This window comes from Microtus oregoni, unplaced genomic scaffold, assembly GCF_018167655.1.
Source record: "Microtus oregoni isolate MIOR12 unplaced genomic scaffold, Mior012 000010F_ref0000083, whole genome shotgun sequence".
NCBI classification, from domain to species: domain Eukaryota; kingdom Metazoa; phylum Chordata; class Mammalia; order Rodentia; family Cricetidae; genus Microtus; species Microtus oregoni.
Genome location: NW_024543069.1, coordinates 13464407 through 13536495, shown reverse-complemented (window position 1 = coordinate 13536495; position 72089 = coordinate 13464407). Strand labels below are relative to the sequence as shown.

General features: G+C 43.4%; 2 protein-coding genes and 1 pseudogene across 2 annotated transcripts in view; 1 reads left to right on the top strand and 2 right to left on the bottom strand.

Annotated features, from left to right (window-relative positions):
* Positions 1-1083, top strand: part of Mfsd1 (major facilitator superfamily domain containing 1) — a 21027-nt gene extending 19944 nt beyond the window's left edge. Inside the window, exon 16 of the mRNA XM_041659449.1 lies at positions 660-1083. Within this exon, the coding sequence (XP_041515383.1) occupies positions 660-663 (4 nt within the window). The 3' untranslated portion in view covers positions 664-1083. The remainder of the gene's footprint in view (positions 1-659) is intronic.
* A 17578-nt stretch (positions 1084-18661) lies between these two features.
* LOC121452890 (BSD domain-containing protein 1-like) lies at positions 18662-21277 on the bottom strand. The gene has a single exon (XM_041659259.1). It carries the CDS (start codon positions 21275-21277, stop codon positions 19994-19996), a length of 1284 nt encoding a protein of 427 aa, XP_041515193.1. The 3' UTR covers positions 18662-19993.
* An 8934-nt stretch (positions 21278-30211) lies between these two features.
* LOC121453023 lies at positions 30212-60964 on the bottom strand (annotated as a pseudogene).
* Positions 60965-72089: the final 11125 nt, after the last annotated feature.

Genomic DNA, 72089 nt, shown 5'->3' with positions numbered 1-72089 from the left:
TGCACTGGACAGTGCCCACAGATATGCCCGCAGACCAGTCTGGTCCGGCAGGTCTTCTGTTTATTTAAACAGCATGTGTATTACATTATGTCCCTGGTGACTCTACTATGTCCAGTTGACATCCTAATATCAGCATGCTGTTTGCTTTTTTCAGATTTCTTCTTAACAGACTAAAGACTGTAGTAAGGGGTTATGTTATTTTTTTTATAAGTATATGATAAACATGGTGGTAATTCTGTTTCCTGTTATTTTTAAAGATTTTAGCCACTAAACTTACGATTTAAAGATTTATTGCAAATATGCATATCATCTGATGTTCAGTTTTGTGACTTGAATAGGTTGGAGTCTGGGGAAACAGCCTGCGTCTTTTAGAGCAGGGTGATGCTCTTGCTTTTCATGCTGAACTGAAGCGAAAGGCTGCAGAGCTGGCTCAGTGATTGAAAGTGTGTACCGTTCTTACAGAGGGCCAGCGGTCGGTTTCCAGGGCTCATGTTGGGTATGAGCTCCAGGGGACCCAGGAGCCTCTTCTGTGGCCACCTGCATGCATGTGCACCCCCACGCCACCCCAACAAAATGATAATGTTTTACATTCTGTGTCTCACAAAGTTACAATATGAAGCTTCCTTCTTTTTGGTAATTTCTTGTATTCTGTTTTGCAGATAGCACCCTGAAATGACTGTCTTGAGAACGGGCAGCGTGCATCCCTGATTGGAAACCTTCATGAAGATCTTTCTCTTTTTACAAAACAGTTATTTAGAAAAATATCAGAGTGGAAAATATATTTATATTTCAACTATACCTACAAAAAGTGTGTTCCTGTAGACCACTTTAGCCTGTGGTTTTTATAGCATGAGTTACTAAAGAATTCTAATCAACAGGGAACACTTAGGAAATTGGTCTGGAACGTTCAACCAGATTTAAGAAGGACCAGACGCAGTGGTCGGTCTGCATATTCTATTGGGGTAGTTTTTAGTACCTGCATTTTCAGGGTGAACATTTTCTATGTATTATAAAAGGGAAAAGAAATATGAGGGATGGTAGAGAAGGCTGTTACATATAGAATAAATGACATTTTCGCAGTCACTGGCTGTCTCAGAGAGAATGGTGTACGATTGCTTCATGTTCTCTACTAGGAGACTGAGTGTCATTACATGTTGTCTGCTGAGCAGCAAACCTTCGGAGGGCATTGTTGTTTCTATCAGTGACATGATTTGTAGCACAAACTTTCTGAAGCACCCGTCCCCGCAAAAGACCATAAAAGTGTCCTTCAATTTATGATGGCTACCTGCATACATGGGTACATAGAATCAGTGCAAAAATTATTCTTTATGTCTTCCTTATATTTTTAAAACATGTCAACACTGATTTCACTTTTCCCTGGGAAGATAATCTCCAAAACTCAAAGCTGCAGTAAGAAAATGTCCTAGGTACAGTCTCATTGAATGATTACACATGGTACAAAGTGTCATATGCTTTAAATCTTGGACACCAAGGGGCTGCAGAGGTGGCGGTGCCCAAGAACATTCACTGCTCTTCAAGAGGACCCCAGTTCAGTTCCCAGCAGCCACATGGGGCAGCTCACTGTCACCTGGAACTCCAGCTGCAAGGGATCCAGTACATTCTTCTGACCTCCTCAGGCTCTCGCACACGTGAGAGCCCACGTGTGTGCGTATGCACAAATATAATAATAATAATAATCTTTTAAAAGTGCAGAATCTGAACAGGCATTCGTTTTCTTTTTCTTTTTCTTTTTTTTTTTTGATTTATCGTCTATTATGGCTTTATTCACTTGTTAGTTTTGAGGCTTTGACTACCTGTGGCTATTGTAGCCCGCACCAAGTATGACGTCGTCCAAGCTGCGTGCGCTGCCTGGCTCCCGCATGCTGGCCTTGCCCTTTCCCCTGTGTCTACACACGAGCTGTAGGGAGCCTTGACGTATTTGTAAACGGGTTGTGCTCCTGCTCCTCTCACAGGCTTTTGTCCCTTGCCTAGAGTGTGTTCTAGGGTGTGTTAGGCACACTCTAACCTGGTTTCATCTGATTTAAACAAAAGCCTTAGCTCCTAGCCCAGAACCTTCTTCCATACAGAAACTCCTCCAGACTACTCAGGCCGTACACAATCCGTGATGGCTATGAACTTTGAAAACCTCCTCCTCTGCCTTTTTAGCTCCCCTCAGTTTGTGAAGAATTGGTGTCAGTGTGGGTTTGGAGTGGTGTGGTTCCTCCTCAGATTGTCAGCTCCCTGAGAGCAGGGACACTGTCTGGTTTGTTAGTGAATGTATCCATTGTGCCTAGCACAGTGTATGTACAAAACTTTCCTTCCTTTCTTTTTAAAATGTATATAAAATAAAAAGTAATTGGAATAACCTGTTTGGAACATAAATGACCAGAAGGGGCACCCACTACAGACCAAACCATTGCACCGAAATCCAACTTGGTGAGCCAATGAGTTTTCCCTTCCTTTCTTTCCTTTCCCCCTCCCTCCCTCTTTTCCCTACATCCCTCCCTCTGTCCTTCTGAGACAAGGTTTTGCTACATATCTTTGACTAGCTTGGAACTTGCTATGTAGACTGTATTGGGCTCTTAATCAGATTTCTGCTGGGAATAAAGGTGGGTGCCATCACACCCCAAGAACCAATGGGTTTTTATTGGTACTACAGGAGCAGGAATGACTCAAAAGTGGTGCCATCACACATATGAACTCAGGCTGTGGCAACGCATACATGGCCTGCACAGAATCAAGCCAGAGGAGGGAAAATGTACATCCGCTCCTACCAATAGCCAAGAAGCTGTCTGCAGTTGGTACCTGCTGGCAAAGAACAAACTAGTTTTCTCTAATGGAGTCTCACTGGGGATATTAGCCACACTTCAGGGTTGGTTAACACAGAATGAACTCATTAGTATTTTTGTAGACTTTTTGTCTGATTTTGTTTTGTTTAGACATTCTTTGCCTATTATTGGTCTTTTGCTTGTATATTCTGGGTTCTGATCCCCCCACCTGTATTCCATTTGTTTGCTTGTTTGTGTGAGGGTCTGTAGTGGGAGGCTGCTTGTTTTCTGGTTACTGAGACCCGAAATAGTCACAGAAACTCTATTAATTACAGCACTGCTTGGCCAATGACTTAGACATACATGTTCCTGGCTAACTCTTATATCTTAAATCAACCCATTTCTATTTATGTATCACTACAAGGCTGTGGCCAACTGGTAAGCATCTCTTTCAGCAGCTACATGACGTCTCTTTGGCTTCGCCTACTTTCCTTCTCTATCTCTGAATTTTCTGCCTGGCTATATTCTGCCTTGCCATAGGCACAATGTAGTTTCTTTATTAACCAATGGTAATAAAACATTCACAGCATACAGAGGGGAATCCCATATCACCTCTCCTTTTCTGTCTAAATAAAAAGGAAGGTTTTAACTTTAATATAGTAAAATTACATATAACAAAACAGTTATCAAGCAATTATAGTTACAATATTTATATCTAATTTATCTTTTATCAAAACTTAGGAAAAATATAATTATCCTTCAACTCCATCAAAGACTCCAGAAGGATATATTACCTAAGTAAACAGGAAGTGCATTGTAAGCAACTTTCAAAACTCTAGAATTGACAGAGTCATCTCACTGCCTGGACAGTCACCCAAAGTTCTGTAACACTGGGGCATCCATCTCCAGCCTATAGACCCACAGTTATCTGGCAGACTTTCCCATGAAGCAGGAAATTTCAAAGACAGTTCAGCCTATATTGGCAGTTTGTCCTCTGTGTCCTGCAGAATGGAAGACTCTTTCATGTGGCAGGAAGCCTGAAGGACTGTTTCACCTTTAGGCAACTTCAAGGGTACAGTGAAATGACCAAACTAGAATGCTCCATACATAGGTATCAAGAAAGGTTATTGGACATCTGACTGCCCAGACTATCTCTTGGGATCGGGACAGACAGGAGCAGAATTTCAGAAAACAAGAGGATTTTATATAACATCAGGGTGTGGATTTTTGAGTGTATACAGGCTGAACTGGGAGCTAGGTGCTCTTGCCCAAGGTGATTGACCTTGGGGCAGGTTAATAGAGGATCCTGGTAAGCAGAAACCTGTTTTAGGAGTTTCCTGGGGGATGCTGAATTTAGGCTTCTATTTACCCAGTCAGAGTCCCTCTGCTCAGGACATTGTCACTGCTGTTTTGGGGTACCCGATTTGGACCTAACTTTTGAAAAGAGGAAAGGGTCATGGAGTTGGTTGGATGGGGTGGTAGGGAGGATATGGGGCCTGCAGCAGGGGAAAAGCATGATCAGAATAGATTGAAAAGAGATTTGAGTGGGTTGCATTATCCAAAGGCCCACCCTACACAGCCAAGGACTTACAAAGTTGCTTTCTTGAAAGTCTCACAGGTTCCCAGTAGCCAGCTCAGCAGTCCAGAGAGGTCTGCAGCCCCAGAGTTCTGCCAGCCTGCAGGTAGCTCCACAGCCTTCAGCCTGGAGGTCCAGAGAGGTCTGCAGCCCGGGAGTTCTGTCAGCCTGCAGGTAGCTCTGCAGCCCAGAGAGATCTGCAGCCCGGAGCCCTGCACAGCATGCAGGTAGCTCCACAGCCTCCAGCCTGGAGTTCTGCACAGCCTGCAGGTAGCTCTACAGTCCAGAGAGATCTGCAGCCTGGAGCCCTGCACAGCCTGCAGGTAGCTCTACAGTCCAGAGAGATCTGCAGCCTGGAGCCCTGCACAGCCTGCAGGTAGCTCTACAGTCCAGAGAGATCTGCAGCCTGGAGCCCTGCACAGCCTGCAGGTAGCTCTGCAGCCCAGAGAGGTCTGCAGCCATGATCTCTGCACAGCCTTTATCTAGCGCCACAGCCTCCAGCCCTGGAGTTCTGCACAGCCTGCAGGGAGCTCCACAGTCTAGAGAGGTCTGTACTTGGCAGGTAGTTTTTCTCCCCCAGCAGCTGTTTAACGCTTCGGTAATTTAGTGAGGGGGTCTTCGGCAATCCAGTAAAGCTCAGCTTTCTCAGACAGCAGGTCTGCTTCCGGAGTCTCAGAAGTTCTTCTCCTGGAGGGAATGTCTCAAAAGAAACTTATACATAATAACAGCATGCCTAAACTAGAATTTTAAGTAGCCCACCAAACTGAGCTCAAGGCTCTGTTTGTTTCAATGCACTGAACCCACAGAGAGTCCTATTTCCAACTTGAATTAGAATAAAGGCTCTTTGCTTTTACATACAGGACTTGGTCTCCTTGTTGGTTTTTCGGGGACTCAGCGAACTTGGCATAACATTCAGCATGTGGTCTTCAGAGCTCTGGGAAGAATTTTATGCTGGGGATTACCAAGACTTAATTTGCATTTTAGGACAACTGGAAGCAGTAGGAAGGGAGGGAATCATTGTTAGAGGGAACAAATTTGGAGGCAGGGGCATGGTTAATAGGTTGTGGAGGCAGGGGGATAGTTAATAGGTTGTGGAGGCAGGGGCATGGTTAATAGGTTGTGGAGGCAGGGGCATGGTTACTAGGTTGTGGAGGCAGGGAAATGGTTAATAGGTTGTGGAGGCAGGGGGATAGTTAATAGGTTGTGGAGGCAGAGGGATAGTTAATAGGTTGTGGTGGCAGGGGGATAGTTACTAGGTTGTGGAGGCAGGGGCATGGTTACTAGGTTGTGGAGGCAGGGGCATGGTTACTAGGTTGTGGAGGCAGGGGCATGGTTACTAGGTTGTGGAGGCAGGGGCATGGCTAAGGATACTGGACAGATGATAGTTCACGTACTTCAGCAGGGGCAGGATGGAAGAGGGAGAGATCCTGACTATGGCTGGGAGGTCTAACTGAAGGTGTGGCCATTTGGGGAGGTGAGGTGGGAAAGAAAGGCTCAAATGAAGGTCACCTTCCAGATTTCTGGCTTGAACAGAAGGTGCTGTCCTCGAACCAGTGAGACCACAGGATGGAGCTGCAGTTTGGGAGGCAAATGGGTTCAGCACTGGTTTCATGGAGCTTGCAGTAAGCAGCCAAGGCACTTAGAGAAGTTATCGCATGTAGGGATAAGTCCCGCCCCTTAGGGGGCGTGTTCGCCTTGGGCTAATGTCTGCCTATAAATTTGGCGGGCAAGCTCCGAGCGCTTGCTTCTGCTTTCCTGGTCTCCGCAGGAACGGTGGTTCTGTAAGTCTATTTCTACATTAAAGCTATATATATATTTTTACACTCTGTCTGCATTCATTTACGCCGTTACATTTTGGCGTCCAACGTCGGGCTATTTTGCCCCCGACTCAAGCGGGTAGCCCGCTAGCTAACACAGCACCCTCCCCGGTGCTGTTTTTCAGTTCGTGACTCCGGCCCCAGTGCCGAGTCCCAGACACACTCTGCGACACAGGCCCATTCTGCCTGCCTTGGCTAAGTTTTGCAGCGGAACCCCACTGCCTGAATTAGCAGAAGCTCAAGTACTTGCGGTTTTGCAACAAAAGCTGCCACAGCGTCAGATTTGGTCTGTTACAAAGTGACTTGGCCGGTTGTGGTGGCCCACGCCGGTAGGATTTGCTGAAGGAGGCAGAGGCAGGAGGATCACAAGTTTGAGGCCGGCCAGGCAGTGGTAGAGCACGCCTTTAATCCCAGCACTTGGGAAACAGAGGCAGGCAGATCTCTGTGAGTTTGAGGCCTGCCAGGCCTTGGTAGTGCACGCCTTCAATCCCAGCACTTGGGAGGCAGAGACAGGCGGATCTCTGTGAGTTCAAGGCCAGCCTGGTCTACAAGAGCTAGTTCTAGGACAGGCTCCAAAAACACAGAGACCACCACTGGCAGGAACCGATCTTTGCAGGTAAAAAAATTTTCTTTTATAAATAAAATGTCTGAACACATTACTGTTCAAGAATTTAATGATTTTTTTAATTGTACCATGTGGGAGATTTTACAAGAGGTGTCTATCACCCCACATATATGGATCCTTCTGGGATTCGTAGTTTTCATTGGCACCAAATGGTTTGATAATAGAAATATGATAAAGTCTTTACGAGACGAATCCAGGATTCTTAAGGTAGAGATTGAACGCTTAAAAACAATTGAGAATGATAACAATCTTCTCAAGAATCAGTTTGAAGTTCTCCAGGCTGATAACAATCTTCTCAAGAATCAGGTTGAAGTTCTTCAGGATGATGTTAAGGAGAAATTCATTACTATGGAAGAGGGAACAGCTGATCTGGACCATAAGATTCAGTCCCTTTCTGTAGGAAATGAAACATTAACTGAGAGAATCAAAACTGCTGAATGTGACAATCGGATTTTGTCTAAAGCTTATGACAGATTGACAGAAAGATTGTCAATACAAGAAGGCACGGTTTATGCCATAAAAATTATGTCCAAAGATGAGATGTTATCTCTAACGGACAAACTTCATATTTTAGAATCCTCAATGAAGGCTTTGGAACATAATTCTGGACAGGAGATTCAGACATTGCAGAAAGCAATGGTGAATAGAATTGAAAAGATTGAGGAATTTCTAAATTCTGATGAGGAAGAGCAAAGGGTAGAAAGGAAAATTTTAACTACATCTGTGGGTAAGTCTCTCCGGGACAATTTCCACAAAGCTCTACCTACAGCTCTACCTGCCTTTCCAGTAATAACAACAGAGAAGGTGATTGGTTCCAAAAACCCTAGGGTCATCAAGGAGGATACATGGGAACCTGTGCGTATGAATGATCTCAAGGAAATAAAACAGGCTGTCATGACTTTTGGGATGCAAGCCTCTTTTGTTAAAGAGATGCTAAGATCTTGGGCCACGACAAGCAGAGCAACCCCCTCAGACTGGCTCCAGCTGAGCTCTGCTGTACTGGAGAGTGGACCGCAATTGAAATGGAAATGCTTATTCAGGCAAGAGGCTAGACTCTTAGAACAGCAGGAAAAAGCGAAGGGAATTGACATTTCCCTAGATCAAATTCTAGGTGAAGGGCTCTTTTCTGATCCTCAGGAACAAGCTAATTTGGATGAAAACACACTCTCCATGTGTACTACAGCAGCCTTAAGGGCTTGGGACAGGGTACAAGACCCAGGACAGAGAATGGAATCATTTGTCAGAGTTAAACAGGGTCAGAGAGAACCCTTTAGTGACTTTTTACAAAGATTAACTAAGGCTGTACAAATAGGAATATCTGACCCAGAAGCAAGACGTATAATGATTGAGTCTTTGGCTTATGAAAATGCAAATGTGGAATGCAAAAGGATTTTGGGTCCTTTAAAGCTCAGATCAGCGCCGTTGGAAGAATGGGTCTTGCATACACTCAATGTTGATACATTTGATTATGGCACTGAAGCATGGGTAGAAGAAGCAATTTCCAATGGTAAAAGGAGACACCAGAATACCAAATGTTTTAATTGTGGAAAAATGGGTCATATTAAAAGGAATTGTAAACAACGGATTTTCAGAAATAATAATAATAATGCATCTTTCAGAAATAATAATAATAATGCATCTTCTAGAAATAACAGAAATAGGAGGACTCAGCCTTCAGGTTTATGTAGAAGATGTGGAAAGGGCAGACATTGGACGAATGAATGCAGGTCTACAAGAGATAGACAAGGCAACCTGATACAGCTGGGAAACGTGAGAGGGGGGGCCTCACAGGCCCCCATGGCAAACATGGTTCAGTCATATCCAGTTTCTGCAGAGAACGTGCCTCATCAGGACAATTAGGAAGCCCCATGCCTACTGTTACAAGCAATAATGATCAGAAAGATAAGTTACGTGTGTTTTGGCAAACTTCTATAAATGATCAAAGACCTAAACTGAGAGTGTGTGTAAATGGCATTTTTATTACTGGCCTGCTGGACACAGGTGCTGATGTAAGTATCATTACCCCAGAATCTTGGCATCCGTATTGGCCTCTTCAGAATGTAAATGTTCAGCTCCTGGGAATTGGAACCCTATCTCGAGTAAGGCAGAGCACGAGATGGGTTGAATGTATAGGGCCAGAGGGACAAATAGGAAAATTAAAGCCATATGTAGCCAATATTGCAATGAATTTATGGGGTCGTGACCTATTACAACAATGGAATACTGAAATTAACATTCCTGCTAAATCTAGAGCCTATATTTCTGAGAATAATATTAAAAGATATTACAAACTGAGAAAACCGGCCATTCGGGCTGTAAAAGAACAAGCAATTGATGTCCCTTCAGAGATACCAACAGCCTTGCCTCTAAAATGGTTGACTGAGAAACCAATATGGACAAAGCAATGGCCTTTAGCTGAGGAAAAGTTACAGGCTTTAGAACAGCTGGTACAAGAACAATTAGATGCTGGACATATAGAAGAATCTACCAGCCCTTGGAATTCTCCTGTATTTGTGGTTAAGAAAAAATCAGGTAAATGGAGAATGGTGACAGATCTCAGGGCCATCAACAAGGTTATTCAACCTATGGGCCCTCTGCAATCTGGAATTCCTTTGCCCTCTTTATTACCAAAAGGATGGCCTCTCATAGTTATTGATTTAAAGGATTGTTTTTTCACTATACCTTTGCAAAAAGAAGATAGAGAAAAATTTGCCTTCACAGTGCCTACTTATAACAATTCTGAACCTTCGAGGAGGTACCACTGGACCGTTCTCCCCCAGGGTATGTTAAATAGCCCCTCCCTGTGCCAATATTTTGTGAACCAACCATTGCAAATAATACGCAAGAAATTTCCCAAATCTATAGTATACCATTACATGGACGACATCTTGTTATCCGATTCAAACATGGATACCTTGAACAGACTGTTTGAAGAAATAAAGATACTTTTACCTAAATGGGGATTGCAATTAGCTCCTGAAAAGATTCAGAAGGGAGATTCTGTTAATTATTTAGGTTATAAAATAGGTTTGCAAAAAATTAAGACACAAAAAGCACAAATTAGGAGAGATCGCCTACGGACTCTTAATGACTTTCAAAGACTGTTAGGAGACATTTCCAGTCTATGACCAGCTATTGGAATAACACCTGATTTAATAATTCATTTGAACAAAACCTTGGATGGTGATAAAGATTTAAACAGTCCCAGAGAATTAACAGCTGAAGCAGAAAAGGAACTGACAATGATTGAGGAAAAATTACAACAGGCACATGTGGACAGGGTGAATCCAGAGCTCGATTGTATTCTCGTCATACTACCATCAAAAATTTCTCCTACAGGAATTTTAATGCAGAGAGATGATATTATTTTGGAATGGATCTTTTTACCACATAAACCAAGTAAGAAACTGAAAACTTATGTGGAAAAAGTCTCTGAGTTAATTATAAAAGGCAAGCTGAGACTTCGTCAACTAGCAGGCATAGACCCAGCAGAAATTATAGTGCCTTTCACTGCTGATGAACTAAAGAAATTATGGGAAGATAATGAACCATGGCAAAGAGCTTGTGCTAATTTTTTGGGAGACATTAATAACAACTATCCAAAAAGCAAGCGGCTTAACTTCATAAAGAGAACTTCTTGGATTCTTCCTCGAATCGTCCGTGATGCTCCAATAACTGGAGCCCATACATTCTATACTGATGCCAATAAATCAGGGAAGGCAGGTTACAAATCAGAAGACTTGGATAAGGTGGAACAAAGTCCGTATACTTCTGTCCAGAAGGCGGAATTATATGCCATTCTTATGGTGCTAAGGGATTTTAAAGAACCTCTTAATATAGTTACAGATTCACAATACGCAGAAAGAGTTATTTTACATATTGAAACTGCTGAATTTATACCTGATGATACTGAACTAACCTCATTGTTCCTCCAGGTTCAAGATTTGATCAGGAACAGGCTTTGCCCTATGTACATAACACACATCCGATCCCATACGGGTCTGCCAGGTCCTCTAGCACAAGGTAATGCAGAAATTGATCAATTATTGATTGGTAGTGTGCTACAAGCCTCTGAATTTCATAAAAAACATCATGTTAATAGCAAAGGTTTGAAGAAAGAGTTTTCAATTACATGGCAACAAGCTAAGGAGATTGTAAAGAAATGCCCTACTTGCTCTTTCTATAACCAAACGCCACTGCCTGCAGGGGCTAATCCAAAGGGCACCCAAAGGAATGAAATCTGGCAGATGGATGTGTTCCACTTTGCAGAATTTGGCAAATTAAAATATGTACACCACACCATAGACACGTATTCAGGTTTTCAATGGGCTACTGCCCTGAGCTCAGAAAAGGCTGATTCAGTAATCACACATTTATTGGAAGTTATGGCCATCATGGGTATACCTGCGCAAATAAAGACAGATAATGGTCCAGCATATGTATCTAAGAAAATGAAACGCTTTTTTGATTATTATAATATAAAACACATTACAGGTATATCAAATAATCCTACAGGTCAGGCAGTTATAGAAAGATCAAATCGTACTATAAAGGATATGCTGAACAAACAGAAAGGGACTGAAAATACCCCCAGAAATAGATTACATAATGCTTTACTAACCTTGAATTTTCTTAACGCTAATGAGAAAGGAACGACAGCAGCAGAAAGACATTGGATAATGGAAAAGTCTGCTGAACTAAATCAACCGATTTATTTCAAAGATGTGCTGACCTCTCAGTGGAAGCCAGGAGATGTGCTACGTTGGGGAAGGGGTTTTGCTCTTGTTTCCACAGGAGAAGAAAAATTGTGGATACCATCAAAATTAATAAAGTTTCGATTTGAAGAGGAGAAACCTCTTGGAAAGGAGAAATGACAACTCATCCACAACGATGATATTCATACAGGTGGTAAGAAAAACATATAGAATGGGGGCAGGGTTCTGTTCTTATCTCCACAGGAAAACACTCATCTTTGAGAAATTCAAGGGACCCTGGATGTTTGGATACTGACAGATGGAAAAATACCTGCCCAATAGGAAATATCAAGACAACTGAATGGGTTGTGTAAGTAATATTAAACCATATTTCTAAATTTATAAAGCTGGTTTTGAAGTTGGACTCTGGCTCAGTCCCTCTCCAATTCCAAGCCTGTTAGTAAGAGAAAAACCCAGAGTTTCTGGAGTTTCTGTCTCATGTCAAGAGCCATGATATGGGACAGAAAGAAATATGAGTTTAGAAAACATCTTTGCTTCTCTTCATATCTATCATACTTTTCATTGAATATATCTATCATGTCTTTCATTGAATATATATATATATATATATGTCTATATGATTAATGTTTAAGTTTTTCATAATGAACAATGAGTTTTTCCTGAAGTGACATTTGAAGTTTCCAGGAAGAAGATGGGGCCCCATAACAACAACTCCACCTGGTTGATATGACGTCATGATACTGATAGCGCTACTACAAGACCTGCTTTTGGTACCAGCTGCACAAGACAGTTCCAACTTGGTTAGCTGAAATGGTGCACATCTTATACAACATTTTGGCCAGACCTGCACGAAAATACTCAGAGACTATTTGCAATTTTAAAAGACATTATCTTGAAATTTAACCATCATTTTACTTTCACAGGATCCCCCAGAAAGAACGTCGCCCCTATGACAGCTGGAAGTAATTCTAGAGGACGACGTCCCCTCTCCCAGTAAAGTTTGCCCTTGGGTTTAGGGACATCATTTAGGGGTTGATTATAATTAGTATATGATTGAGGGTTGGGAGAGGAATTTTATAAGCTCAAGGATCATTTTGAAAAAAAAAAGAGGGAATGATGGGATAATAGATTTATAATTGTGAGTTACTGCTTTTAGACAAATATATTGGTATCAATTCTTGTATAATGAAACAAAGTTAAATTATATGGACTATTGTACGCATGCATGTTTCTACCTCTGTTTAAAACATTTTTATGTATTGACATATATTGTATTGATATATATATTGTATATATTTACCATATTGCAGTGTACATTTCTACCTCTGATTAAGATACTTATATAATATTTGTGTATTGATATATATTTACCTACTGCAATGTATATTTGTACATTGTTTATATTTGGAGGTCATTGTCCTCATTTGTTTCACAGTCGTTTATTGTCTTAGTCTTTAAGTTAGATAGATATTGAGAATTATATAGACTAATTGTCATCTAAGTTTGTCATTTATAATTAGACTAATCAGGTTCTTTAGATATATAGAGATTATACTCAGTATAGATAGATAATCTTCAACCTCTTCAAAGAGCTGTAGAATATGGCCTTTAATCTAACTCAGAGTTTCGTGATAGTGAGACACAATTGCTCCTGGCAACACCGCTCTATTCCCGAGAGAATGTTGAGCACCAAAAACACTCCACCTGGAGCCTTTCTATTTTGGCAGAACTGGCCTTTGGGCAAAGAAATGCCCATACCTCAACCACTGACACAGATACAGAGCGTGCATCAATGGATAAAACAGGACTGTCATATCCTGCCAAGACAGGGTAAGATAGTTTTGAAAAGTTCCTTGCCTTTAATAATGGTATGTCAGTTATGTTAGGCCTTAGCCAAAATTGGTTGACTCAACGTTGCAAACGAGACTTTGGGTGATTGCCCAGGTAGTCAGTTGTCTCTGTCAATTGTTGCACATTTTGGATATATCTCGTTTGTTGAGTAGTGTTTATTCCCTTCTCAGATCTTTGACTGAGTTGAAGATTATATAATTGTAGTTACTCTTTACATTATTTGGACTCCTTGAGATAGAATGTTTAGCAAAGCTTTTGTTCTCAATATTGTTTGTTATATTTATTATTTGTTGTTATTGTATGTAGTTGTATTTGGTTTAGTTCTGTCTTATTTAGACAAAAAGGGGAGATGTAGGGATAAGTCCCGCCCCTTAGGGGGCGTGTTCGCCTCGGGCTAATGTCTGCCTATAAATTTGGCGAGCAAGCTCCGAGCGCTTGATTCTGCTTTCCTGGTCTCCGCGGGAACGGTGGTTCTGTAAGTCTATTTCTACATTAAAGCTATATATATATTTTTACACTCTGTCTGCATTCATTTACGCCGTTACAATCGCATTGAGTGGACATGATGGACAGGGTTCCAAGGGGGACAAAGTTAGTGTTTGGGAACGTCAGGGAGGCAGTGAGCTGATCCAGTCAGAGATCAAGGTAGGTGAAGGGATGAAAAGGTCACAGTCCTAAGGGCAGGAGGTTGGAAAACAGGAAGCAGAGCAATCTATAGAAGCCAAAGAACTAGCCGAAGCTAGTAAGAAGGGAAAAATAGCACAGAAAAGTCAAACATGGGCTGATGGAATTCGTTCATTGTAACTGGCAGTTCATTAGTGTGTTCTTGAAGCAATTGGGGAATGGGGAGCGGGGATAGGCAGCGGCAGCCAGAGAGAATGATTTCGATTATGGTATCAGGGTAGAGTTTTGACAGAAAGTGTAGCCTACCCCTGTAAGAAATAAGGCCATAAAAAGGAAGACACAGGAGCCTTCACCGTGGCTGCATTGCTTGACGGGCTAACGCTTTCTAAGGTCTTTTTCCTAATGTGTTCTTCTGCTTGCGGAGTGGCACAGTCTCAGATGCTGCGATTCTTTAATTTCCTGGAAGTGGCACTTTTTGCTTCGTGTTTGTGATTTAAGCACCATAAAAATGCCCAGCTACAGCTTGCTTTGAGAGCCTTAAGTTCTGCTTCTGTGCATGGGATTCTTCATGAAGCCATTACCTTTGAAGCAGTTTGGTACTTTAGCATACAACAAGCCCATAACAAACCCCCATGCTGGGAAATTGAAACCCTTAAGAGATTTGGCTTGTTGATAAGAAAGTAAAAGGCAAGAACCCACAAGTTTACAAGCCCAGGTTGTGCTCAATTGCAAGAGATTTTTTTCTCCCAGGAATTTCCTCGTTTTGCTGTCTTCGGAATACAGATTACAAAACAACACTGAGACTATGTGTAGGTAGTTTGTATCCTCGGTTTTTTTGGAATCGAAACTGGTGGGCATCATGGTGTGAGTCTGAAATGTCCCCCCAGAAGCCAATACACTCTTGTGGGTGCTGGGCCCCAGCGGATGCCCTATTTTGAGATATTTTGGAAACTTCGTTTTTTTTTTTTTTTTTTTTGGTTTTTTTTTTTTTTTTTTTGTTTGTTTTTCGAGACAGGGTTTCAAACTTCGAAAGGCGGGATCCACCTCCAGTAAGTAGGTGTTGGTTGAGACAGGAGGAGGGGCGTGGTCTTTGGAGGCTCCGTTACCCCTTCGCTCACTTTTGGTTGCACCCTCTGCTTCCTGGCAGACTGTGACATGAACTGCCCTGCTCCAGTATGCCCTCCCTGTCATGAGGGACGGAAGCTTCCACAGCTTGAGCCAATAAATGGCACCTCTGAGGAAGGAGTGAAGGAAAGAACAGAAGACCTGGGATAAACTGCAACTCCGGACTGCAAGGCGGGGGTCAGAGTTGCCATTGAATGACACAGCATAGGAATACCACACGCGTGAAGAGTTCGAAGACAGAAGTCGAGGTCTTCACGTGAATCTAGTAAAACTGAACAGGTGCCGGCAAAGAGCTCAGAGCATGCCCTGGTGACGTTGGTCATATCAGCAGGGCCTCTCCTTTCTTCACCCTCCCCCTCACTTAAGGTGCTCCTCACCCCTGCTCACTACTAGAGGCATGTGTTCTCATTTTAAGGTCTCACTGGCTGTTCACACAGCTGGTTTAAGTCTGAACTCTCCCTCTCAAGCCGAGTCCCGTTCCCTTCTTCCATCTGCCCTCCCTTGGCACTAGGGAGTGTTTGCTTTGTGCTGGTTGTTGTCTGTCTTTTTGTTTCCCCAGAGAGACTCTCAAATCCCAGGCTGGATTCGAACTTATTATACAGCTGAGGATGACCCGAAGGTTCTGGTCTTCCTGCCTCTAACTCCTAAGTGAGGGTGTTAGGGTTACAAGCACATGCCCAGTTTATGTGGTGCTGGGGAGAGACCCAGGTGGTCACGCAGAGGAGGCAAATAGCCTACCAACTGAGCCACATCTCTTGTAATTCTTGTGATACTTGAAGCTCATAGTCGTTTTTTTGTTTCTCTTCCCATGACGTCAAAGCCACCGTTTTATTTCTTTTTATGCTTTCCAGTGTATTTTAAACATTTTAATTCTATCCGTGCCACCTTCATTCTGCCCATTGTCTGGGCACTTAGATCCCTGCTATGGTCTCCTGATATTCATCATTCCCATTTTCCTCCTCTGCGTTCTCAGCATCTTCTTGCTTCCTCTCTGCTTCAGTTGGAATGTTGTGTCCTACGCATTGAAAAGCTGTGTTCTATGGATTGAAAATAGAGTCTTGGGGGAAGGAAAGAGACCCAAGATGAAAAAGACATGTGTCAACTCCAAGGTGGCGTCAGCAGTCAAGAATGCTGCGAGGGCAGCTGGAGGAACTGGAGTCCTTCATCTGTGGGAAGGGAAAGCTGACATTTGGAGAAGGTCCTCTCTGGATACAGAGCGGGAGAGAGCAGGCTCAGGAAAACGGTGGTGGGGGATGGAATTCTCACTTTTAGTAGCATAGTGAAGTTGAGGGTGAAGCAGTATGTGGGGAAGGCTTGTAGTGGGGCTGGCAGACCATTCTGGGGGCGCTGGGCATTTCTCTATGGAGCATCTATGGCAGAAATGGGGGAAAGGGATGTGTCAAAAGTAATTTCTTTTCTTTGAGGCATTTCTCATGTATTCCTGGCTGGCCTCGAACTTGATGTTAAAGGGGATCTTGAACTCCCAATCCTCCTAGGCCCAATGCCTGGAATTGTAGGCTTGCTCCATGGTATTCAGCGTGGTGCTGAGGATTAAACTCAGGGCTCTGTGCTTATTAGGCAAGCATTATACCAACTGAGCTGCATCTCCAGCCCCCAGATACTTTAAATGTGTGTGTGTGCGCACACACGTGTGTGCATGCCTGTGTACGACACATATGTGTAAATACATGAAGATCAGAGGATAACTCAGCTATTGGTCCTCATTTTCCGCCTTCTTTTTCACAGACTGTTTAATGCTGTGTCTTAGTTAGGGTTGCCATGGTGGTGAAAAGACATCCTGACCACAGCAACTCTTATAAAGGAAAAATGTTTAATTAGGATAGCTTACATTTTCAGAGGTTTAGTCCATTATCATCATGGTGCGACATGGTGGCGTGCAGGCAGACATGGCGCTGGAAAAGTATCCATCCCAGTGACTTTCAGACAACAGGAAGTTGTCTGTCTCACTGGGCGTGGCTTGAGTCTCCGCAGAGACTCACTTCTGCAACAAGACCACGCCTCCTCCAACAAGGTCAGACCTTTTAGCACCACTCCCTTTGGGGACCATTTTTTCAAATTACCACATTGTATGTGACAGGCTCTCTGGCCTTTAATCTCCCAGATTCTCTGCTTACCACTGCACCGCAGGAACGCTGGAATTACAGAACGGTGCTAATGCCTCTGCCTTTACGTAGCTTTCGGGAAATCTGAACTCAGGTCCGCACAACCTGGTCAGCACACGCTTGACCCACTGAGGCGGCTTGGAAGACTCTTGGAAATACTATTTTTAAACAAAGCTGCAAGTGCTGGGAGGATGGCTTTGAAGGGAAGAAAAACCAATTTAAGAGACCTGGCAGGACTCTGGCTGTGACTAATTTTCCTGAGATTGCTCTGCTCAGGTGTCGTTCCCCACACCTTGAGACGCCACGCTTCCGCTGGCTTTGGAAGTCTCCACCACCGCGCTTCAGCCGGTTCTTCCAGCCACGTCTCTAACTCCCTGTTGGGAGTCAACTGATGATCTTGGACAGGTTGGATTTACTCATCAGGATTGCATTTCCTCTTTTCTTTGCTGCTTGGGAGATTATTTAGACTGAAATCACATTTGACTTTCGTCATATGCACAGCCCCTTCCCAGCTGGGGTGCTCCCGCCTGCCCCCTGAAAACCTTGGTGTCACGGGTCTCTGATAATGAACAGCTGACAGGGCTCTCTGTCGCTGCCTCCATGGTTAATTAGAGTTCGCACGTTACTTGCATGTATTTACATTTTGTTTCTCCCATGGCTTATCTATCTCCCCCTGAAGGACCGGCGTCATGATCAGCAGTCTTGGTGGCCACGGTCATTTTCATCCATTATAGCTCTAATTATGGTCTTTTCAGCGTGATACTTGTTTGTTATGGGAGGTCCTCCCACTCCTCCAGCCTATCGCAGCTGAGATACCAGCCCATTGGGGCGTGGTCTCTCTCCCTTTAAAAAAGCGGCCACTTCCCTCTCCTCTCTCTCTTCACTTCCTGCTCCGCTGGCGACTAGACTCCCTTCCTGGTTGCGCAGAGGGCTGACGGTGATCTGTAAGTTTTTTCCCCTTTAAATAAATACCACCCTATTAATCATAATTCCAAACTGGTGAGGCCTTGTTTATGACTTATGCCTTCAGTTGGCACCCAACGTTTGGTTTTAGAACCTCTCCTTTCCCCGCTTGGCTGCTGGGTGCGAGTTCGGCTTGGCGGGAGCCCTTCCTTCCTCAGCTGCCGCCTGTGCCTTGCAGTAGCGGCCTTGGCCTCCCCACGTGGATTTAAACTCCACAGGCTCGCATAGTCTCTGCCTGCGTGGTTTGCTCTTTTCTGAGTTGTTTTTAAATCTCCCTTGCAAGCACAGCTCTTAAGTGGCGCTAACCAGAGCACGTGGTTGCTGAAAGCTGCAACCCCTCAGGGTGACTCTGTCACGTGGAGGCATAAGCGGCTTCCAGGTTGCTCTTCTCTACCCCTGGATTCTGGGTTTCTGATTCCGTCTCTGGAATTGATTTAATTACATTTACTTTGTTGCGCAACTTACATTTTCCAGTTTTTTTTTCTGTTCAATCACTTTAATGCTGTTATGACAAATCTGTAAAAGGTTCAGGACAAACTTTGTTTTTTGTTCCTTTTTAATTACAAAACTAACAGCTGTTAGAATTTTTCTTTTTTTTTCCCCTTTTCCCAGCTACAAAATACTCTGGGGAGATGCATCATAATTTAAAATATATAATATTGCACAAACAACCAAAAGGTTAATTAAACTAAAAATTACAAAGAGAAAAATCCCATCCCATCAAAAAGAAAAAGAAAAAAAGATTTAGCATTCTCTTCATTCTACCCTCTTCTCTCAAGGTTTGAAGCGAGGTGCCCACTACTCACGGTGCCCCTGTCAAGATCCCTTTAAGTCACTAGGGGATGCACCAGCACAGAATCACTAGAATTCTATCTGAAGCACCGGGTCTCTGTGCAGCCCTCACCGAGCCCCAGGTGGAAAGTCTTCAGGAAGGAGGTCCTTCCTCAGCAGAGGGCTGAGGAGAAGCAGGCCTGCAGATGGCTGAGCACGCTTCTGCTCACTTCACAGAGCTCACAGCTGGCTTGTGTCCTATGCTATGGGAGTCAAGGTAGGTGGCTGTTCGCAGCAGGTATCCAACCAGGCAACACCCAGAAGGGCCTGAAAGTGGCTCCCTCCCTTCTTGGGGAGGGGAAAAAAATACAAGAGCAGACTCTTGCAGTGGCACAGCTGGGCTAAGGACTTGGGTGCATCTGACAGGAAAAAGCCCTGGGAAGATGTAGGGATATCCCGGTGTGGGCTAAAGGAGATTCAAGGTTTGGTCTTGGATTCTGAACCCATAGGACCTTCGCAGGAGTGGAAAACACTTGGGAGGGACATTCCAGAGAGAGGCAAATTTCCCAGAGATGATTGCCTCTTACTCACCGGGACAGGAACCAAAACGCTATTCACTGTCCCTGTGTAGCCAAGGGCAGGTGGCTAGCCTCCCTTGTTAGCTCACTAGCTTATGGCCTTCTCAGAGACCTGTGTTTCAGCTCCTGTGTGTGCAGAAGACAGCTACCCCAGGAGGTTTCCCAGCAGGAGTCCCTAGAACAGTAGAGAAATGCAGGCTCTCCAGTGGGGTTCGGGTCCTCCCTTTAAGTCATCCTAAAGTTGGCACAAGTCAGACTTCTGGATTTGTATTTGGAAAGGTTCTTCCAAGGTGTGAGCAGAGGGCCAGCAGGGAGCCATCAGAATCTGCACCAAGTTCTGGATGGTAGAGGCCATTTTGGGGGGGGACATTCTCAGTGTCTTCCAAGGCTGGCTGAGATTAGCGAGCAAGGGAGGTGGGATATGTCTTGGGTGGGGAGCTGCTTGCTCTGGCTCCCCTCAGTCCCAGTCCTCCCACTCCACATCTTCCAGCTCACCGGAGGCATCCACTTTGGAAAGTGCCATCTGCACTTCTTCTTCAGTCCTGTCCAAGTCAAAGTCCTTTTCCCAGTCCTCACTGATGTCCGTGCTTGAGCCTTTCTTGCCATTGTTGGAGGGCGTAGACTTCCCACTATCTGAGTTCAGCTCAAATACGCGTAAGTCTGTGGGTACCTCTTCTCTCAGGGTCTCTACTCTGGCGGGAGGCCTGGGCTCTGGGCCACTGGCTCTGCTTGCAGGGGTTGGAGGCTTGGAGGGAACTGGGGGTGGAGGTCCAGTTTCCCCCTCGTCCTCAGCTAGACTCTGTTCTTCCAAAGATGCCTCAAGTAGCTTTTGGGACAGGTCTTTGGGCAGCACTGGTGCCTCTGGTGCAGCAGCAGGGTTGGCAATCTGTGTCACGAGGGAGATGCTCTCACTGCTCTCTGATGGAGTCACCTCTGCAGGGGGTTCCACTGGAGTATCTTCACAGGGGCTCTGGGGACCAGGTCCAGCTTCAGGGGTTGGGGAGGTTTTGGTCTCTTTTGGTACCTTTGCCTCTTTTGGAGACGGTGCAATGTCTTCAAGCTCCTCTTCTTCCTCTTCCCAGTCAGGCTCCTCAGAGATGTTCTGGTCTGCCCGCTGCTTCAGAGCATCCCTCCGGGCCTGCTCCTGTTCAAGTTGGTGGACTTTATAGAAATACTGATGCCAGAATTCTGAATGGGAAACAGCTGCTGGAACCATCTTGGTGTAGAGGGCCCGGATGGAGGGGCTGCCCACAAGGAGTTCAGAGATCTCCCCCTTCTTCTCCTCCAAGCAGAAATGGGAAAGCCAGGCGTCAAACAATTCCGGGGGCCCATCAGGTTCGTTGCAGTACGTTGCTGGGTCTGACTGCAGACTGTAGAGGTGAGCCTTGGTGCCGTCGTATGCCTCAGCTGTGCCAGAGGGTGTGCCCATCAGGGTGATGACATCACAGTCAATGGTTTTGTCTGGTGAGGGGGCAAAGGTGTCTGAGATCACCCCTAAGAAGTCAGATAACCCCTTCTTCATTTTTTCTGTTGCCCCTGAGGAGCCTTCCATGGCCAGCTTCTCCTTGACCACACTGGCAGTGGCTGCTATGGTGCAGGCTGTGTCATGTTGTACCACCTGGGTAAATTCCGTCAGGTCCCGCTTCATGAACTCCAAAGCTTCAGTGGACTTTTCTTTGACTGCCTGGTAACTCTGCTGCAGCCAGCTCCGCCACCACCCCACGTCCTCCCCTTCCACCATCTTGCCTGCATGACATCACCACTCCATTTTCCAGTTTTTAACAAATACTAGGCAGACTCTGAAACAGGACCCTGTTTTCATCGCGACTTGGCAACAGCGCCACCTGCTGGATAATAGGTAATATGGCAGTTTTCGTTTCCAACGTGAATTTTACTGTTCTGGTTACCAATACAATGGGTTATATCATGCAAGGTTTATATGACTATGGGGATAATTTAATTTACTGGTTACTAGGTTTCAGTATTCTTTTGCATATTCTATCATTTAGGAAGATCATGGCACTCCTAAGAACCATACAATCTTTACTAGAAACTCATGCAGGTCAGGAGATTCAGGATTCAAAAGAGACAATAATAAAGACAATAATAAAAAGACTTGAAATGATTGAAGAGATGATTGGAGCTGGTGAACAGAGTAATAAGGCACAAGGACAGGATACAACGCCAACACAAGCTATTAGAACTGGCTTACCCAAGGTTTTAGCGGCATACCCTATACTTAATTCTGACAAAGCGTCAACTTCTAAAGGCTCAAAGGGAGTCAGAGAAGCTAGATGGACGCCAATAGCAATGAATGATGTAAAAGAAATTAAGCAAGCTATTGTTAATTTTGGCTTGCACTCTGCATATGTAAAGGAAATGATAAGGACTTGGGCTTCTAATGCTAGAGCTACCCCTCATGGTTTCCATCAGTTAGTGTCTGCAGTTTTAGATAATGGACCTTCCTTGATGTTTGGAATTTATTTCAGAGAAGAATCCAAACATATGGAACAGCAAGGAAGAGCAAAAGGTGTAGAGGTTTCCCAAGATCAAATTCTTGGTGCAGGAGAATATGCTGATCCACAGGTCCAAGCTCTTTATGGTGATGAAGTACTATGTCTATGTCACCAAGCAGCTTTAAATGCTTGGAATAGGATACAAGATCCAGCAAAAAGGGTTGAATCATATACCAGAATTAGGCAGGGACAGAGAGAACCCTTTAGTGACTTTTTGCAAAGATTAATTAAGGCTCTGGACATAGGGGTAACAGACCCAGAAGCTAGACGAATACTTCTTGAATCTCTAGCTTTTGAGAATGCAAACATAGAATGCAAAAAGATAATTGGGCCTTTAAAGTCTAGATCAGCACCTATGGATGAATGGATTCAGCATACAATGAATGTTGAGACGTTTAGCTATAACGATGAATCTTGGGTAGGAGAAGCGATTTCCACAGCAATGAGGAGACATCAAACTGCCAGGTGTTTTAATTGTGGTAAATTAGGACATCTGAAAAGGGATTGCAGGCACAGAATTTCTAGGAATATTATCTCCTCTGGGAATGACAAAAATAGGAGACCTCGGCCTTCAGGTATATGTAGGAGATGCGGTAAAGGCCAACATTGGTCCAACGAATGCAGGTCAACAACAGACAAACAAGGCAACCCGATACCGTCAGGAAACTCCTTGAGGGGCCTCTCGCAGGTCCCCAAGCCAACAGTGGCCCAGTCATTCCCAGTCACAGTGGAGAACATGCCTCACCAAGAAAATTAAAAGCTCCAGTTTCTGCTGTAAAAAGTAATACTGGTCTAAATGATGAAATACGTGTGGAGGATGAGTCAAAAAACCCAGTAGGACAGAGTAAATGTATATTTTGGCAGACTTCTATTAATGATCAAAGACCAAAACTAAGAGTCTGTATAAATGGCACTTTTATTGAAGGCTTATTAGACACAGGTGCAGATGTAAGTATCATTACCCCAGAATCTTGGCATCCGAATTGGCCTCTTCAAGAGGTAGATGTTCAGTTCCTGGGAATTGGAACCCTATCTCGTGTAAAACAAAGCACAAGATGGGTTGAATGCATAGGGCCCGAAGGGCAAATAGGAAGACTAAGGCCATATATAGCCAATATTGCAATAAATTTATGGGGCCATGACCTGCTACAGCAATGGAATACCCAGATTAACATTCCTGTAGTTCCAGGAACTCATAATTCTGGGAAGGATATGATGAGGTATTATGGAAAAAGGTTACCAGCCATTCAGGCTGTACAAGAACATACAGCAAATACCAAACCTTTAGAGGTACCAACAGCCCTACCTTTAAAATGGCTAACTGAGAAGCCAATATGGATCAAACAGTGCCCTCTAGCTGAAGATAAACTACAGGCATTGGAACAGCTGGTGCAGGAGCAACTAGATGCTCACCACATTGAAGAATCAACCAGCCCGTGGAATTCTCCTGTGTTTGTTGTAAAAAAGAAATCTGGCGGGCTGGAGAGATGGTTCAGTGGTTAAGAGCATTGCCTGCTCTTCCAAAGGTCTCGAGTTCAATTCCCAGCAACCACGTGGTGGCTTACAACCATCTGTGGTGAGGTCTGGTGCCCTCTTCTGGCCTGCAGGCATGCACGCAGACAGAATATGTATACATAATAAATAAATTAAAAAAAAAAGAAATCTGGTAAATGGAGAATGGTGACAGATGTAAGAGCTGTCAACAAAGTAATTCAACCTATGGGCCCACTACAATCTGGAATTCCTTTGCCTTCTCTGTTACCAAAAGGATGGCCTCTTATAGTTATTGATTTGAAAGATTGTTTTTTCACTATACCGTTACAAGAAAAGGATAGAGAAAAATTTGCCTTCACAGTGCCTACTTATAATAATTCTCAGCCTAATAGGAGATATCAATGGACTGTCCTCCCACAGGGTATGCTCAATAGTCCTACATTGTGCCAATATTTTGTAAGTAAGCCATTGGAAATAATTCGTAAACAATTCCCCAAGTCCATCATTTATCATTACATGGATGACATCTTGTTATCTGATTCAAATAAAGATACTTTAGAAAGGATGTTTGAAGAAGTAAAGAAAGTCTTGCCTAGGTGGGGATTACAAATTGCCCCTGAAAAGATTCAAAGAGGAAATTCTATTAATTACCTAGGTTACAGAATAGGGTTAGAGAAAATTAAAACGCAAAAGGCACAAATTAGGAGAGACCGGTTAAAGACTCTTAATGACTTCCAAAGATTGTTAGGAGACATTTCCAGTCTACGACCAGCTGTTGGGATAACACCTGATCGAATAGTTCATTTAAACAAAACCTTAGATGGTGATAAAGATTTGAATAGTCCAAGAAAACTGACAGCTGAAGCAGAAAAGGAACTGACAATGATTGAGGAAAAATTACAGGAGGCACATGTGGATAGGGTGAACCCAAATCTTAGCTGCATCCTAGTCATATTGCCTTCCAGAATTTCTCATATAGGGATTCTAATGCAGAGGGAAGATATTATTTTAGAGTGGATAATTATACCTAATAAACCAAGTAAAAAATTAAAAACTTATGTGGAAAAAGTCTCTGAATTAATTATAAAAGGTAAGCTGAGACTTCGTCAACTAGCAGGTATAGACCCAGCAGAAATTATAGTGCCTTTTACTACTGAAGAAATAAAAAAGTTATGGGAAGACAATGAACCATGGCAAAGAGCTTGTGCTAATTTTTTTGGAGAAATTAATAGCAACTATCCCAAAAGTGGTAGACTTAACCTTATATAAAGAACTTCTTGGATTCTTCCTAGAATTGTACGTGATGCTCCAATAACTGGAGGTCGTACGTTCTATACTGATGCAAATAAATCAGGGAAAGCAGGTTACAAGTCAGATGAATTGAGTAAGGTGGAACAAAGCCCTTATAATTCTGTCCAGAAGGCAGAATTATATGCCATTCTTATGGTGCTAAAGGATTTTAAAGAACCTCTTAATATAGTTACAGATTCACAATATGCAGAAAGAGTTATCTTGCATATTGAAACCGCTGAATTTATACCAGATGACACAGAGTTGACTTCATTGTTTATCCAGGTACAAGACATAATCAGGAACAGGCTTTGTCCGATGTACATAACACACATCCGGTCCCATACAGGTCTGCCTGGTCCTCTAGCCCAAGGCAACGCTGAGATTGATCAATTATTGATTGGAAGTGTGTTGCAGGCCTCAGAATTTCATAATAAGCATCATGTCAATAGTAAAGGCCTAAAGAAAGAATTTTCCATTACTTGGCAACAAGCTAACGACATTATAAAGAGATGTCCTACTTGTTCTTTCTATAATCAAACACCGTTGCCTGCAGGGAGCAACCCAAAGGGTACTAAGAGAAATGAAATCTGGCAGATGGATGTGTTCCACTTTATGGAATTTGGTAAATTAAAATATGTACACCACACCATAGACATGTATTCAGGTTTTCAATGGGCTACTGCCCTGAGCTCAGAAAAGGCTGATTCAGTGATCACACATTTATTGGAAGTTATGGCCATCATGGGTATACCTGCACAAATAAAGACAGATAATGGTCCAGCATATGTATCTAAGAAAATGAAACGCTTTTTTGATTATTATAATATAAAACACATTACAGGTATACCAAATAATCCTACAGGTCAGGCAGTTATAGAAAGATCAAATCGTACTATAAAGGATATGCTGAACAAACAGAAAGGGACCGAAAATACCCCCAGAAATAGATTACACAATGCTTTATTAACCTTGAGTTTTCTTAACGCTAATGAGAAAGGAACGACAGCAGCAGAAAGACACTGGATAATGGAAAAGTCTGCTGAACTAAATCAACCGATTTATTTCAAAGATGTGCTGACCTCTCAGTGGAAGCCAGGAGATGTGCTACATTGGGGAAGTGGTTTTGCTCTTGTTTCCACAGGAGAAGAAAAATTGTGGATACCATCAAAATTAATAAAGTTTCGATTTGAAGAGGAGAAACCTCTTGGAAAGGAGAAATGACAACTCATCCACAATGATGATATTCATACAGGTGGTAAGAAAAACAAATAGAATGGGGGCAGGGTTCTGTTCTTATCTCCACAGGAAAACACTCATCTTTGAGAAATTTAAGGGACCCTGGATGTTTGGATACTGACAGATGGAAAAATACCTGCCCAATAGGAAATATCAAGACAACTGAATGGGTTGTGTAAGTAATATTAAACCATATTTCTAAATTTATAAAGCTGGTTTTGAAGTTGGACTCTGGCTCAGTCCCTCTCCAATTCCAAGCCTGTTAGTAAGAGAAAAACCCAGAGTTTCTGGAGTTTCTGTCTCATGTCAAGAGCCATGATCTGGGACAGAAAGAAAAATGAGTTTAGAAAACATCTTTGCTTTTCTTCATATCTATCATACTTTTCATTGAATATATCATGTCTTTCATTAAATATATATATATATATATATATATGTCTATATGATTAATGTTTAAGTTTTTCACAATGAACAATGAGTTTTTCCTGAAGTGACATTTGAAGTTTCCAGGAAGAAGATGGGGCCCCATAACAACAACTCTACCTGGTTGATATGACGTCATGATACTGATAGCGCTACTACAAGACCTGCTTTGGGTACCAGCTGCACAAGACAGTTCCAACTTGATTAGCTGTAATGGTGCACATCTTATACAACATTTTGGCCAGCCCTGCACAAAATACTCAGAGACTATTGGCAATTTTAAAAGACATTGATCTTGAAATTTAACCATCATTTTACTTTCACAGGATCCCCCAGAAAGAACGTCGCCCCCATGACAGCTGGAAGTAATTCTAGAGGACGACGTCCCCTCTCCCAATAAAGTCTGCCCTTGGGTTTAGGGACATCATTTAGGGGTTGATTATAATTAGTATACGATTGAGGGTTGGGGGAGGAATTTTATAAGCTCAGGGATCATTTTGAAAAAAAAAAGAGGAATGATGGGATAATAGATTTGTAATTGTGAGTTACTGTTTTTAGACAAATATATTGGTATAGATTCTTGTATATTGATACAAAGTTAAATTATATTGACTATTGTATGCATGCATGTTTCTACCTCTGTTTAAAACATTTTTTATGTATTGACATATATTGTATTGATATATATATATATTGTATATATTTACCATATTGCAGTGTACGTTTCTACCTCTGATTAAGATACTTATATAATGTTTGTGTATTGATATATATTTACCTACTGCAATGTATATTTGTACATTGTTTATATTTGGAGGTCATTGTCCTCATTTGTTTCACAGTCGTTTATTTTCTTAGTCTTTAAGTTAGATAGATATTGAGAATTATATAGATTAATAGTCATCTAAGTTTGTCATTTATAATTAGACTAATCAGGTTCTTTAGATATATAGAGATTATACTCAGTATAGATAGATAATCTTCAACTTCTTCAAAGAGCTGTAGAAAATGGCCTTTAATCTAACTCAGAGTTTTGTGCCAGTGAGACACAATTGCTCCTGGCAACACTGCTCTATTCCTGAGAGAATGTTGAGCACCAAAGACACTCCACCTGGAGCCTTTCTTTTTGGCAGAACTGGCCTTGGGGCAAAGAAATGCCCGTACCTCAACCACTGACAAAGATACAGAGCGTGCATCAATGGATAAAACAGGACTGTCATATCCTGCCAAGACAGGGTAAGATAGTTTTGAAAAGTTGCTTGCCTTTGAAAATGGTATGTCAGTTATGTTAGGCCTTAGCCAAAGTTGGTTGCTTCAATGCTGCTAACGTGACTTTGGGTGATTGCCCAGGTAGCTAGTTGTCTCTGTGATTTGTTGCATGTTTTGGAAGTTGTTTTACTGAACTTCCTAATTACCCAGGTAACATTATTTCCCTTCTCAGATCTTCGATGGGGTTGAAGACTATATAAATGTAGTTACTTTCTCTCATGACTTGGCCAAGTTATTTATTATATAAGACCTAAGCTAGTTAGAATAGCATATTTGTACTTATTGTATATAATTTCATAGTAGGTTTAGAACTCTCTTATTTAAACAAAAGGGGGAGGTGTTACGGGAGGTCCTCCCACTCCTCCAGCCTATCGCCGCTGAGATACCAGCCTACTGGGGCGTGGTCTCTCTCCCTTTAAAAAAGCGGCCACTTCCCTCTCCTCTCTCTCTTCACTTCCTGCTCCGCCGGCAACTAGACTCCCTTCCTGGTTGCGCAGAGGGCTGACGGTGATCTGTAAGTTTTTTCTCCTTTAAATAAATACCACCCTATTAATCATAATTCCAAACTGGTGTGGCATTGTTTATGACTTACGCCTTCACTCGTTGACCTTCAATTTTACTTTTAACCTGTTCAAACCACTGGACCGAGTGCAGAAGGTGTCTAGGAGCCAAGAGCTAAGGGACTTGAGGGTCCTGGGTTTCCCTGCAGAGCCAGGCACACTCAGGAGGGACATTTGGCCTTGTTTTCCTTGTGTCAGGGGTTGTCACTAATCATGAAGGACATGTAGAACACACTGCTGTGTTCGAGGATTTGCAGCTTCATCGCAATGAGAGCAGACTGATTTGATTCTAGTGTCTGGAGACATGATTCCAGGAAAACCAAGGATGTGAGGTCAACTAAGACATTTCTCACCGCACAGGTAAGACAAATATGGATGTTTGCACTTTTCTGTTAGGTAGGTAAACAATCTTGGCAGAAACAAAGCCAGCTCTACAGTTGACAGCAAGCACAAGGGTTAACCAGGGCTTCACTGCAGGAAAACGTTTCCTGGGTGGTGAACACGATCTTGAGATTAAGGCATTGAGTACTGAGATTTCTAGGGGAGGGTTCTTTCTGCCCATAGGGGTGGAACCATTGTGGACGTTAGATAGTAGTCTGCTGTGACATGGGATGGCTTTCACTGGGGCCCTGCTGCTCTAATTCTGCAGGATGTGGTCATGTATAAATGTAAGCAGTGAGAACTGGAACTGTTAGGTTGGCTGAATCTTCTCTATGTGCTGTGCAAAGAGAGAGAGAGAGAGAACATGTGAAAAGAATAAACAGTTTTAAGCTCTCTCCGTTATTCTAGAAACATTTGCCCATGGAAAAGAGCCTACGTGCTAATTAGAAAGCATCCTTGCCTGTTCATTAGACCAATTAACCTGAGAAATTCTTCAAAGCAACACTTAATCTTGAGCTAATTATTGGTGGCCTTGAAAGCAATAAGCTGTACTTTCAGAATGAAACTTCGGAATTCAGACATACGCGTGGTCTCATACAGACATTCCCCGTAATTAGAGTGGTATCGTAAAGGGAGGTTGGTTTTTATGAAAACGATTTGTTCACCCCTTCCTGGAGAGATTGTAATAAATTATTAGATGAGGAAGGTCTTAGGGGGATTGTGTTGTTTAAAATAAAGGTTTTTTTGTATGTGTGTGTGTGTCGAGGCTATTGATTTATTTTTTACTATTTAAGTCCTTAAATAATTTAAAAGAATTAATTCATAGGCAAGGTTGAGAGTGAGAGTAATACATTATATATGTGTGTGAAATTATCAAAGAAGAAAACTAATGTGTTATGTGAACTGTGTAAAAACTAAAAATTAGAAATGGAAATTGTATGCGTATGTGTGTGTGCGTGTGTGTGTGTGTGTGTGTGTGTGTGTGTATGTGTTGTCGTGAATGGAAGCATTATGCTGGAATAAAAATAAGAGACACCTGCTTCAGGCAGATCCCGGGCTCCATATCTTCCACCTTACCTGGAGGATCATTTCCTGAGGGAGCCACAGTTAAGCGATGTAATGAAAAAAAGCACAGAAGGCAGACTCCATGATCTGTCAGTAGCCAGCCACGGGAATGAGCCGGATGAGCGACGGGGATAGGCTGTGCTGTTGAACACTTGGACAGTCCTACGCTTGACATGTAGGTTCACATGCTTCAAGGGCCCCTGCCTTGCATGCAGCCTTTCTTCAATTATGATCTGGGTGAATGGTCTCCAGCGGGTGAACTTGACAAAAACCTAATGTGTGTGTGTGTGTGTGTGTGTGTGTGTGTGTGTGTGTGTGTGTGTGTTTTGGCAAAAACCAGGCCAATAGCACCGCTTCTCAGGGCTGTTGAGGCTTAGATGTCTTGCCTGATTACACGGTAAGGGCTTCACTCTCTCCACCCTCCACTCCCTCATTCGCTCAGCCTCTGTCTCCTGAGCAGCGCTCTGCAGGGCCCTTCTGTAGAGACCGGTGCTGGGAGTCAGCAGTAGGACGAGGTCCTTTTCCTGTGAGAACCTGTGTACCAATGGGAAAAGACGCATCAGAAATAAGTCAATGAGTGAACAAGCCCAGGTGTTCAGAAATCCTCCACAGACCATAGGTCAGGGAAGGAAGAGAGTGGTTAGGTTATGGCGAGAGACCAGCATGAGCTGGGGCCGGGGGATGCAGCAGAGGCTTCTGGGATGCTGCCTTTTGAACTGAGACTGCAATGGCAATATATCAACGTCTGGTCACCTTTGCTTTGGTATCTTTCTCAATAGTCTTATTTTCAAACCTCTCACCATTTCTATTAAGCCCTTCCTACCAGCACCCCTGTAGGAAGGTTTCTGCTCCTCTCCCACTAACCAGCTCCGTTCCGGGTCCAGCTCTCTCTTTCCAGACTTCATCCTGGCAGTGCCCAGATCTGCCTAACCCTAGGTACCCCTTCCACAACACCGGTGGGATGCTCACCAACCTTGATCTGTCTCAGCTTCTGGAGGAGTTGGGCTCTGTTGTTGCCCCGTGATAGGAAGTACAGGATGGGATTGAGGCAGCTGCTCATGCTGGCCAGGGGTCTGCTGATCTTGTAGGCTAAGCTGGCTACTGACAGGAGTTCGCAGTCCCGCGTGTTCCGGAAGCGGGTGACGAAGTAGAAGAATCGGGCAATGTGATAGGGCACAAAACAGAGAGCGAAGAGGCTGCACACCAGCAGGATTGTCCGAATGGACTTGGCACGGGTTATGTAGCCTGTTTCTGGGAGCGCCTCCACTGGAGAAGTCAGGCTCCTGATCATCAGAGAGTAACACACCAGAATGATCAAGGAAGGGAAGAGGAAACCAGAGAATGTCAGAACCACGCCGTAGGCGAAGAAGCGATCGAAATTCTCTGGGCTGGTTGTGTCGTAGCAGATCGCCCGGCCATTTACATACTTCGTGCGGGAGTACACCAGTGTGGGGAGGAGCTGGAGGACCACCAGGGTCCAGGTGGCAGCAGTAGCTTGCCAGGCACGCCGGCGAGTCCGGTAAGGCAGTGAGCTCAGCGGGTGGCACACACCTAGGAAGCGGTGTACAGAGATGCAGGTCAGCAGAAGGATGTTGCTGTAGAGGCTGGCGTAAAACAGGAATCGCACTAACCTGCATAGCATCTCCCCAAATAACCAGGTGTCGCTCACCGAGTAGGTGACGACGAGGAAAGGCAGGCTCAGTAAATAAAGCAGGTCGGCCACCATCAGGTTCATCAGATAGATGGTGGCACAGCTCCAGGGTTTGGTTTGGCAGCAGGAGAGCCAGAGGACAGCCCCATTGAGGACCAGCCCCAAGATGAAGATGAGGCTGTAGGTTATCGGAAGGTAGACTTGCTTGTACCTCTCTGAGACGTTGCACGCATTTTGCTCCTTTGAGGCATTATTCAGGTCTGGCTTCTTCATCTCTAAGGAGGCTTCCTCCGAGTTGGCCTCTATTTTTCTTTCTTCTGGGAGGAAAGTCCAGTTCAGCATCAGGACCTCAGCTGGGTGCTCACCTCTGCTGACCTGACATTCAGCTTCGCTCCCAATCTCAGAGTCCTTACTTGAGCAGAAGCTGCTTTAGGTGGAAGAAGAATTAAACCCAATCTCAACTGAGATCCAAATGTCTGGGGGCTCAGGGGTCTTTATCTTGCTTCATCTTGTCTCTGTGTTGGCAGAATTGTAACAGGGGCTGGAAGACAGCTCTGTCATTTAAATAGGGCCTAGAGAAATGCCAGTTGCATGCCCCCCCTTCCCACACTTGCTAGAACCCTTTGCATAGACTCAGGAACTCTCTCGGGGGAGACATTTTCCATCTGAGAGGACAGTGTGCCCAGGGGTGATTTTGTATGCCCACAATCTGGTGCTAGTCACAATACCATGGTGGAGCAGAAAGTGACCCATGAGGTTTCAGGAGGATTAGGGAAAACAGAGGTTTTGCCTATAGGCTTTATGGGAGGATTTTGATTTGTTTCTCTTTCGGGATTTATTAACTGCCTGTTTGAATACTGAGGACGATTTGCTTATTAGCCATCAACCTCCTGAACATTTAAGAAAACAACTGTGAGCTCTGAAGCCAGGTGCAGTTTCTTCCTTATTGCTATTCAGGCTGACAAATCAGGCCCAAAGGATGGGCCCTGGTGGCAACAGAGAATCAATATCTCTCTCTCTCTCTCTCTCTCTCTCTCTCTCTCTCTCTCTCTCTCTGTGTGTGTGTGTGTGTGTGTGTGAGAGAGAGAGAGAGAGAGAGAGAAAGACTGTGAGCCTGAAGGTTTCTGTCACTGTAGGTAAGTCAGTGTGTGGTCAGCCAATTAGCATGAAGCCCAGGGGCTTGAAACATGTCTAATCTCAAGCCTTAGCAATCAATTCTTAATATTTAGAAAGACAATTAAAATAAGGAGTAGGATAAAGCTAGTGTGGCGGTGTACACTTTGATTCACGCTAGAAGGGAGGCCTAGGCAAGATCAGTTGAACCTGAGTCTGAGGCCAAACTGGGCAATATGACAAGACAAACAAACCAAACCGCAGTGGAAAGTAAAGCCCAGCAAGAAAGAAAAGCTTAAGGTGGATGGCTCGGTGGCTCCGTTGACAGCTGACAACTGTACTATAAAGAGCTGTATTCGCAAAGAAAGCAATAGGATTTAGGTTGAGGAGAGAATCAAGCGGGTAAGCGCCGGCTATGCAAGCATGAAGACCTGAATTTGATTCCCACATCTAAACAAAAGTCAGACAAGGTGACACCCACTTACAGTCCCAGTGTTGGGAAGGTGGAGACAGGAGGGCCCCTGGGACTGGCAAGCCAGTCTAGCCTACTTCAGCCTGCCCAGCTGAAGGTCTCATTTCTGTAAACAAGGTAGAATGTCAAGCCAACTGTGGCACTCAAGTTAACTTCTGGCCTCAGCAAGCATTCGTGCAGGTGTGCATTCACATGCGTATACACACACACGCACACACACACATGCACACACACACACACACACACACACACACACACACACACACACACTGAAGAGTACGCAGCCTTTGCTCTCTCCAGGATCTCACACCTTAGTGGGGAAGTTAGAAATAGACACAGGTAGAACTGAGAAGCAGTCACAAAGACTGTGGGAACATGGCAGGATGTAGCCGCTAAGGGGACTGGCTGAGGCTTCTTAAAACAGGCGGCATTTGAACTTTCAGAAGAGGGAGAAAGAAGAGCCTGCTCTGCAGAAGGTGAGCAGCACGGGGGCAGGATGAGCTGGCAAGCCCTGTGGGTACCTTGTGCCCGCAGACGGCAGGGTCTGCCCTGGGGACGATGCGTCTGTGAGGAGGGGGATCCCCACTGCAGCAGTGATGGAGTAAGGCCACTGATGGCTCATCTGAGTGTGCACTGATGGGTTAAAGGGCACCCAGAGTGCCCATGGAACACAGTTCTAGTTCTGAGAAAGTGCTTTCAGAGGGAACTGCATTGGAATCAGTGGACCCATGAAGGAAGATCCTTCACCTAATGTGGCACCATCCGATTGGTTGAGGACCCAGACAGGACAAAAAGGCAGAGGCATGGGACATCCACCCTCTTTGTTGGGGCGGAAATTGCGACCTTCTGTAAACTCTAGGCTTTCTGGCCTCTAGACTCTGGGGTGTTTTTGAGGGACCCCCAGTTCTCAGACATTTGTAATTAGCTGCCCCCCGCTTCCAGGCATCAGATTTTCGGGTATGAGTCAGCACCTGTAATAATTCCTGGGTGATCTGCATTCTCTCAGTTCTGACTATCTGGAAACCCCTTCTAGTGATGTATTTGAAGAAGATATTAATAACGCCATAGGCCTAGCCTGGAGCAGGAAGGGCCAATCAGGATGGACACAGAGCAGGGAGCTGACAGGAGTCGCACTACTGAGACAGAAGTGCCACGCCTTGGCACAAGTCTGAGGAGGATTTGAAACTTTCAAGTTCCTGAGTGTTGGGGACCAGTATGATGAGGTCCTGGCCTTGGAGGCACAGTGGAGATTGGCTCCTGAGGTGGTGGGAGATGGAGGATCTCTGTGTGTCAGGATGCCAACCACTTCTCTGTCTGGCTTTAAAATCTTCTGAACAAGAAGAAGAAAGCTTTTTGGTTGGGAGAGGGAAATAAATGTAGTTTTTATTCATTTCATTGCCTATAATCTCTCATGCTGGGGTGCTGGCAAGTGCTTAGTTATTTCCAGCAAAGCTGTCTTCCCAGCTCAGTGTGGGCTCTCAATGGGAAGCTGAGACTCATTGCTGGCTCCAGCAGCCTGGGCCTCTCACACACGTGACTAACCTTGTGAATCAAGGATTACCTCTGTCTTGCTGGTGAAAGTCAGAGAACATTTTAGGGTACATTGTGAGTCCCAATCTGAGGAGCAGCCCCTCTGGTTGGGTCACTGACCTTGGCCCCACACAAGAAGGCTTTTTGTTTCTTTATTTTTCTTATTGTTTTGTTTTTCAAGACAGGATTTCTCTCCTGGAACTAGCTCTTGTAGACCAGGCTGGCCTCGAATTTACAGAGATCCACCCACCTCTGCCTCCTGAGTGCTGGGATTAAAGGCATGCGCCACCTCCGCCCAGCCAAGAGACTCTTGAATGCTGCTCATAGTACTCAAAGGCTGAGGCAGGAGGATAATGAGTTTGAGGCCAGCATAGGCTACAGACAGAACAAGAAACAGGCCATTCTAAAGTACATGACAAGGATCTGTTTCAGATGGTAATGATGATAACTACAATGAAAATGATAACGATAAGAATAAAAACACCAGAGTCTCACCTACTCTTTTATGTAAAGATACAAATTTAAATCTAAGAACTGATTTCAGAGTTTAGAATTTTACCTGTGTCTGAAAAATATGTTTTCAAGGTGAAAGGGATTGAAGTCAGGCCTCATGCCTGCTAAACACAGCTGAGCTACATCTAGTCGCTGGAGACCTCTCTTTAACGAATGAAACTATTTAATGGAGGCTCATGAATATTCCCAGACAGTAATTGTTTATTTCTACCAGGTTTTGTTTTCTAAAAAACTGTTGGCAAATACTTATCTGTTTATATATCAATTAATGTATGTACCTGTTGACACACTTACATATGTATGTACCATATATATCAATTTAATATTTATTTACAAAAAGGAACCACTCACATAACAACACAAGTATTTGTTTTTTATGGTTTCTTTTAAATACAGGTACATTTAATTCTATGCTAGATTAATGTAGCAAATGTTTCACTTGGAAATAACTTTGTTTCAAAAGCACTAATAATTTGATGCTATTTTGCCAACTGACCACTGGGTGGCAATAAAGACCACAGACAGTTTTCAACCTTCCTCACCTCTTGTAAATGAAAAGCTGAATTGGAGTTGGGCTTCTGTCTGCAGAGTGGCAGCTATAGAGAAGACAGTTCATTGAGGACCCCCATCCCCACCCCGAGCTCCTGTCAATCAACTTTCCACTTATCACTGCATCCATAGTTACAATGTTGGTTTCACACAAAGAAACAGAGTTAGATTTAGCTAAGAGCAGCCCTTTATCGTGGGTGGCTATTGTACAGAATACTCTGGGAGGTAAGCAGAGAAGACCTTATTCCCTTCATTGTACAGCCAAGAGTCTAAGGTTCAGAGAGGCTCAGTGGAATTGTGGGGCAATTAATGCAGGACAAGCTTGGACTTCTTTTGTACAAAGCCAGCTCTCAGGGGAACATTTTCTTATCTTCCTCCTTCCACCACAGGTGCCCGTCCCCCAACCCCAAACCAAAAGAGCAAGGCTTGGAAATGAAGTAACATGTCACCCCCCAACTGTATGTACTGCCTTTTTTATGTATAACAGAATCTAGCCTCAAATCAGAAAAACAACTAAAAAGAACATAGTAGTCCCCCTCCATCCTGGACTTTACCTTCTGAGATTACAGTTGTATGAAGTCAGCTACAGTCTCAAAATAATAACTGGAAAATTTCATCAACACACAGGTCCTAGCTTTTAATTTGTGTGCCCCTCAGAGCCCACGGCAGATTCTCTTGATGAATGTTCTGTCCCATGAACCCGCTCTGTCAGGTGTGTACCCTGCACAAGCTACCTGCCTGTTAGTCGCTTGGTAGCCACTTAGCTTATCAGATGCATTATCATAGTACTGAAGTTCTCATGTCAAAGTAACCCCCATTTTACTCAATAATGCCCCAGAGCTCCCATTTTCATTATATTGTTATAATTGTTTTGTCATTTGTTACTGCTGTTAGTCCCATCCTGTGCTTCGTGTATAAGTTGAACTTCATTCCTTCATATGTGTGCAGGAAGAAGCATAGTAAATGTAGGTGTCAGTACTAAACACAGGATTAGGTTTCCAGGGGGTGTGTGCTTTGGGATGTATGCCCCTCAGACAGAGTGGGGACAACTGTATGCATGGTTTTCGGAAATGAATAAGTAGTAGCAATCTACAACCCACCTTTAGAGTTTACCTTTAAGACTTAAATACGTATGCTAGCTTTTTAACAATTGTGTGTTGTATTTTGCAGCATGGGCTCATGCTTGCTCTGCACCTAGACAAAGATTCAACACATAAATTGTTCTGAAATGAGGGAATCCGAGGATATTTATGCTTTCACAACAAAAGCAAATTGCATTCTTGAATAATTTTGAAGACTATCCAATGCAGTGACGACTTTATTTCACTAGTGAATTTGGGTAGCAGTTTTAGGGCTTTGTTTTCTGTTGAAAAGGATGTGACCTAACTGGCAGTTTCAAGTCAGTATAGACTTAGGGGTTTATGAGAAATATTGTGTTGTCATAGCAAAGAAGGTTCTGGAACTGCTATTGCTCTGGAAAAAAAAAACCAGACATTATGCTCTTGTTGATCGTGAGTATTGCCTCTAAACCGAACTCTGAAGTCAGAAATTTTAGCTTCAGTGTAAGATGTAGAGGAAGTGTAAATTTTTTACTGGAAATATAAATAAATTAATTAATTAAAAAAACAACAAGCCCCCCTCCAAAAAAAAAAAAACCCAAATGAAATAGCAATAACAACAACCAACATTGCTACATCACTGTATGGCTGTGGAAGATCCATCACTGTCTCTAGAATTAGAACCCTAAAAGATGATGTCTAAGAAAAATTTCTCCTTGCCTTTTCCAATATCTTTCTATATACCATGCCCGAGTCTCGTGTGCTAGGTCTGAAGAAATGAAGATTGGTTTGGTGCGGGGCAAGGAGGAAATCGGTTGTAGGGGCTGAGGTAAAGTTACTCAAAGCCTCAGAGAGCCCAAATCCCTTCCTTTATCCATCCTCACCCCAAGGCAGGGAACACCTTCAGTAACTTGCAGTGTAAAAGCTAATAGCATGGATTAGCGACAGCTGTTCTGTTTGAAGACTCACTCAGCAAGGGGCAAATGGTGTTGTGTCAGCTTGGGTCACCCAGGAAGCAGAGCCCTGGCTACAAGTGCTAACATTTTTCAAAGAGGAGAGAGGGACATGAGGAACAACATACCCACAGAGGGAGCCAGTATGAGGATTGAAGATATCTGTTACTGAGGTAGTCCCGACAGAGGGCAAGAGAGTGGCCAGCTCTATGGACTGTCCTCTGAGCGCCGGAGCCAACGTGGGTATCCACGAGCTGTTTCATCTGCTGGTCAGGGACAGGAAGAGAGAAACAGTGGTTTGTCTCCATCTTACTGTCCCCATCTTACTGGTCAGGCCCCACTTCACAGGCACATCTATCCTGCTTTTTCTTTGGTTTAGAGATGATAGTTCCTCAGATGGATCCGTAACAGCTGAGGCAGGGAGTGTCCTACAGATACAGAGGGGCACTAGGGAGAGGAGACTCACCAGGAGAAAGAGCGTTTGCTTTTGTCCTGAGCCTTGTTTTACAACCATTTCTTGAGGTGTCATTCTTCTCTCCTCGCGCATTATTTCCACTTGGGAGAGGAAGGGCTTCTTTTTGTACTCCCCGGCCTGGATCTTTTTGCATGAAGCTTTTGTTCCAGCATATTCTAACTTTTCTTATTCTCTTGTCTGTTTCTTGACTATTGATAATTCAGCTCTTTATATATTTTAGGTTAAAAATTTCCCAACTATTCGTATCACATTTCCCTTTATTTCATACCTCATTTTCCTGACTTAATAGTTATAAATGTCCATATTTATTTATTTATTTTTTTTGAGAAATAAAAGTTCTTAATTTTGTTTTCTGACAGGATTTTTCTGTACGGCCATCTGACCTTAGGCTGGCAGCCCTCCTGACTCTATGTGAGGTCACAGCACAGCATCAGCCTCATTGTTAGTGTGACTACAGTTTGGTTCATTGTTTCTTCATGCTTTGTGATTTGGGAGGCCAGCTTGCAGTTCTGTGTGCTTTGAGTCAATTCCTGTGTGTTAGTGTGTGAAAGCCTTTTCCTTTAGTTGGGTTGGCTTTGATCCTCCTTATAGGCCTCTCTAAACTTGCTGCGTGTCTGCCTGTGGTGTAGGAGAAGCATGACCGTATGGTAGGACTTGCATTTTGAGAAGTCACTGTGCTGCTGGTTGAAGGACAGAGTACGGCTTCATTGAGGTAAGGGGGCCGTTGTGCTAGTCTGGGAGAGAGATGAGCGATGGGTGAAGTCCACCAGGAGGTGTAGGTGGCAAGTGAGGTTGAATGGGTGATGACCTGAATATGGGATGAGGAGGTGGGGCAGACTTCTGTCCACACTACAGGTGCCTCACCCTTCCTCCTTTCTCTACTCCATGCTGCTCTGTTCAGTGTTTTCTTTCTCCTAACTTCCCATGATTCTCCCTACCCCTAGCAGGTGTGACAGCCTATGGCCTCTGGGCTGCATGCACCCAGGAGAGCTATGAATGTGGCCCAACACAAAATTTTAATCTTTCTTTAGAGGTTTTTTTTTTCCTTGTAACTCTATTGAGTATTTCTAGAGTATGAACTTTTTAGTTGTGTTGCTAGGGCCTGCTAGGGCATCCTTTGGCTTCTGTTCTTGTTGGAGGTCTCGCAGTCTCTGCACAGAGCCCAAGAGGTCATCCTAGGACATGGTGACTGGTCCGGGTAGCCAGGCCACACACACGATGTGGACTAACAGTTGTTGGACTAACATTCCCATTGTTTGGCTGTGTGGTCCTTCATAGAACCTGGGACTGGGGTGATGGCACTTAAGAAGCTGGGAGCAGAGCACACTTAGTGGTGGAATGCTCAGGCCTTGCTGCTCTGGGAACACAGTTCCCTCAGAGGGGGCTTGTAAGCCACTGGTGCCTGGAGGGTCCTGAGAGGACCGAAAGAACCCACCAGAGAAGACACGTGCAAAGAGCACATTTTCTTTTTCAACCCACTTTTTTTCTATAATCATTTCTAAACGATGGGCTTGGTTTCTGAAACATATGACTGCAAAATAAGATAAGGATGCATCAGTCTCCAGATGCAGGGTTTCATTTATTAAGAGATATATCAGCCAGAGCTTTGCTCTGAGATGTTTTGTTTAAGCAGAAGCCATAAATTTGAATTGACATTCCTATTAATGATGGAAGGCAGTTATGGATGTTTATGGTAAAAGGACAAAGTGGAAAACTTTGGAACCGGTTACATATAAAGCTGATTCAAGACAGTAGTCATGGAAAATGAAAATGAGCCTTGATTTCCAGTTCAGTAAAACCCGTCAGAGGTGAGGTTTCCGAGAGCCCTAGAGTGAAATATGAGGGGAAGTGTGGAGTTGCAGGGGGTTCCATTTAAACACACGGCTTGTGTATTAATATTCTCATTGATTTATTTTCATGCCAATATGTCTTGACATAAATATGGTGATCTATAACCTATCGACCATAAAAGTCAACATCATTTTTAAAGCTGACTCAGGGAAATCAAAACCTCATTGTTAGTGCTGATATATACCGTACGCTGCTCGGTAGAAAGTTAACCTATCTGTGCCTAGTCCTGGCTGAGCCAAACGAGAGGGGTGCATTTACTGGCGCCCAGCCTTTTCTGTAAGCTTTGTTTCTTAGGCAGTGTCCAGTGGCCCAGGATATGAACAAAAGAGAAAAAGGATGGTGTGGGCACCCAGGAAAAGAGTCTGTAAACCGAGAATGAAGGAAAAAACCTTTATGCCTACTGCTCCGAAGGCAGAGGCAGGGGGATTTCTGTGTCTTCTAGGCCAGCCTGATCTGTATACAAAATTTCAAGTCAGCCAGGGCTGTACAGTGAGACCCTGACTCAAAACACAAAACAAAACAAAAACAAAAGCAAAAACCACAGAAGCAGCAGCAACAATAACAGCAATAAAGAAAAATCTGCTAAGAAGACAGGTACTTGGCAAACAATCACCTTCTTAGGGTGGAAGGCCCAGGATGCCACTTCCGCCCCCCTGGCCAGGATGGACACCACTCTTGTCTTCAGTTGGTAGTGGATATGGTGATGAACACGAGCCCAGCAGGGCGCTTCAGAATGAAGGACACGTGGAGAAACTGTCAGCTAGAGAGACTCAGCCTGGGGGCCGGAGACAAGGGCTGTACGCCACAGCTTTGGACAAGCTACACACACAGCGATGGAGCCTTCGGTCAAATGATCACTATGGGATGAAATCGAGCCAAAGAGGATGTATTTCAGCAGCTTAGGGAGAATGCCAACACACACTGGGAAGACCTGGGGGCTGCTCCTCTTGCTCAGTGTCTGAGCAGCGTAAATTGCTGGAAATAGCGAATACTGGGATGTTTATAGTGGGAGGGTTTCCTGGGCACCAGACAGCTGGAATCACTTGCCAGATACAGACGCTGGTAACACCGCCTAAGTTAAGCAAGTGATTTACCCAATGTATCTAGTCAATGGCTGAGCCGTACCCGGAGTGAAGACCTCTGGCTCTCTGTCCAGGGTGCTCCCTTAGTCCATGTGATGGATTAGAAGACATAGTGATAACACACGGGCATGGAGAGCACGGCGCAGTATCAGAGAATCTTGTTTCCAAGTCACCACTGTGCAGTCACAGATCTTGCCAAATCCTCTGATGACCTCCAGGGTGTCGAGCTATAATGTGAACACTGCTGAAACCCTTCAATCATCACACACCACAGTTGAGCACGCTGGGATCCGTTTGTCGATTGACCAACGACTTCCTTGCTGGTGAGGAAAACGCATGTCAGAGGTGACCAAGAAACTAATAATTTATTGACTCTTATAATCCATGTGTCCTGGTGGGGCTGGCTCTAGGTAAGGCCTGCAGCGGGAGCCCACGCCGTGCCCCCAGAACCGCCCTAGCTTTACTCATTTCTTTCTCCACTTTCTCCACATCGTTTCCATGCCGATATGCATTCTGCTTCCCCTTTCTGAACTCTTCCACCTACTCATGTGAAAACCCAGTGAGAAAACTGTCTCCAAAAGTCCTGGGATGGTCCCTGTTAGTTTTAATATCATTTCCCAGGCTTTGTGTCTGTCCTGGAAAAACTACTTGGCCAGGGGGATATTTGCATTGGTTGCCAAGGCCTTTGTTGTATGCTCCACCAATAAGACCCAAGGGAGAAATGACTATACTCAAATCCTATGCAGAGAGAGAGACAGACAGACAGAGACGGAGACGCACAGACAAAGACAGAGAGACACAGAGGCAGAGACACAGAGACACACAGACACACACAGAGAGAGGCAATTACCTGAAAACGTAACAGGGAATATTTTGGCGAAAGATGCAATGCAACAAACCCAGCCAACACCAGTGACTTCTCTTACAAAGTCAGTTCACCCTGTGTCTCTTCTTCCATGCCTTTGTGGTGTTTGTGATGTCACGGTCCCAAATGTGGCCTCTAACAGTGGAGTCCCAGGGCCTAGCTAGCCCCAAGTCTTCCTTCTTTCTAGGTGTGTACTCACTGTCAAGGTGACCTTGTTCAGGGCATTGTGAGGTGTGAGGAGCATCATAGATAGCCTGGGGCACCCCGAGCCAACCTTGGCTAACACTATAGTCAATATGGGAGGCTAGGAAACTTAATGGGAAATAGTATTTGATGAGGAATCTCAAGGGGGAAGGAAGGCTGCTGGTATAAGTGTTTTGAGACTGAAAAACACTTGCTACTCCTCATCCTTTCCTCCAGCAGCCGGGGGAAGGTTGAAGGAGATTTCTAAGTAGTTATCACCGAGGCAGGAAGAAGCTAGCCAGGTGGGCTGTACTCCTATGAAGGGTTGGAGTCCTCTATACTTGCTCTTCTCATTGTGAAATTGAATTTCTGGCTGATTCGTTTGCTGGAAAAGTAATGACATCTCCTGAGTGAGATATTTCCGTCTCCTCCACAGAGGTTTATTGCGATCGTGGAATATATTCTTTAACCCCGAGGTGCTCTTTACTGCCATGCTTGCTTTGTTTGTTTGCCATGGAGGACTGCGCTTCTCAGCTTGCATGCTATAAGAAACTGTATGTATTGGGACGTGGAGTAAGAGATTGGAGATATGCTCCTGGGCTGTCGCGTGTCCATCCATCAGCAGCAGTGACGGCCTTGGTGACACCACTCCTCTGCATAAGCCCACACCTCACTGTCTGGAGAGAAACCACCGTGGTCCTCTGATCAGTTTCCTTATCGTAAGTTTCCTTGAGAGAGTGTGGCTCTCAGAGAATCCTTTGTAAACAGGATATGTATTCTTCACACCATCTGTGTGATCCCCTAATTCCTGTCAATAGCTCTCCGTTCTTTCCTTTGGACTCATAACAAACTGGCTGCGCAGAACCGCCTGGGGACTTCAGAGATGTCGCCACCCAATGGTCAGCCCCGAGCTCCTAATTTCCTCTCCCACAAAAATCTTCTGTGTGTGCATGTGCTGTGTATGCATCTGTGTGTATCGTGTTTGTGTGTAGTTTGCCTGTGTGTGCCTCTGTGTGTATGTGTGCTTGTGTGTATACTTCTCTGTATATGTATGTATATGTGTGTATGTGAGTATTGTTTGTGTGTATGTTGTTTATGTATTTTGTGTGCAGTTTGCCTGTGTGTGCCTCTCTCTCTCCATCTCTCTCCTTCTTTCTCTCCCTCCCCCCTCTCTCTTGCTCCATCTCTCTCTCTCTCCATCTCTCTCCCTCTGTGTGTGTGTGTGTGTATGTGTGTGTGTGTATGTGTGTGTGTATGTGTGTGTAGTGTGTGTGTATGTGTGTGTATGTGTGTATGTGTGTGTGTATGTGTGTGTATGTGTGTATGTGTGTGTGTATGTGTGTATGTGTGTGTGTATGTGTGTATGTGTGGGTGTGTATGATTATGTGTATGTGTGTGTATGTGTGTATGTGTGTGTATGATTATGTGTATGTGTGTGTATGTTTGTGTGTGTATGTGTGTGTATGATTATGTGTATGTGTGTGTGTATGTGTGTGTGTATGATTGTGTGTGTATGTGTGTATGATTATGTGTGTGTATGTGTGTGTATGATTGTGTGTATGTGTGTGTATGATCGTGTGTGTGTGTGTGTATGTGTGTGTATGATTATGTGTGTGTATGTGTGTGTATGATTATGTGTGTGTATGATTATGTGTGTGTATGATCGTGTGTATGTGCACATACCTGGATGCTAGAGGACATCCTCAGGCTATTATTCCTCAAGCGTTGTCCATTTTGATAAAACCTTTATATATATATTTTAATTTATTTATTTATTAAAGATTTCTGCCTTCTCCCCACCACCGCCTCCCATTTCCCTCTCCCTCCCCCAATCAAGTCCCCCTCCCTCATCAGCCCAAAGAGCAATCAGGGTTCCCTGACCTGTGGGAAGCCCAAGGACCGCCCACCTCCATCCAGGTCTAGTAAGGTGAGCATCCAAACTGCCTAGGCTCCCCCAAAGCCAGTACATGCAGTAGGATCAAAACCCCATTGCCATTGTTCTTGAGTTCTCAGTAGTCCTCATTGTCCGCTATGTTCAGCAAGTCCGGGATAAAACCTTTTTTTAAAAAAATAATAATATCACATATGTCTGCTTTGCTCACTGATTGCTCTCAACTTCTTACCACTCTGTGTGTCCTTCCTCCTCCCCACTGACCTCTCTCCCACTCCTATTTGTTCACTTTGTTTTGGAACCTACAAGGCTACCCAGGGCCACCAGAATGACTGCAGATTTTGGAAGTACCGATTGGATCCTGGTAGACTCAACAGTGGACACAACCGAAGACAATGATTGCTTCTCTTCCAGAAGCTGTAGCAAGCAGTTCAGTGTCCAAGGGTATGGTTCTGTGAGCCTCTCTTCCTTCTTTGACCAGTTGTCTTTAGGGCTGGTCTTATGTGGGCCCAATCCAAATAACCACAGTTGCCAACTTTGTTACTGCATCCTCTGGACTCCTAAGTTGTGTGGCTAAGGGCCACGTCAGCTGCCTGCTGAGGGTCACACTTCTTCTACAACAGCAACATGGACTTTATTGCTGGATTCAGTACATCAGGAAGACTGTAAGTTAGTGCAGGATGACATACACATGCAGACCTATCGGGGAATATTATTTTAAGGTGTGTTTCTTTTGTTTATGCTGCATTTGTTTAACTCTGTGAAGCTGTGTTACTGTGCCTGTCAAAAACACCTGATGGTCTAATAGAGCTGGATGGCCAATAATGATGCAGGAGAAAGGATAGGCGGGGCTGGCGGGTGAAGTAATAAGGGCGGTGGCGGGGCTCCGTCCCCAACACCCCGGCCGCCTGCCCGGCTAGCTTATGCCCTGAAATAATTACACGGACACTATATTCTTTTAAACACTGCTTGCCCCATTCTCTTCTAGGCTAATTCTCACATATTAATTTAGCCCATTTCTAATCATCTGTGTGTAGCACCCCAAGGTGCGCTTACCGGGGAGATTCTAGCCTATGTCCATCCTGAGTCGGACCGTCATCGCGTGTGTCTGCCAGGGAGCAGGGCATGGCGTCTCTGCTGAGGCGTCTGCTCCGGAGAGCAGAGCGGTGGAGTCTCTGACCTCACTTCCTCTTCCTCCCAGCATTTTGTTCTGTTTACTCCTCCCACCTATCCTCTAACCAATAAAATGGGCCAGGGCAGTGCCTTTATTAGCCAATGACCTTCCTCCATCATTTCCCCTTTTTCGGTTTAAACAAAAAAAGGCTTTAACATAGCAAAATTACATATAACAAAACAGTTATCAAGTAAAAGTTACAATAATCTTTATCATAACTAAGGAAAACTATAACTAACTATTCTTAACTCCATCAAAAGACTCCAGAAAGATACAATACTACCTAAGCAAACAAGAAAAAAGCAACTTTTAAAACTCTAGAAATGACAGAGACATCTTGCTGCCTGGACAGTCACCCAAAGTTCCTCTGTACCGTTGGGGCATCCATCTTCAGCCTTCAGGCCCATGGTATCCAGCAGACATTTCCATAAAGCAGGAAAATTCAAAGTCAGTTCGGTCACTATCTGTTGTGTCCTGCAGAATGTCTCGCAGACTCTTTCATGAATCAGGAACCCCGAAAGATCATCTCACCTTAGGCAAGTTCAGTAGTCCTCTCTCTGCGGGTTCTCTGTGTCCAGTTTATGCAATAGTCCAGGCAAGAGCAGTTTCTTGCCCAAATGGCTATCAAACTCCAAAACGAGCCTCTTCGATGCCCATCTTCCTCTTGAAGTTGATTGGTGCTGCCAGGAGCAGAGTGTCTCATTGTCATGAAGAGTCCTAAGTTATTAAAACATTAAATATCCTATTCTGTAATCTTTGAAAGACATGAAGAATGTCTATCTAAAATATATCTCTATATATCTAGAAAATCTAACTAACATGACTACAAGCTTTACTATTATCGATGATTATCCATTAACAACCTATATTTCTTAATTATACAGTACATATTTAAATTAACTACACAATCACAATACCTTAATCAAAATCAGAAACACTTATACATATAACAAAATTGACCTTAAATCTCTATCAATAAAGCAAAATCTATACTAATGTAAATTATTCATATCTATATCATATCCCCCTTTAAATGTAAAAGGACGTTTATAAACATTTTTTTGGGAATATGGGCGCAGTTATTTCTCTCTAAACTGCTTCCTGCTGAACGGGGAACGTCGTTAATTAGGTCTTTCATGGTATAACCTGTGTGCTAGTTTCTTCACAGTTGGCAATTGAGCGAAGCAATTTTCTGAAGATGTTTACACCAACCCTTCAGGAGGGCGTGGTTCATCATACCAAATCGGAATATAAGAAATGAACAGCGTCTCATCCTCTGTGAAAACAAAATAAGAAACTCCTTTCCAAAGTATCATATCCTTAGATCTTAATTCAAAATATCTATGTTGGATTAGTTCAGCAGTATTTATAAATAAATATCTTTTAGCATCTGTTGCTCCTTCCTCGGCATTTAAATAATTTAAAGAGAGCATAATAGTATACAGTATCAAAATTCTCTGTTTATTTTCCATCTTTGTACAGCTTTGTTTTAACCTCTATTTCGTTTATTTTTACTTTTAACTTTTTGCTTTTTGAGACAGGTTCTCTGTATCTTTGACCTGAAGTAACTCTGTAGAACAGGCTGTCTTTGAACTCTCAGAAATCCGCCTGTCTCTGCCTCCCAGGCATTGGGATTAAAGGTGTAAGCTACTACACCTTGAACTCACAGAGATCTGTTTGCCTCTGCCTTCTAGGCACTGGGATTAAAGGCGTGTGCTACCACACACAACAACCCTCTTCCTTTTTTATGTTTTTTACTTTAAGAACTTCAACTTTTAGTCTGCATATATTTTTAACACACTGTAAACCATTTAAAAATTTTCTTTGTTTTTGAATCTCTCTTTACTGTATATCTCTCTTTTTCTGACCACATGAGTCTTTAATTTACCAAGCAATCTCAGTAGGATTAAAGGCGTGGCTTTGGCGGCTAGATGTAGCCCATTCCTTAGCTTTCCAGCCTCATGGCTGAGGTACTGGCTGTAGCCAGCAAGGGAGCTTCAGCATCCTGTGCTTGCAAACCGCACAAACCGCCTGCATAATTGTCAGAGTTTGCCCTGGCAGGACAGCCCAGAAAGCCGGCATTTTTAAACGGCGCAGCTTTTTTCCTGCTAAGGCTGAAAACCGAAAAGCATGTGTTCAGCTTTTCGTCAACACCATTTACGTGTTTCGTGGCAGGACCTCTTAAGAGCTGCAGGGTTTTTCAGCTGAAGCTGAGTCAGGAAGCCTCTCTTAGATGAGGCACTTGCTTGTTAGCAAGCAGAGCAGACCCGAGAACACAGCGAGTCTAGTTGCCATCAAACAAATCGTAGCACTTTACTCCAAATGCTCCATTCAAAAGCTCTGTCCCCCACAGGAGCCAGACACAGATCGCAATGGCGGCACAGCCCCAGGAAGTCGCGCTTTAAAATGACACAGCGTTTTTTTCTGCTACTGTTGCCGAATCAGGAAATCTCTCTACAGCATGCCACCAACAAACCGCAAGAATCTGTGTTAAACTCTCTTTCCCTTATTTTTAAGCCTTCTCAGGTTTTTTAAGTGGATTTAGTCCATCACGTTGGGCGCCATATGAAGTAATAAGGGCGGTGGCGGGGCTCCGTCCCCAACACCCCGGCCGCCTGCCCGGCTAGCTTATGCCCTGAAATAATTACACGGACACTATATTCTTTTAAACACTGCTTGGCCCATTCTCTTCTAGGCTAATTCTCACATATTAATTTAGCCCATTTCTAATCATCTGTGTGTAGCACCCCAAGGTGCGCTTACCTGGGAGATTCTAGCCTATGTCCATCCTGAGTCGGACCTTCATCGCGTGTGTCTGCCAGGGAGCAGGGCATGGTGTCTCTGCTGAGGCGTCTGCTCCGGAGAGCAGAGCGGTGGAGTCTCTGAGCTCACTTCCTCTTCCTCCCAGCATTTTGTTCTGTTTACTCCTCCCACCTATCCTCTAACCAATAAAATGGGCCAGGGCAGTGCCTTTATTAGCCAATGACCTTCCTCCATCAGGCAGGCAGAGAGGATAAATAGGAAAAACCTGGAAGAAGACAAAGAGGAGCAAGGAGAGGAGAGAAACTGCTGGGGCCAGCCACCCAGCCACCCAGCCACCCAGCCACCCAGCCACCCAGCCACCCAGCCAGCCACAGAGTAAGAGGGAAAGTCAGATAGACAGAAGTAAGAAAAGGCAAAATATAGATGGGATGATTTAAGTGAAGAAAAGCTGGCTAGAAACAAACCAAAGCTAAGGTCGGGCATTCATAACTAAGATGATCTGGGGGCCTGCCAATGTGTGTGATTATTTGGGAGCTGCATGGCAGGCCCCCAAAGAGTTCAAAAACTCAAAAGAGTAAAACATCATATAACACAAGCTTGTGTACATCTTCACGTAGACCTCCTTCACTTAGCCAAGGTCCAGAAACACATGAGGGAGGCGGGTGGTACAGGAAACAGGAGCAGACGCAGTGAATTTTAATAGAGCCTTTCCTTGTCATTAAGTTCGTCATTTGGGTGCCTGTTCCAAGCAGGATAGGGATCTGATGGTTTTAACAGAAGAGGAAGGTTTTTTCTTTTCCCCTCACATCTTTGGCCTCACTTTGAGATGTAACATTTTTGCTTTTTTGTACAGTGTGTAGGGTTTTCCTTGCTTAAACTTTGCCCAGCGTCAGCAAGGCTGTACTGTCATCGGAGGGAATCAGCTTCTAGGAAAAACATGCCTGTCTCTTTCTTACCACCCCCTCCCCAGCACATTAGAAACCTTGTTTCTCAGCAGTTCTTCTCCTCCGACTTTGATTCAGTCTGAAATATTCTGATACGGAGTGGTTCCTAGAACTCAAGTCACAAGCCCATTTCTTTGAAAGCCAATCTGCTCCAGGAATATGTCATGCTCTTTTGTGCCTCAGAATCTTTGCAACCCCTTCCCCCTTCTTCAAATCCACATTCTCAGTTCTCTCTCTTCGTGCCTGAATCTGTCTTATCCTTAGGATCTCAACTAAAATGTCATGTACCACGGGGGCTTCTAGCTATCTCAGAGACAATCTGTACTGCAGTTTCTGACATTATCAACTTATTTACTTTCCACATTTCCCACAGAAATCTGCTTATTTATATTTTGATTGATTTTTATCTCTTTTCCCAACCAAATTACACATTCGATGAAGTTAGTAACCTGGTCTGTGTTCTTGCAGTATCTTGTACATGCGGATGCTCAACAGTTGCCAGCTGCTTTTTCCTTGTCTAGTGATAGGGTCTAACCTGTGGCTCATGGGCTGTGTGTACCCCAGGATAGCTACAAATGTGGACGAACCCAAAATGTAAACTACATAAAAACAATATGAAATTTTATTGGAATGTGTTTTTTTGTAACTTGGTTGTGTGGTTCTTGGCAGAACCGTTGTAGATAACAATGTCATGTTGCAGTGTCAAACATGTAGATATGCCTGTAGGGAACAGAGACTTGTGGCTTGCTCTGTTGAGGGCCACACTGTTTCTTCCATACAGTGCAATGGGCTTTACTGCTGGATTCATTTGTGACAGAGAAGCCACGTAGCCCCACTGGAGACAGATGGAACTTTACCTGGTAAGCCACAGGCCACATGGCAATACACAGATTACTAGAAATAGGTCAAATTAAGATGTAAGTAAGAGAAGCTAGAGCCAAGCAGTGATTTAATTAATACAGTTTCTGTGTAGTTATTTCAGATCTGGGCAGCTGGGAACAAACGGCCTCCTACAACATATTTAGATGATGATCACGTGGCCTCTGTGGCTGTGGCTGTTGGTGACTACCATCAGAGATTAGCATGAAGAGAAGTAGTTTGAACTGAGGATGTAGCTCAGTGGTAGGACATCTGGCTAGTAGGTACTAGGCCCTGGCTTTGATCCCTAACACCTTTTAATAAACAAACAGATAACTAAATAGGCAAATAAGTAGCATTTAGAAAAAGAAAAGCAATCAGGGTTCCCTGACCTGTGGGAAGTCCAAGGACCACCCACCTCCATCCAGGTCTAGTAAGGTGAGCATCCAAACTGCCTAGGCCTCCCACAAAGCCAGTACGTGCAGTAGGATCAAAAACCCATTGCTATACAGAGCTAGTTCCAGGACAGGCTCTAAAAAAACCACAGAGAAACCCTGTCTCGAAAAACCAAAAAAAAAAAAAAACCAAAAAAAACCCATTGCTATTGTTCTTAAGTTCTCAGTAGTCCTCATTGTCCGCTATGTTCAGCAAGTCCGGTTTTATCCCCTGCCTTTTCAGACCCGAGTTGTCTTACATTTTTTGGAATTCCTTAAAATCCAGTACAAAGTGAGTCCTGGAGATGACAAAGCAAGAGGTAACATGCAATATTTTGCTTTAAAAAAAAAAGAAAAGGAAAAGCAGTTTGAGATTTTACTTCAATTTTGGGTGCTGGAATTCTTTGTTGTTTCAGTTCTTCGCCTTCCTTTCCAAGTAGCAACTGGAATGGGGACATTGATGTGGACACAAAATGCCTTCACTTCATACTCACTTTGTATGAAATGTGTGCTCCTGAGTACTTAAGGGAAAGCAGCTGATGCCACAGTGAACTCTTCATCAACTTTCTGGGAAAGAAGTTCTGTGCAGTGTAGAAGATAATGCATCAAAGAAAAAGATTAGTCAGAGAGGTTGATCTCTTTGTTCAGAACTTTAAGAGTAGTTTAATGATGACTGGTTAAATATCTTTGTTGTTATTGACATTTGCTGTCAAACATATCAGTAAGCTTTTACTGGGTCTTGTTAGAATAACAAAGTGTTCTAAAATATTTTTTTAGATTCACTAAATTTATTTTAAAAATCATAAAATGTTTCTTTAAAAAAGAGCATTACATTCTGCACACTGCTCTGAACAAATGCCAGGGACATGTGGACTATTCCTTTCCTCCCTGTCCCCCCCCCCCCCCCACACACAATGTTACAGCGATCACAAAGCAGGGTGTTCACAATAATTACACAGGGAAACTGTTTTAGAACCACCCACAATAAAGAAAAATTAAATTCACCACTCTGCTGCCGTTTCAAATTTTTAATGTTGATGCATGTCCTCCCCCCAAACCTATAAGTAACTAAAACATTATACATCTTGTCCACACTACATCGCAAATGCAGAACACCTATGAAGCAGAGGAATGTTGGCTTTTTAAACAGAAGCAGAAAAGAAAAAAAAAAGTTGCAGGGCTCCTTCAGTTCTTCACTGGTCTTAGGAAAACTTTCCAGAACACTGCTTCACACTGGTCCACAGCAAATATTGTGTGTTCTGTATCTGATCCCATAGCAGAAGATATAAAGTATTGTTGCTGGAAAGTTGTGTGTAGAGTGTGTGTGTGTGTGTGTGTGTGTACTTATGTATCCATTTGTGTGTATGGCAAGAGCCAGTGTCGGATGTCTTTTTCTATTGCTTTTCACATTAGTTTTTTGAATCAGGGTTTCTCCCTGACTCTCAGCTCACTGACTCAGCCAGTCTGCTAGCCAGTTTGGCCCTAGAGTTCCCCATCTAGGTCTCTCCAGAACTGGGATTAGAAGCGTACGTGTGCTGTGTCCGGCTTTTTATGTGGCCATTGAAGATCTGCATTGGCCGAACCATATATCTATAGCCATATCTATATTTAATCTATATTTATCTATATGAACACACACATATGGTCTCAGTGTGTAGTCAAGAGTGATTTGGAATTTGCAGTGAGATTATCCTTTCTTAGCATCTGAAATGCTAGGGTTACAGGACTGAGTCGCCATGCCCACTGGCGACTTTTAAAATGAATGACAAGTATAACAAGAAGTGGTTTTTATGCGGCAGGGATGGAACTCTGGGTTTTGTGTATGGATGGTAGGCAAATGCTCTGTCACTGAGTTATAGACCTAGCCATGGGAAATAAACATTCTAATTTGTCACCTTATGTTTTATTATGTGTAAATGCAGGGCAAAGAACACAAAATAGAGACTTTCGAGACGTTGTATGCTCACAGTTTATTGTGTGAGCTTGAATCTAACACTTCAGTGGGCTTTTTCACCCCCATGCAAAACAAACTTAAGTGGTTTGAAGGAGATATCTACAGTTCCCTATAAATCAAAGAGAGCCATTTTTCTGAACCCACATACATGCTGGGTTGTGTGTCTAAGCTACAGGAGTGACAGCAACTGAGAGCTTAATTCACAGGGTCTTCCAGATGTTACAAAGGATTATTCTTGGATTCCATGGCAGGTGAGATGTAAGGCCTCTGCCCTTCATTGGCTTGGGAAGGATACATCATGCGCATCATTTCTTCCCGTGGAGCCTTTCTCCCACAGGGGCCTGCTGTCCAGTTTGGGGATCTCCACTCTCACTTCACTTAGCCAAAGGACAAGTTCTGACAAGGTGGCTGCTTGGGTATTGTCACTGAGGAACGGTGAAGGAAGCAGCAGTGCTGGGTGAATGGAAACCAGACTCAAAGCCGGGCCTGAAATAGTTTGAGGACAGAAAAAAAAAAAATCAGACTGTGAAGAGCTCCGCCATCTGCAGCTTATGTTGTATAAGTGATGCTGGATGCCCCTGGGGTTTTGAAACTTGTTCCATGAAATGTACACCTGAACCTGTCAAGGTGGGTTTTTTTTCTTTGCCTCCCTCAGTACATCTATTCTCATTTCCTTTTCTATTTAAGTCTCCTTGACATATATCTTAAATTAGATGCACTCAACTCTTGTTTCAAGCAGACTTAAAGCGTAGATGAGAGCATGCGGAGTCTCAGCCACCGAAACCAGAACTTCAAGTTCTGGCGACTTCTGTGTACTCTTTATCTCCATCCAGATGATTTTATATCATCTAAATCATATCTTGAAAATGAAACAGCAGTTTCAAACTATTCTCTGAAACCCGAACACGTCATTGTACTATTTTTATGGTGAGCAAATAGACTGTGGATTCATTTTAATAGGCGGTGTTTCTCCAGTGTCTTAAAAGCTTACATACGTGTCTCTTATGCATGTATATTAGGAGATAAACATCAGGATGTTCATGGCAGTGTTGTTTCTAATCAGAGAAAAATGGGGGGAAGATGCTAATATCTACCAGTGTTATCAGCATACAATATTCACAAAGGGCCTAAAAGAATGACCCCACATGTAGAGAATAAGACATTGTGGAACACTCAGCCCTAAATGGGGCACATGCACCACACCCCTCCACCAAAGGCTTTGGGACCAGCACTGATGAGGGAGCAGAGCGATTGTAAGAGTCAGAGGCAGTTGATGACTTCTGTGAACCAGCGTTTTCTGGATATGACAGGGCCATTGCACACCTACAAGATGAAACAGTAAGAAAATTATACAAACATACAAGACCACACATATGATGCAGACACACAATAAATGTCCATGATGTATAAATATGAATTTGGAGATGTTTGCCTCTTGAGAAAGAGGGAAAAAGCAGAGCAGGATCAATGTCTGTCTATAATGTTTTATTTCTTAAAAGAACTGAGCAAGTAAAAGAGAGAAAGAAGTATTGCAGAATATGAATGTTGGCTAAACTTTGGTGGTGGGCATGAGGGTGTTTGCAATGGGTTTCTTCATATGTTTGGTGTGTGGGGAATATTTAATCCATTCACTGATCAGCTTCATCCTCTTGACTCTCCCCTGCTTCACCTGTGACCTCAGAGAGACACTGTACCATTGCAGTACTATTGAGTTCTTTCCATGAGCTCTTGAGAAGGTTACCTTTCTTTTTAACTGCAAAAACCACCTCCAATTCAGATTCAAGATAGATTTTGAGAAGAAGCCAGACTCTCAGGGCTTTTTTGTTTATAATGATTTGTTTTGCTATTCCCAGGGCTCCCCTCTCTTGCTCTGGCCTGTCCCCATACTTAAAAGCCTCCACTGGCCCCATGCTGTCTTCTGAAGCCCAGGCCTCACTGTGGCCAGCAGCTCTGTAGCATTCAGTCCCAGGCTCCTTCCTCAGCAGGCTGGTCTTCCTGTCAGGCCACTCCCTGTTGCCTCCCATGGGGTTCATCTTAGGTCTCTGCCTGCCGCCTACCTGGCTCTCCACAATACCGGTACACGCAGAAGCTCACAGTGGCTGTGGCTCCATGCACAAGACCTGTGTGAGATCAAGCTAACCAAAGCCCCATTTCCCTTGGGCTCCTGGCTCTAGGTACTTCCCCCAGGCAGCCTGCCTTGAGTCACCTGATCTGCATTGCTGTCCTTACTGCCTGCTGGATCCCTAGTTTTATATGCTTCCAAGGACATACGAACAATGCGTGTTTATGATCTCTCAAGATCCTGAAATTAGAGTTGGGATTTAAGAGAAGCAGCTCACCACACAGATACGCCTAGGTGTCACCTGTTAGGAGTGGGGACAGTGATCCTTCCACTTTTGCTGTATGTAAAACAAAGACAGTTATAAAAAGCATTACCTTACTAGAATAATAGAAATCCCTGCCTCATGTCTTTGGACACACTGGAATGCAGCATCGCTTTGCATTAACGAGACATAATGTGAAGGACGTGTTGCCTCATGAATTAATTACTACTGGCTATTTTTAAGTTGGCTACTTATAAAGTAGATTATTTGATCCCCAAAGGTTCCTGCTGAGCATGTCAGTACTGACAGGCATCATACATAGGAAGGAACCACACATTCTGAGAGAGACCCATCTAGAGCAGACTCGTTTCAAGCTAATGAGTTTAAAGTCAGGGGTAATTTTTTGATGGCTTAATTGTGGCAGACTGTTCTGTGGGATGGATTCGTGGGGTGGTGTTAAAATCAGAATCCTCTAAGCCCAATCATGCAAGTGAAAATTTATGTAGCGTCGCTCTTGCCTTTGTGTAAGAGGCTGGACGTCTACGAGTCTCAATAGGGTCTATCTAATAACATGTTAATAACGCACACATTGCTGGCGTTGGACTACAGACCTTGAATGAAAGGGCCTTCATGAATTATACATGCTGACAAATAGGTGATACATTTTTCAAACCACACAGGCTCTTCAGAAGCAAGAACGCTCTGTGGAGAGAATTAAAAAAAAATCGATATGTGTTGATTGATAGATATTCGACTTGAAAACACATTCTCTATGCTGTCTCAGACAGTGGGGCGCCTGAGCTCCAAGATCACTGTTTTCTGAAGACAGGGCAAGGCAGAGGCTTTGTGTGATCTGGGTGTGATGCACAGCTCACTCCAGAAGTCCAGTCCTACCCTCAGTCCTGCCCTGACCCTCGCTCCCCAACTGCTGATGGCAGCGGATTGGCGTTCTGTCTCTTCCCTTCCCTAGGTTACAGACTGTGACTCCTGCCCAGTCTCACAGGACCCTGGGAGGATTAATTCATCAGTATCCGTAGAGCACTGTGAAGATGAGAAGTGCCATGTCCCTTCTAAGCAACATTATTGATTCAGCCTTTTCCTTGTGGTTATATAAAGTTCCCCACATTTCAGATAATGACCCAGCATTGCATCAACAGCCAAGAATCATTGGCAGGAGAGATGCAGCCTGTGTTTTCTCTCAGGAAAATTGATGTCTATAAAATGCCTCCAGTTTCTTGGGGAAAAGACATTATTACACAATTTAAATTGATCATTTTTGCTATTGTACTTTTATTTGCTTATTGGAGTATTTTCTGTTAATTGTTTTGGTTTGTTTTTTAGTAATTATTGGAAATAAAGTTGAGCCAGTAAACCCTTCATGTTCAGAAAGGTCTGGATTGGAATCAATTTTTCTTAGCTATTGTTAGTTGTATTATCCATAAAATAATAGGAGAATGCATATATTCTTATATGTACTTGTATTTGCATAGATGTGTATATGGCACATGTATATGTGAGTTTCATGTAAATATAAAATGTATATATTTCACAACGCACAATTCTGTTAGCTAAATATCAAGGATGTAAATATATACAATGTATGCTATGTTAATATACTTATATGTTATTTATTGTTATATTGAAATCAGTAACTGCTAGTATGACATTCAACCAATTTGGCATTATTTATTTTTATTTTAAATTTTTAGGGGGCTGGGTTTTATATAGCCCAGTTGGCCTAAAACTTGCTACAAAGTTGAGGATAACCTTGAAGTTCTGATCTTCCTGCTCTATGCCCTGAGTGCTGGGAATCCAGGTTTGCACCACCATGCCTGGCTTCAGTTCTGGATTGCTGAAAATATTTTAGTAACTGCATTCCTGAAGTTGCTTTCAACAGAAATTTTATGAGTAAGGAAGAAGTAGACCAGTCACTTAATCATCATACTTAATTAAAGATTTTATTTTATGTGTATGAATATTTTGCCTGCACGTATGTTCGTGTATCACGTGTGTGCCTGACGCCCTTGGAGGCCAGAAGGGGGATTCAGAACCCCTGGAACTGCAGTTCTAGATGGTTGTTGGCTAACATGTGGGTGCTACAAACTGAATGCAGGACCTTTGGAAGAACAACCAATACGCTTAACTGCTGAGCCATCTTTCCAGCCCCCTCACCATACTTTATCTATCTATATGAGTGTTCTATCTGCATGTACACCTTTATGTAAGAAGAGGGCATCAGATCTTACTATATATTATTGTGAACCAACACGTGGTTGCTGGGAATTGAACTCGGGACTTCTGGAAGAGCAGACAGTGCTCTTAACCACTGAGCCATCTCTATAGTCCCTCCGTCATCATACTTTTTTTTTAAAGCCCCAAAGTGGTGTAATAGACTTGATTATCTATCTTATTATTTGTCAGACTTGGAGCTATAACTATTTTTATATTTCCAAATTCTGGACTGTGGTAGTGTTTACCTAACAAGTATAAAGCCCTGGGTTAAACTCCTGTCACTACAACTTAAATATGATAAACACAAACAGATAAAACCCAAATGCCCCAAACTCTCCATTCCATGTTTCTGAATACTAAGCACATCTAGGATTAAACACTGTTGATCATTGTAAAAATAAATGACTGTGCTGTGTACTTTTGCATTGAAAGTGAAAATTCTCCTTTGTTAATTTAAAGTATATTTTGTTCAAACAAACAAACAAACAAACAAAGCTATCTATCAGTATTTGTGCTAACATTAAAAATATTAGTGTTTTCATTATACATACTGGGTCTAATCAATTTTACAATATCATAGCCACACTTTTTCGTAACTCAGCTATGAAAATAGTCAACATATACACTAGGTTTTAGTGTATACAAGGTTTTAACAACAGAAACAAAGTATATATGAAAATACCCTAATTACATTATGTTGAGGGCTCTAACAGTGTCGTAGAACATTTGACTAACATACACAAAGTCATAGGTTTGATCCCTGGTAACATCAAAATAAAATTCTCATAACTATCAGTCTGAAGAGGCCCCTATGAAATACATTTCTCTGGATACTTACTTTAAAAAATAAAACAGAAAATAGACCAGAAACACCAAAGACTGTATTTGTTTCATTTGGTGCTCATCAGTTCTTTTCCACATCATTTGCTGGATGCCGTGGAACATTGCACACAGCAGAATCCAACTCTTGTTCTTGAAAATATTGTAGTCTACTCAAGTCCAAACCCATTAGTTACAAAAGCAAGAGATTGATAAGATTATTATGGAAAGAACCTGACATGTATACCCACCAACTGTCCTCCCTTTCTCTTCAGTAACCGAATTCCCAGTTTCCGGCTGGATGTGTGTCTTCCCTTTGCTCGAGTCTGAACAATGCTATAGATGAGCGTTCTGGGAAACTTTTGATAATCACTCTCACATGTCCGCTAGGCCTCCTGTGACCTTCCATTTTCAAGTCTTCCTTCTGCTCCCTGGATATAGATGTCACCGACGGCGTTGCTCTTGGGACTGTACTGATGCTCGCTTGCGAATGCTAGAGTTGTATGCAGCAGGAGCTGAGTTCCTTTGTCTGTGGGAATCACACTACCCTGAGGAGGCTGGCTTCTGGATTTATATCCATGAAGTAGCGACACACTGCACCCTTCTCCTACTGTCAACCAGAGGCGCTTCCGCGGCACGTCCAAAAGAGGGCACTTCTGATGTGAAGAGCAGACCTGCAGAGAATGATCAGAATGGGAACCATTAAGGCCTCCTGGAAGAAGACACCCACCAACCCCGCCCCGGCCTCCTCCTCCTCCCCCCCCTCCTCCTTCCCTCCTCCTTCTCTTCCTCCTCCTCCTCCTTCTCCTCCTCCTCTTCTTCCTCGTCCTCTTCTTCTCTTCCTCCTCCTCTTCTTCCTTTTTTCCCTCCTCCTCTTCCTCTTCCTCCTCTTCTCTTCCTCCTCCTCCTCCTCTTTCTCTTCCTCCTCCTCTTCCTCCTCCTCCTCTTCCTCCTCTTCCTCCTCCTCCTCCTCCTCCTCTTCCTCTTCCTCCTCCTCCTCCTCTTCCTCCTCTTCTTCTCTTCCTCCTCCTCCTCTTCCTTTTCCTCCTCCTCCTCCTTCTTCCATGTGTTTCACCATTTCCTGAACGTGACACGTTGTCTCTTTCTCATCTTTGGTCACACTACTCCTCACCTCTCTCTAGTTATTTTATTTTATGTATAGTTACCTTTATAATTATATTAAATTATGCAAACCACAGATGTACTTAAGACAGCATGCTGCCCTGCTTACCTTTTGTTGCATGTTCCTGCAATGGCAATCCAGCACCCAGAAACTAGAATTTATTATAATTCCCTTCTTTGGGGGATCTTTGGCTTCATACATCCTTTACTCGATGAGGCAAATTCTTGCTTTCTTCTTCCCAAACTTTGTCCTGATGGATGATTGTAATACAGACTCATCTGATTCCCAGGATCAAAGTCCCCCAGCTGAACAGCGACTATTGTTTTAAAAAGTCTTTATAAGCCAGGCGGGGTGGTGCACGCCTTTAATCCCAGCACTGGGGAGGCAGAGGCATGTGGATCTCTGTGAATTCGAGGCCAGCCTGGTCTACAAGAGCTAGTTCCAGGACAGGCTTCAAAGCTACAGAGAAACCCTGTCTCGATAATAATAATAAAAAAGTCTTCATAAAATGGCTAAAAACTAGCTACTACTTCCTCATCTGATTTTTTTTCTTGTGTCTCCTCCCTCCTAAGGGAGAAGTGTTTGCTAAATAGTAAACCTTGAACAGTTCATGGCCTATGTACCTGTTCCATTTGGCTTGCAGAGGACTTGAATTTCCTAATTAAAAAGTGAACAGTTTTATGTAAACACCAAGACCCCCCCAAATTCTGAAGCATTAATGTCCACTTGGTAGCATTGAACTAGCGCTTGGCAAAGCATTCTCTCAGCAGCAGAATTTGCTTGCCACCGTGGCCCACACTGGTTTCCTTTATTTCATATCTGCTTAGTCCCAGAAAGCATCCGAGTTTGAGACCTTTGATCCAGCTCTCTCCTCCAGTGCCACTGTTCCTCCCTTATGCCATTTCCTGCCGTCCCGGGCTCCCTCCTGGAAAAGAGTGAGCCTTTTCCTCTGGGGGTTCCTGCTGTAGAACCCTACCCACCAGCTCTCTGCTGTTTCCCCGGGGAAGAGTCACACCTCACTTCCCTGAAGAGGAAGGAGGGCATGATGGCGCCCAGGAGAGATGTAGCGATCTCCTGGCAGAACCCAGGCTGCCGGCTGGCAGTGCCGCTTCTGAGCTGCCACACGCAGGCCTGGCCCTGGAGTCTTCTGCCTGCCCCTTAGGTCTCTGTAGATGAGCATAATTTCAGTCCAAAATTAGGAGCAATGAGGTAAGAGGAGGCCGTTTTTACCTTCATGGAATTATGGGCCTTCTGCATACTAATAGCTACAATTATAGTACAGTTGTTTTATAGTTATTTTTAAATGCCATCACCATAAATCACTCCTTACTTTCTGCTGAGACGGAACGTAGCACGTGTTATTTACCCTTGTTTTGCAGATAAAGCCCCACAAGGGACACAGTGCACCCGCCCAATGCTTCATGGTCTCTTAGCCTATCAGGCTCTCAAATGCCCACAGTGTTCACTTACAAAATTAAAGCCGCTATACTGTATGCCGCGAGGTCACATTTTGAAACCTGACTGCTTCTCTCTGTCTGGAAGCTCCCACAGATGTAGCTTAGCTCTCAAGGACCTCGGGGTTGACAGTTATGTTCACCCTGCCACTGTTATTCAGGCGCCAAAGAGGGAAAACAGTCAGCCTCTTCAGGCTAAAGAATTTCTCAATTTAAATTTTCTGTAACCTGAAATAATATTAAAAATACCAATTTTTAGTGACAAAGAGCACTGGAATGTCTAAATAATCAGAGTCTTGCAAAAACACTATCATTTTGACTATGTGTATATGCAATTATATTCCTAGCATTCTAAAGGATTTATTATGCATTTATTTACGTATATGCGTGTGTCTGAGTGAGTGTATGAGCATGCGTGCTGGTGCCCGTGAAAACCAGAACGGATGTTGGATTCCTTGGAGCTGGAGTTACAGGTGGTTGTAATCTCTCTAATATGGGTGCTGGGAACCAAATTTGGGTCCTTGATAAGACCAGCAAGTGCTTTTCACTACTGAGCTGTCTCTCTAGTCCCATTCTAATTTTTTATTTAAACACAGTTTTTTAAAATTGAATCTTTGGGAATTGCACACCATACACCCCAATCCACTCATTCCCTAGTTCCTCTGTATCCCTCAGTCACTCTTGTAACATCCCCCCAAAGGAAAACTTAAACAAACAAACAAACAAAACAAAAAGCAAGTAAGCACACAAAACACTTTGCTCCTCCATCCTTCTTGTCTCTCCAGCTCCTCTTCATTCGTCGTAGGCATTAGGAGCTCCTGTGTATCCTGCAGCCTACCCTTTGGTCCAAACGGCTTTACTTGCAAATGTTCATTGTGTAATATGGTGTTGATCAGGATCAAGGCCCCTGGTTTCTGGCACTCCATCATCGCTAGACCCTCATTGGAACTCCTCTTTGATATCCCGCTGTGACCCTGAGTCATGGGGATCCTGTGGCTATGGTTCTACAGGACCATGGCCTTCACATGATCGAGCAGGTCATAGGAGGATAGATGTTGAGGAACGCCAACTCAAAGACATGAGTGTGTGCCTGGGGCACAGTCTAGTTGATAGGTCTGGGCTCCTGGGACCATTCCCCTCAGGTGAGGGGCACAGTTAGTTCTCTCACTCCTGTGGTAAGTGGTGGGTGCGGTGCCAGCTTTCCCAAGTATGTGGGGGTGGGGAAAGGGCAAGGGCTCTCCCATAAGAGCTTGTAATATGGAATTGTACATATTTATGTTTTATAATGTCTGTCCATAAATACACATACAATGGATATCCACTAAATTAGAATAATAGTTCCAGCTGCTTGTCATTTTTTGTCTTTGGAGGTTTTGAGAGCTCCCTTTCTCAATATTAGGAACTATTTGTAATAGGCTTTTGTGAACTATACGCACCTCATTGTACAGTAGAACACTGAATGTGTTCCTTACGCCTCTGTTTTTATGCTCATTATTCAACTTTGAAGTCACCGGGGAACTTCCTTGAATCAGTTCTGTGATTTATATTACAACACCTGTGGAACAAAACCATTAATGGGGTGGTGGGGGGCAGGGCTTGCCAACATCTGTGTTCCTGTCAGTCTGCTGAGCCTTCTTCAGCTTTAAAAAAGTACTCTTTTTTTTTTGAGTTTTTATTTACTTATTCTTATGTGAATGAGTGTTTGTCTGAATGTATGCACAACATGCATGCAATGCCCACAGAGGCCAGAAGAGGGTTTTGGGTGGATTGGAATTTTACAGACAATTGTGAGCTGCCAAGTGGGTGCTGGAAATTGAACCCTGGGTCTCTGGAAGTGCAGCCAGTGCTCTTCACCTCAGGGTTATCTTTCCAGCCCCTTCCTCAGCTTTTCTGTTCACAGGAAGAGCTGGGGTGTTGGTGAACACAGGGAGACACAGCACATGTGAAAGCTGGGTCCTTGGAGAGCCGGTCTCCTCTAGTGATTCTTCCCCGAGGCTGAGGCATTTCATTCCTCACTTGGATTTGTGACAGATCAAACTTCCCAGCTGGCTAAAGCCTCCATCTCCAGGAATTCACAGTAGGAGCTGTCTTGTAACTATAGATGGTCTCCCATTTGCGATGCTAGCTTGACTGGTTTCAGAGGTAGTTAGAATACATTTTTCACACCTTGAATATGAATATAAATGAGTTTTAAAGTTATAACACTAATTCATCTGTTATTATTTTACATGCTTAGATGTTGAGAATTTTGAACTTAAGAAAAATTATGTACAACATAAGATAGCTATTAACTTGAAGAGAAGGTTCTGGTTTTTTTTTTTAGAAAGAAAAAAAATGGATTTCAAGTATTGAAGAACTGAAAAAAACCTAAATATATTCATTTTGAAAAACCTATGTATGAAAAAAACAACAAAGCCAACAGAAGTCCTTGCAGTTAGTGTGTTAGGAACGCATATTACTGGAATCTGTTTTCTTTTTAGGAACTAAGTCTATCCATGTGGTTCATATTGATAAGGGGAAGTGCCGCCATTTTCTAACATTCAAGTGTGAGGAATGAAGAAATGGGTGGTGAGAATTCTGCTGGACTTGTTAGAGGGAAACAGAGTCTGGCATATCAACCTGTTCTATGCATCTGCTTGGCCCTTTGAAGACCAATACATTGTATAACACTGCTAAGCCTGTCTGTTCACAAGCTTTTGTGGTTGGTTGGATATGCCTACTCATTCTAATAGCCATAGCAGCATTCAGAAAAATAATTTGTAATTTGAAAGTTATTATATTTTTAAATGTGTGCATTTGGTCCAGAATAGCTCACAGAGGAGATGCTGCATGTATAAATACCAGGCTGCAGACAGGGCTTGGATTAATAGACCACGAAGGACTATTTTTATAGAGCATTTAAGAGTTTAATATTGTTATTCCTAAATTGTATTAATAATTTCCTACACATGTCCAGCGTGTGTGTGCAGGGTTTTATTGTTCTGTAAAGTGCTATGACATACATCATCTCATTTGCCCCTTCCAACAGCCCAGTGAGGGAAGCGGGGACGCATTATAGTGTTGACATTGAATCCCTTTGCTTGAGATAAAATCCCAGGAATGTGAGACAAGAAAGAGATGCCAGGGAAACGCAAGCATTCTTTTCAGTGACTGAGTCACAACAGTTCCTAGTGGCTTGGGAAGTGTTAGTCCTTGGGAAGAGATTTCATTTCATCATCTCTTCTAGACAGTGGGAGGAAGAAAGAGGAAAAACTTCCAGATTAGAGGAGAACATTACCCTGCTCCACATTTAATCAGGATCTCTTAGAGTCCTCAATGAATGTGGTGTTATCTCTATCTTGTTGAAAAAAGAATAAAGTGTGTCCTTTATACATGTAGATATTGCTGATGGAAGTATGCTGTTCTGCTATTACAGTTAGTCATGATTAATTTTGTACATATATATGGTTCAAGGGAAGCTTTGGGCCTTCCTGTTTTACCAACAGAAACACAAGGAAACAAAGACAATGAGCTGTGGTAGCCTGTTGATAGCCAGAATGGAGTCATAAACCTAGGACTCCAAAATCCTTTCCTCTGTGCTGAAAAATACTTAAATAATTTATTATTACTACTATTTCTACAGGACACAACTCCAGGGTTGGATGGTAATTTTATTTGACTTCCATAAAGGGGAATTATCACTGCAGTTACCTTTAAAGAGCTCCTTGGGTTTTCTGGGAGTATCTGAATTAACAGTAAATTGAGCTCCATTACATATTAATGGGTCAGCTGATTTATGGGTGGTTTATCTGGCAATTAGCCACCCTGCACACTGTCTTCTGCTGAGGCATTCCGTTCTCACTACTGAATGCAAGCTCAGGGATGAACGCCTTGAACCAGTGGGACAGTCTGCCTGTCAGCCTAATAGGGCCTTGCATCATCTTAATGGTGAGTTATGGTCTGTCTTGAAGGATATTTGGACACACTTAATATCTTTGGATGACAACCATTGGAAGCATAAATGAAAGTATATGTTGTCATTGAGCCATTAAAATCTTTACTCAGTCACCAGATAGCCATTATGCTGTATGTATTGCTTCGGATATTTCTTTTATTTTTTTATATATATTATAAAATTGTCTTTAGTGCCCATGACACTTACAGAATGAATCTCTATGAGTCAGCTGTAGTACAGGGGGTTATGGCCCACAGTATTTATTTGCAAGAGTCACTTGGGGGTGCCTAATTTGTCCTCAAGAGAGAATATATATATATTTGCTCAGCCTACAAAATGTTGTAATACAAATTGGTGACTGATGCTGATTATAAGATGAAGTGGCTAAGCCACAATGGCCAAGCTTATAAATCAATGGAACCCAGAGCTGTGATTGGCCCTGGAGAAAGCTTCAAGTACGAATGTTTTTGAATGACTCAATATATCTCAAGTCTTTATAGTACTGACTTCTGAAGTTTATTGAAACCTTATTTAAAACATCATTCTACAGTGTGCTTAATAAGTTTCTAATACAATTTGGTTTTGCTTATCTAAGCATGCAGTTGCAGAGGAAAATACATTAAAATTCTCTTCTAGGAGGGAAAGCTGTTTAAGAGCTGGCGAGGAAATGGGAATTGCTAAAGCCAAGCTAATTGCTGATCATTCTATTGGAGAATTAGCTGTTTGGTTGCTCAGGATTAATTTCTCTCTCTTAATAAATTCTGTGAGGACGAGGCTCCTTTCTAAGGGTCTACGGTCTATATCACTCTTCCCTGTCTTAGAGGACTGAACAGGTGTGGTTCCCCTCATTTCCAACCTGGCCAGACTGTGCTTTATCCATCTACTTTTCTGTTCCCCAAGCATGCTCACTTTACCTGTGGTCATTATGAAGGCTTACTACACCTTCCAAATGAGCCCCACTCTTTTTAATCAACTCAGAAGTGGTTTCTCTTGCTTGGGGGAAAAACACCTCAACTGGGCATCCGTGAACTTATAGGAAATTAGATTTTTTAGTGGGACCGTATTCATTCATTTGTTTAAGTTTTCGTTCTTCTGCCAAATCTATCATCTATCATCTACTTATTGGATATTTGTCTCAACTAGGAAAATCAGCAAATTAAAAAAGAAAAACCAAGTTGGTCTTTTCATGAAGTTAGGATCCTAGGATCCTAATAAAAGCGGATATAAAAAAAAGCAAGACAAGATATATATATATATATATATATATATATATATATATGTTATATGAAAATCTGTGCTATACACACTAGCTAATGATAAGAACTATACTTGGGGAAAATATGTTCCACATTGGTCCTTTTCTTTCTAGTTCCTTGGACAGGGAGGATAAGCCTGTTTGGTGCTGAACAGTGGACTATAATGGTTGAAGCTGAGACTGCTATACTTTTCTTCAACACAGTTCTTTCTTCTTCTTTGATCTCAGAAGTTTATTTTTTGTTAATTTGCTTTATTTTTAAAAATAAAACAAACTATCTTTTTTCATTTTACATACTAATTCCAGTTCCCACTCCCTCCTCTCCTCCCATCCCCTCCACCTACCCCCACCCCCCACCACCCATCCACTCCTCAGAGAGGTAAGGCACATTGTTTTGGGGAAGGTACAAGGCCCTCCCTACCATATTCTTCAACACATTTCTACGTAGCTCTCAAAGGACTTTCTGCTGGGAGCAGAATTAGCTTGAGGAACAACCTGGATAAGGCATGATGGGTCGTGACCGAGGGGGCGTGCGGAATGGAGGGTTTGAGCTACATGAAAGTGTCAAGGGTTGGGCAAGGACTGTAGTCTTTGACGGGTGTTTCACCCTCCCAGGACCTTGACTTACCTCAGGGAGGTAGCAGGGCAACAAGAGGGAGTGAAGAAAGTTAGGCTAGGACTTGGGCAAATGGCTGGAAGGACACAAGCTGATCTCTGGTGAGAAGACAATCCAAGGTCAGAAAGGGAAGAAACATCATGATGTCGGGGGTAGGTGGCCTCTGCTCCAGCCCCATCTGAAGCTTTCCAACAGTTGTCGGGCTTGAGCCTGGGAGGCCAAGGAACTGTAGGGTGCAGGTGGCTATCAATGCAGAAATAGCACCCACAGGAAAAATAAAACAAAGCCAAACCAAATAAAAACACAAAAGAACAAGAATGCAATGATCACACCAAAGATCCATGCTGAGTGCATAGCCTGCCGAGCAACCAGGAGCAGACAGAAATGGATGCGGTTCCCTGCAGAGACAGAGAGCTGCGAGCCTCATTGTGAACTGCTGCCAACTTTTGGCTTGCTCAGGTTTCCCCACCAGGTCTGACAGCTTTTTCTTGACTAATCCTTTTTCCCCCACCTTATTTTCATACCCACAATCAGCCAGTAGGGACCCAGCTGGTGCCCTGATACCTCGGTAAAGTCAGGGTGTTAATGCAGGGCTTTAGGGCCGGTGTGGCTGCCGGAGCAATGGTGAGGGAGAAGGGAGGCTTCAGGGTGGCTCCTAGGAGCTTGTCATTAAAGAAGACTGCCTTCAAGACCTGCTGGAGAAGGCTTGTTGGAGGCTCCCTGCACCTGATGCTTCTGCCTTGGGCAAGAAGGTCACTCAAACCAGCTCCCAGGATCTAGCTGACCCCTGCTTCAGCCTCCAAGACTCTGTAATTGGCTGAGCTATACACGGGAATTCTTCCAGAAGGGGCTTTCAGCTCCCAAGAGCTGCTGCTGCAGAGACCTGGGGCTAGGATCTTCACAGCCTGCTTGGAGTCAGGAGTCTTGCTGATCCTGCTATTCCCACAGAGGACATGAAGAAGCAGAGCTCTGCAGGGTACCTGGAAGCCCTCTGGGAACTTAGGGGCTGTACTACTTCTCAGAGCTCAATGGCTCCTGCTTCTGAGAATTCAGACCTATTCTGTTCTGATTGTCAAACTCCACATGGCAATCGGTTTAGGTTTGTTCCTTTTTAAAGGTTGTTAATCTAAACTGACACCCAAGAGCCTCCCATTTGTGTCTTTTGTTGTTTTCTTGCTCTGTTCTTGGAGGGGGGTGGGCAAAGAACCCTTCAGGGGGCAGAAGACGATGGTCTCCAACTGGCGCTTCAATGAGCTTGAGGGAGACAGAGCTGGGTAGCAAGTTTCAGGATGTTTTAGCCATGGGTTCCAGGGATGAACTTGGGTTCCAGTAACTCTGTGTTACTTTAACACAGAGACTCTGACAAAATATGAAAATCCAGAGAAGGGATCATATTTCATTGAGAGGAATAAGGACGCAATGGTTGTAATGGAGGGTGGTTCTTCCTTCCTGTCATAAGAATCTAATCAAGAACTAGTTCCACTCCGATATCTATTCTTCAGGTCAATTGAGAAAGTTTTGTTGAGAGGTCTAGATGGGATTATGCCGAAGGGGGGGAGGGGGGTAGAAGAGAGAGAGAGAGAGAGAGAGAGAGAGAGAGAGAATGTGTGTGTGTGTGTGTGTGTGTGTGTGTGTGTGTAGTCAGTTCTAGCACATGGCAAGTAGAGGATGTGACAGAGGGAAAAGGGGAATTTTTACTGGGTTGCTGGGTCCTCTGGGCCCTGTGAGTGAAATTCGATGGTGTTTTGCAGAGAGTAGGAACATGAGAATTAGTGAAAGAAGAGGAAAGAGGGCAATAGAGGACTAGCTGCAGGAATTGTGTGGGATCCTGGTAGCCATGAGGATCTTTGATAGAGCTCCAAGCTGGCCTTACTGATACCTAGTACAATGCCTACAGGGCTGAGCTTAGATGTGGTTATTCTGCACTGTGTGTGGATTCCTACAATTCTGGAGCCAGTACTATGACTGCCCAATTGCTAATTACCTAAGTGAGCAAATGGCAGGAGCTAAAGAAAAAAGGAACTCTGATTCTTTTGCTAGGAAAAAAATTATGTATATGGGTATTTCACATTTATGTATGCCCATGCACCATGTATGTGCCTGGTGCCCACAGAAGCAAGAAGGTGGCATCCGATCCTTTAGGACTGGAGTTACAGATAGTTGTGATCTTCCATGTTGTTGCTGGGAATTGAACCAAAGTCCTCTGGAAGAGCAACCAGTTCTCTTAGCCACTGAACTCTCTCCAAACCCAATCTCAGATTCTTATGAAACATACGGCTAAAGAAATGGCTCAGAAATTTAGAGCACTTGCTGCTCTTACAGAGCACCTGAGTTCAATTCTCAGCTCCAACATGGCATCTCTAACACAACTGTCTCTAACTCCAGCTCCAGGGAATCCAACCATCTCTTCTGGCCTCTGAGAGCACCAGGCACAACACAGTACACATACATACATGCGGGAATAACACTGATAAACGTAGAATAAAAAACGTGTCATGAAGATATTCAAGGAGAGGTATACACAGGGACAGCACTATCAGTGTGGTGTGTATCTGCATATTATCATGAAAGCTGAAATGTCAGCTGAATTAGAGCTTAGAGAAATGACAAGGACAAAAATAGATTTCTTCGTAGATCCATTTTCAGAGCAAATAAAAATTAGCATATTATTGATTGTTTAACAAAAATAATCTGATCTCAGTCCACACTCTGTTTTTTTTTGCATAATGAATATTCTTTCTTTGGATGCCAAAAGATAAAATAGAAAGAGGCAAAAAGTACTGGGAATTGGAGATGGGACTTTTGCCTTTTAATTTAGCTATGCATTAGTCACCCAATGAGGAATCATGAAGACAGAAGCCCCAGAGGTCTAGAGGTGGGCACAAGTGTACACACTGTCCAGGACTCAAACAGGGGTCTGTGAAAAAGTGAAACCCATAAAACACACGCCTGCTGATCTCAGTGCTGACACCGATCAGGAGTGTGGAGTTAATACAGGTGTGGCAGAGATCAGCGCCTCTCATCTGGAGATCAAAGGAGGAGAAACTGACTTCCTTCTTTGACTGGATGGATCCTAGACCGACCAACACACCCATGGCAGAAGTACAGTAGCTGTCAACTTGGAATTCAGCAATGCTCTCTGGCAACTTCTGCACGTGTGTATCTTTGGAAATGGCTATGCAGTCTTACCATGTATGAGGTGGTAGAGGATTCAAAGATGAACGAGATTTCCTGTTGGGGAATTCACAGGATTAGTGAGAGATAACCTATATATAAACGCCCATAATATAAAGCAGGGATTGGCAAACCATGACCTGTGAGCCAAATCTAGCCGGTATCCCATTTTATTAAGTAATTTGTTGTGGGAAATTTTAATTTAAATCTATTTAACCAAATCATAAAAATATTGAAAAAGTGTGCATTTGTGCAGCACCATGTGATGCTTTGATACATGCAGACATTGTGTAATGTTCCAATTAGGGAGAACCCAAATGCATCATGTAGTATTTGTTACTATTTACGAGAAAAAAAAAACCAACAAATCTTTTGTTCAATTTTTTTCATTAGTCTGCTACAGTCATTGATCTCTGTGTTGTCCTTGATTTCACACTGACAGGCAAGAGCTCAGTGGTTGCAATAGAGACTACGGGGTGCCTCCAACTATGGAGAAAGCATTTCAAGACCCCCTGAGGATGCGTGCAACTGTAGCTCATACTGAAGCGTATGACTTATGTATTGTTCACATTAACTAACTCATCGTGTGCCACCACCGTAATCTTTGCAGTGTGAAGTGTGACAGCAAACCTAGCATGACTTTCTCTTTTCTTCGTCATAATTTCACCGGGAGAAAATTCATTCTCACTGCCGACTTTGCAACCTCAGCACTTTTCCCCCATCAGTTAAGAACTTTCACCTTTTCATTTGAGGGAAACATTTTATGGCTCCTGTCCGGCATATGCGAAGTGCCAGCATCATGACTCTTGACCTTTGAAGCCATTATTAGATAAAATAAAATGCTAGATGAATATAAGCACTGCATTAGTGTGGCATACAGAACAGAGAAGGCATTAAATGATTCTGATGGGGAGAGCGCATCTGTGAAGGCTTCAAAAGGTAGAAATGGTTGATCCAGGCCTCAGAAATACGATAGGTGAGGATAAGGAGGCAACTCTGTGCGTAGAGAGCTTGTTGAGTTCAGATTCTTGGCACTCACATACAATCTGGGCATGGTGGCCTGTGTCTTGTAACCCCAGCGCAAAGCGTGGAGACAGGCAGAGCTCAGGGACTTGCTGGCTAGCTAGCCTAGCTGAAAGGACAAATTCCAACCTCAGTGGAGGGCTTGGTCTCAAAAAACAAGGCAGAGAGTGAAGACACCTCCTACGAGTGCGCATACTGCACACACTGCATGCATCCATCACATGCATGCATCTCTCTCTCTCTCTCTCTCTCTCTCTCTCTCTCTCTCTCTCACACACACACACACACACACACACACACACTCCAGATAAAGAAGGACATAACCCTATCTATTCATGCTCTAGCTTCCTTATTGCTATTATCTTTTTTTTTGCATTCTGTTAAAGTAGCTTCATGTGTGTATGTGTGTGTGTGTGTTTGTATGTGTTTGCATGTGTGTAATGCATGCACATGATGATGCATGCAGTGTGTGCAGTATGTGTGTGTGTGTGTCTATGTGCACGCCTGGATGCAACATCCCTTGAATTTCAGTGAAGCAGCACCAATGGCGATTTCAACCTGGCAAATTTTTATATAGTCTGAGCTCTGACTTTCGCAACTAACATATTTTTTAAGCAGTGGGAAAGTTTCCAATCTTTTACTAAGAGAGAGAGCATTTCTTTCCTCCCCAGACCTTGTCTGATGATACCTGCAATTTTCAGATAATTTAAACACAACTGTTAGATGTACTCATGAACTACTTCCCTGAAGCTCAAACCCAGAAACTTGGTTCCAGACACAAACTTTCTGTTACAGGGACTGCGTCTTTTGGGAACAAATCCAAACTTAACCAGCAAGTAAATTTCCAAAACAAATCCAACAGAATTTAAAGCATTCTATAAAGAAAACCATAAAATAGTTTTACTCCAATATGTTCTTTCTCCTCTATTCTATGCACACCTTCTCACCATAAACCGTCAGGGATTGAACCCAAAGAAAGACACAATGATGTGATTTAAGGAAACCTGGGAAGACTAGAGAAGAAGACATTTCTGATACAATACCATTAAAAGGCAACTTGGGGGAGAAGGGGCTTATTTTATCTCACAAATCCAGCTCTAACACAGCAAAACCAAGGCACCAGCAACTCTGCAACTTGAAATGGCAAGTCATATCTCATTCACAGTTCAGGCAAGAGAGAAGTGAATGCATGCATGCTTCCTGGTCTAATGGCAACTCACGTCACGTCCACAGTCCAGAGGAGAGGAGAAGTGGACGTGTGTATGCTTCCCAGCTTTAGCTAACTGTCTCGATTCTTAGGTAGATGAGGGTTTACTCCCAGGGAATGGTGTCTCACACAGTGGGCTGGCTTCTCCTATTAACAATTAACAATTAAGACCGTCTCCCACAGACATGTCTAGTAGCTAGTTAACCTGCTCTGGGTGATCCATCGCTGAGACTGTATTCTCAGGGTACTCTGGACTGTGTCACATTGACAAAACTAACCCTTTCAGTTTCAGTAGGAAAGATTCTGCTGCTCTTCAAAGGCTTCTTTTGGAGATGCCTTAGTTAGATTTCTATTGCTCTGACAAAGGCATCGTGACCAAAATCAACTTGTGGAGAAAAGTGTTTACTTCACCTTATAAATGTTGTCAATACACCTTGAAGGGAAATCAGGGCAGGAACTCAAGGCAGCGACCTAGAGGCAGGAACTGAAGCAGAAACTATGGGGTTGGTTTGCTAACTCTGCTTTCTTATACACCCAGAACCACATATGATGGGCTTGACTCTTCCCACATCAACCATTCATCAAGAAAATACACCACTGGCTTGCCTACACGCTGGTCTGATGAGGACACTTTTTCAGCTGAGGGTTCCTCTTCTGGATGAACTTAACTTGTATCAAACTGATGAAAATCAAAACCACCAACCTCCCAAAACCTAAACAGCACAGGGGTTTGCTTACTCTATCTGTAACCGGGTCTGTAAGGAAAAGTCTCCATGTCTATATTATTTTGGGGGTGGGTTGGTGGGGAGATTCTCTCCCTTTCCTTCCCCTCCCCTTCCCTC

Coding starts and splice junctions, on each gene's coding strand:
- LOC121452890 (XM_041659259.1), bottom strand. CDS start 21,277: ATGGTGGAAGGGGAGGACGTGGGGTGGTGGCGGAGCTGGCTGCAGCAG.